At 37.5% G+C, this 53,971-nt stretch overlaps 1 protein-coding gene, 1 non-coding gene and 1 pseudogene across 2 annotated transcripts; 1 reads left to right on the forward strand and 2 right to left on the reverse strand.

Annotated features, from left to right (window-relative positions):
* The first annotated feature begins 6,844 nt into the window (after window positions 1-6,844).
* On the forward strand, window positions 6,845-7,423 carry LOC107465643 (uncharacterized). Its single transcript, XM_016084618.1, has one exon. It carries the CDS (start codon window positions 6,845-6,847, stop codon window positions 7,421-7,423), a length of 579 nt encoding a protein of 192 aa, XP_015940104.1.
* Window positions 7,424-17,221: 9,798 nt separating this feature from the next.
* On the reverse strand, window positions 17,222-20,923 carry LOC107465664 (probable polygalacturonase; annotated as a pseudogene).
* A 15,258-nt stretch (window positions 20,924-36,181) lies between these two features.
* LOC127741697 (small nucleolar RNA R71) lies at window positions 36,182-36,285 on the reverse strand. The gene has a single exon (XR_008002903.1). It is a non-coding gene; the product is annotated as a small nucleolar RNA R71 (small nucleolar RNA).
* Window positions 36,286-53,971: the final 17,686 nt, after the last annotated feature.

Below are 53,971 nucleotides of genomic sequence, written 5' to 3' on the forward strand. Positions count from 1 at the left end.
TTCTTTCGGAGCTAGGTGATGCCATAGGTAAGAGGTGGGCGATAGAGATATTGAGAAATGTGGTTTAATGGTGGATCTTGGTGAGGTGTAGAAAGGTTATTCTAATTGTTTTCAACGGAATAATGGGTAGAGTTTAGAATGTGCAATAGTTTTGGCTACATGGGGTGAGAGCCATTTTATATCAAATAGTGGTGGGCAAATAAAATGTGTGGATTGGTTGTATAAGCTGGAGATGGACAGTTGGGGTTCGAAATGAGATAAGCACAAGGATCACCACTTTTATGAAGTAGTTGGTTCGGTCTCCAAGGGCACTCTCCTTTCAATGTTGCATGGCAACGCTTCCTGAGGCATTCTATGCGAAGACATGTGGCTGGCCTCCTTTGTGAAGTGGCCGAACTTCTCTTCTTGGTTTGTCCCGTCAATTCCATCCAATCCTTCCTTTATTTCCTATGCAAGATAAAAGAAAGTAAGAGTTAGGTCCCTTTTGTGGCGGCAAGATAAATGCTATTCATGAATTTAACTCAACGGACTCCTTAGTGTTTATGTATGCAACATTGATGACTGACGATCGGATTTCTATTGGTAAAGAAATTCACAGATATAATCACGTTGTAACTATAGTTCCTAAACCAACAGAGAATCCTTTCGTACAAAAGTTTTGTTTGTCACTTAAGCAAACCCAATAAAAATAAATAACTGAAGTATTCAAACCTCGGGTCGTCTTCTCAAGGAATTGCAGGGAAGTATGATTTATTATTGGTTATGGAAAAAGATATATTTTATTTTGGGTTTTTGAAATAAGGAACAAGTAATTTAAATGACAAGAAAAAAAATAAATAATTAAGAAAACTCTTGGCAATGTATGAAAATTAGAAGTCCTATCCTAGTTATCCTTATCAATTGTGATGAGAATTGCTCGTTGCTCCCACTAAGTCAACCTCTAACTATGAAGGTAAGTCAAGTGGATAAATCAATATGAATCCTCAAGTCCTAGTCAATTCCCAAAGAAAGACTAGAGTTAGTGGAATTCAAGTCAATTAGCAACTTCCAATTATCAATCAACAAAAGAGTTTCATAACTCAAGAGTCCTAATTACTCAACCAAAGCCAAGAATATAGAAAGCTAAATAAAAATCATATATCTGAAATACCTTGAATTATATTAAATAGAAAGTTAGATTGAACATAGGAATCCATAAACCAAATTGGCAACATCAAGTAATCAACTAAAGTAATAGAATAAATAAAAGTAGAAGAAAGCATAAAGTAAAGTAAAGGAATATTAAACCTGGAATTGAAAAGATGAAGAAATCCTAATCCTAAGAGAGAGGAGAGAGCCTCTCTCTCTAAAAACTACATCTAATCCTAAAATTATGAATTATCAGCTTCTGCTAAGTATGAATTGAGTCTCTGCATATTCGCTGGCTTTATTCTGTGTTTTTGGACCAAAAACTGGGTCAAAACGCGGCCTGAAATCGCTCCTAGCGTATTCTGTTAATTCTGTAGATCACGCATGTCACGCATATGCGTCGTCCACGCGATCGCGTCATCCGGCGTTTTTTCTTGCCACGTGTACGCGTTGTCCACGCATTCGTGTCATCTGTGCAGATTTCAATCCGCGCGTTCGCGTCAGGCACACGAACGTGTCACTGCGATTTCTCCATTTCGCGCGGTCACATGAGCCATGCGTCCGCATCAGTGTTCGCTAGTCATCTCCTTGATTTCTTGTGTTCCTTCCATTTTTGCAAGCTTCCTCTCCATTCTCCAAGCCATTCCTGCCCTACGAAACCTGAAACACTTAACACACGGATCACGACATTGAATGGTATAAAGGAGAATTAAAATACACAATAAAAATATCTCTAGGAAGCAAGTTTTCAACCATAGAACAACTTTGGGAAGGAATTGTAATATCATGCTAATCATATGAAAAAGTGGGCAAGAATTTGATAAAAACCACTCAATTAAACATAATATAAACCATAAAATAGTGGTTTATCAGTGACACCAAACTTAGTTTGTGACTATGTAGTGCAAGAAGAGTTGACCACTTCTCTAAGATAAGCATGATATGATTTGTGTATACATCCTCTTAGTGTGCCTTGAACACCAAACTTGTTGTTCACCATATGTTACACACAAGGATTCACTTAAGCGTCTGTCAAAATTAATTTGAAATTCATGAACCTAGCTTTATTATCCACTGTCAAAAGATAGAAACAAAATAAAAGAAAAAACTATAAAATATGGGTTGCCTCCCACTTCTTTAACGTTATTAGCTTGACGGTTGGCCTCTTTCCGGGTGGTTGATAATGCCTCAAGTCTTCCCCTCTCACAGTGAATCTATCTCCAGTTGCTTCCTTGAGAATCTCCACATGTTCTAAGGAGAGAATCTTATTGATGGTATACACCTAAGGTAGCTGAGATAGAATGGTGGGGAGATGAGGTGGGATTATTGGATGATGGACATATATCACTTTATCTCCTGGAGAAAAGTTCTCTATAGGGCTCTTTTTGTTCCTCTATCCTCTTGGCATCTTTTTTCTCCCTTGCTCTAGTAATTCCTTACTCCTGGTTGCTTCTCTTCTAAGGAACACCTCGTTGCTGGTCTCAGATAGCTCTTGTGGGTTCAGCTCCCCCTGGGTTTTCCTTGGCTATTGTAGCATCTGACTATCTTATTTTTCAACCCTTGGGGTTCCTAATGACAAGTCATCTTATGCTAGCTTTTCAAGCATTTTTCACTTGTTTCATTAGGTTTTATGCACTTTCTTGCATTGTAAGTAAGTAATTTGGAGTGGAATTGTATGGTTTTGTAGAATCAATCAACCATCCTTTATTTAACACTAAATCATGAGATTTAAGCTATAATTAATTGGTTTTTGAATGAATTATGAGCCTTGTGAATTTAATGATACTTTGATAGGTTGTTTTAATTACTTGTAGGTGAACAAAAGAAAAAAAATAAGAAAAGCGTGGCCTAAGGAGCATGCTCAAAAGAAACAAAAAGTGTAGCCAAAGGAGGGAAGAAGCGTGGCACAACAAGGAGCAAGAGCCTAAAGCTCTTGCCAAGAGCCTAGAGCTCTCACAAGGAGCACTACTCAAAGGACCAAAGGCCAAGCAAGGGAAAGCTCCGCTCTCCAAGAGAATCGAGCGCTACACAACAACAAGGAAACAATGAAAAATTTCAAAGCTCAGCTCTTGCCAAGAGCTTTATCGGGAGCTTTCCAAGAAAAATCAAGGAAAAAGAGTTTGCTAGTGCATGCCATGAGATTCGAACGCAAGGCCAAGAGGGAAGGTTGCAGCGCTACTTTGCAAGAAAAACAAGTCAAAATTGGCTTGTTTGCACTCCACCAGATTTGAACCAAGGGCATCAAGGAAGCAAGGCATTAGCCGCCACTCATGTGACAAGAAGAATGGGCAACACATGCTCTTCCAAGGACTCGAACCATGGCCCTCACTAAAGACAAGGAGCAAGCTCAGATCTTGCCAAGAGTTGAGCGTTACTCCCTTGTCACAAGAAGGAATGCGCGCTTGACATGGCCAGGGAAGGCTTGGTGCACAACACACAAGCAACACCAAAGCTCCGCTCTTACCATGAACCGAGCTTGATCTTGGGAGTGTGACCTATAGCCCAAAAATTCAACCAAAATTCTAATTTAATTCAATTCTTCACCAAATTAAAAAGCCCACTCCAAATTCAAAAATTCAAAAATAGGAAGTGTATAAATAGATGTTAGTTTGAGTTAGAGAGGACCTTTTTGCTTACTTTTGAATTTTCAACTTTATTTTCTAGCTTTGGAGGTTTGGGAATTAAGGAGAGAACTGAATTCTCTTCTTCTTGTTCTTGCCTCTACTCTCTTCATCTTTGTTTTGAATCTTGAGTAGAGAATTGAAGAAATTCTGTTTCAATCTCACCTTGAGATCTCTTTCTGTTTAATTTTCTGCATAATTCAAGGAATTGTGGTTTGGAGCTAAGGTCTCTTTACTATTTTCATTTCTACTTCTTCTGCAATCTATCTTTTACTTCTCTGCAATTATTCTCCTGTTGGATCAAGGAAGGACTTCAGATGTAGACTCGTTTTCTAGTCTCCTCCACCCCTGAGATCTTCAACTTTTCCCTTAGCTATTGCAATTAAGCTACATTTTGCTTTCTGTTGGTTTCTCACGTAATTCCACTTTTCTGTTTAGATATGTTGCATTTTACTTCTCTTTACTTCTCTATTTAATGCCATTTTACTTTTTCTTGTTTAATTTCTGCAATCCCAATTCCCAAATCCTTTTATGATTCAAGCCATTTACATTTCTTGCACTTTAAGTTTCAACTATCTACGTTTCTTGCAATCTAAGTTTCTGCAATTTACATTACTTGCACTTTAAGATTCAGCTCTTTTATTTCTTATGCACTTTAAATTCTTGTCAATTATCCCTCTCCCTTTAAATTTCATGCAATTTAGTTTCTGTTGGATACAAATCACTCAAATCAACTTTTGTTCGATTGACTAAATCAACCACCTAACTAAAATTGCTCAATCCTTCAATCTCTGTGGGATCAACCTCACTCATGTGAGTTATTATTACTTTATGTGACCCGATCCAATTGCCGGTGAGTTTAGTGTTGGATCATTTTCCACACATCAAGTTTTTAGCACCGTTGCCGGGGATTGATTAGATTGACAATGATTAAGGAAGGTGGAGGTCTAGATCAAGCACTTTTTTTCTGTTTCTTTAATTTTTGAGTAACACACTAACTGTTTGAATTTTTGCTTAAGATAACCAAACCTCACTCTAACAATAGAGTGAAGTTTCACTGGTTTTCTGGTTCTGTGTTTTTTGTGTTTTGTTTGTATGACAGAGGCAAAAAGAGAGGTTCTTAACTCTGGTGATCTTGACGAAAGAACTTTGAGAAGAATAAGAAGAGAAGCCAGAGGGAAAGGAGTCATTGGTGAAGAAGTTTTTGAGGAAGAATTCCAAGAGATGGAAGGAAACACTTCCAATGCTAATAAAAAAGGAGTGGCCAACAACAACAATCCACTTCAGAGAAGAGTTTTGGCCTCTTACACGTTTGCTAACCCAAGGCATTATGGGAGTAGCATCCTTACTCCAAATGTCAATGCAAATAACTTGGAATTTAAGCCACAACTCATCACATTGGTCTAAAACAACTGCTCTTTTAGAGGAGGACCACTTGAAGATCCAAACCAACACTTATCCACTTTCCTGAGGATTTGTGATACTGTCAAATATAATGGTGTGCATCCTGACATCTACAAGCTGTTGCTATTCCCATTCTCCCTCAGAGACAAAGCTACTCAATGGTTAGAGACATTTCCAAGAGAGAGCATTAACACTTGGGAGGATCTAGTGAGCAAGTTTCTTGTTAAATTTTACCCACCTTAGAGGATTATTAGATTGAAGACTAAAGTGCAAATATTCACACAATTGGATGCTGAATTTTTATATGTGACATGGGAGAGATACAATCCTTGCTCAGGAAATGCCCACCAGACATGTTCACTGAATGGGACAAGCTTCAAAACTTCTATGAAGGACTCACTTTGAAGGCTCAAGAAGCATTGGATCATTCACCTGGAGGCTCTTTGCAACTGATGAAGACTGCAGAAGAGGCCCAAAATCTCATTGATATGGTGGCAAACAACCAATATTTCTTTGCTCACCAAAGACAACACCAACTATCATAGAGGAAAGGAGTGCTAGAGTTGGAAGGAGTAAACATGATCCTAGCTCAACACAAAGTGATGCAGCAGCAAATTCATCAACAATTTGAACAAATAGCTAAGAGGATTGATAGCATATAAGTTGCATTAGTGAATGTCACAAGCCAACCACCAATCACATGGGGGCAGAATGAAGAGAATAAAGAGAATCAACAGAAAGAACAAATTCAATATGTACACAACCAAAGTTCTGGATCAAATAAAGTTTGTGGTGACACTTATAACCCATCCTGGAAGAACCACCCAAACCTTAGATGGGGAGATAGCCACAACCAGAATCAGCAACCATGGCAAAGGAATTCAAATAAAAACACTTTAAGAAATAACTAGAACTACAACCAGCAAAACAATAACCACAATTCCTACAGAAAACCCCAAAATAACTACCCCACCTCCAACTATTATCCATCTAATAACCAAGCCACCAACCAAAATACTTACCATCAACCCTCAACATCTCACAACCAACCAATCTCACAAGACTCTCAGAGGATCACCAACTTAGAGCTCTTGATGGAGAAAATGATGAAGAACCAAGAGCTTACAATAAAAAATCAAGAAGCTTCCGTGAAAAATATAGAAAGGCAGCTTGAACAGCTTTCCAAGCAAATTGCTATTGAGAGACCATCAAGCTCATTACCAAGTGACACCATTCCTAATCCAAAAGAAGAGTGCAAAGCCATACAACTGAGGAGTGGAAAGATCTTGGTGAAAGATGAAGGAGCAACGAAGAAGCCAAAGGAAAATGACAAGAAGCAATCTGAGAAAGAGGAAGCCAGCAAAGAAGTGACAGCAGGCAAGCAGGCTTAAGAAAAGGAAGACCAACCACAAATCTCAAGAAAAGGGAAGGAAGCAATGGAAAAACCAACCAAGGAACAAAGGCAGGGAGTGAACTTCATACCTCCATTGCCATATCCCCAAAGGTTCAACAAGGAGACGAAGGACCAACACTTCCCTAAATTCCTTGAAGTCTTCAAGAAATTGGAGATCAACATCCCCCTGGCTGAGGCATTAGAGCAAATGCCCCTATATGCAAAATTCTTGAAAGATCTCATCAATAAGAAGAGAAGTTAGCACGAGAAAGAAACTATATTGCTCACTGAAGAATGCATGGCACTAATTCAAAAAGGGCTTCCACCCAAACTTGAAGATCCTGGAAGTTTCTTTCTACGTTGTACCATTGGCAGTATAATCATCAACAAGGCAATGTGTGATTTAGGGGAAATTATCAATCTAATGCCCTCTTCTTTGGTGAAAAAGTTGTGCATAGAGGAAGTGAAGCCAATACAAATGTCTCTAGAATTGGTGGACAAGTCAGTGATATGTCCCAGGGGTGTGATTGAGAACCTTCTAGTTAAGGTGGACAAATTTATATTCCCTGCAGACTTTGTGGTCTTAGACTCAGATGAGGATGAAGGTGATTCCATTATACTTGGAAGACCATCCTTGGCGACAGCAAGGGCCATTATAGATGTGGAGCAAGGAGAGCTGACCCTCAGAATGCATGATGAAAGCATCACCTTGAATGTCTTTCTAGAAACACAACACATTGATGAAAAGAGAAACTGCGTGGAGACTGATAAAAAAGACTTGCAATGGAAGAAAAAAACCAACAAGACAATCATTGATTACCTTCCAAAACAAGATACAAACAACACAACAGGGCCAAAGGAGAATGAAACTGTGTAGAGTGATGAGGGAAATCAAGAAGAAATTGAAGTGTTGACCATTGAGAAGGAAAATCTCAAAATAAAGTCCACTGTCAAAGAAGAAGGATCAACAAAAAGAAGAAAGAAAAGCAAGAAAAAGACTCAAAAGGGGTGGAAGAACAAGAAGATTTCAATTTCTGAATGCAAATGATTAAGGAGTTGCTAGGAAACTTAAAGAGGCTCTCGCTGCTTGAATTGTCTTTCAACAATCTTAAAGGTAGCATTCCACTGGCCATAAGAAACATGACCAATCTTATGATCTTTTTAGTATTTGAAAATAATTTAATTGGAAATTTGACACCCCAAATCTGCTCAGGGGGACCACTAGAGCCGTTTGTGCTGATAATAATCACTTTGCTAGTCTAGTACCAAGAAGCTTCAAGAATTTCTCTAGTATTCAAAGAATTTTCATGAAATTTTGATGGTTAATAATTAGATTAACATTATTTACCAAATTTTTATCCTAAAGTTGCTAGAAATATCATAAATTAAAATAAGCAAGTCATAAAAATTGAATATTCTACAAAAATTTATATGGAGAAGAAGCTTTCATCCCACAAAAAAAGGAATTGTTATTGTATTATAGAGCAGTGACTTTTGCATACAAAAACCAATAAGTAAAATAAAGTATGATATAACAAGATATTCTTCTACAAACTCAAAAATGGAGACTTACAATTTTCTCTGTGTCTCTTCACTGACCTTTTTCTTCCACAGTAATCCTTTTAACCATAAAACACTGACTTATAAGAATCTGTGTTGATCCACCTGAATTGAGTGAATTTCCGTATTTGAAGTTATAACAATCCAGTGATCCATTTTTTTTATCATGGCTTCTTTGAGTATGCCTTCTCTTTTAGAATAGAACAGAGATGATAACAACAACAAGAACAATAAAATAAGAAACAAGTTTTAACTTCCAAGGTTGAACAGAGATGCCTGTAAGTTTATCCATTATTTGCATTCCCTCAAAGTTGAATAATTGAATCTTATTAAATATAACATTAAGAACTGTACTACTAAATATTTTCTGATTAGGTAAGGTAGCAATAGTTGACCTTTTGTTTTACTGACTTCTTCATTTTGGTTTGCAATATCTTGAAACAACAAAGGCAAGACAACCAAATATAAGAGATTGCACCGCGGATTAGTGGCAGCGAGAATTTTAGGCAAACAAATTGAGGCAAGACACTACTTGACAACCAAATCCAATGATTCTGAGGATTCTTTAACTAATGGGAGGAGAAGTACCTTTTGGAAGTTAATGGTTAGTGTTTTTTGGTGCTTTCTATAATTCTTAAGTCTTTTGGGGCTTGCATGTTATGCCTCAAGTTTTAGAAGTGGATCACTGATGCTTAGGCATATTTGGCTAGTTTCACAAGCCATTTTCTATAGTTTTTACTTGGTTTCATGCATTTTCTTAGTCAATAAGCAAGCATTTGGATGAGTAATGTATGAATGTTTTGATTCAACCAAGTATTATGAATTATAAATATTTTTACGAGATTTATGCAAGAATTACTTAATGCAATGAATGATGCATTATCTTGTGATTATGGAAAAGCTTTGATGCACTTGTTTGGTTGATGATAGGTGACGATTGGATTTTTGACAGTTTAGAATTTTACAAATGAAATCTCGTCGAAGTATAGTCTCTAAACCAACAATAATCCTCTCATACAAAAATTTGTTTGTCACAAGTACAAACCCCTAAAATCTATAAACCGAAGTATTTAAACCTCGGGTCGTTCTCCCTAGGATTTACAATAAAGTGTTTTGTTATTGGTTGTGAGTTATATTTGGGGTTTTAGAGGAGAAACATGAATAGTAAATGGTAAGAAAACTTTATTAACAAAATGGTCTTGGCAAGATTTGGTTGTCAAGGGTCTTCATCATTATCACTAGCCACAAGTATGGTAGTTGCAAGGATTAATCCCACTTAGTCATCCTTAAATCAATCAACAAAGGAAAGTCAAGTGAGTTATATCAATCCTAGTCCATAAGTCCTAGCTTTCCACTAATTGGATTAGAGAAGGCTAGAGTTAATGGCTATCAACTAGCAATCAATTGGACACTAGTGACTCAAGAAATCCTAAGTTACCTTCTCAAGCCAAGAACATAAAATTCTACTCTAACATCCTCTCAAGCATTTCATCAAACACTTGGAAGGCACAAAAGGAAAGTATAGTAAATCACAACAAGAAAGAATTCTAACAACAATTGAATACAAAGAATTAACAACAACAATCAAGGAACTCACAATTATCATGAATTACCTCAAATTGCATTATTAAAAGAAAGAGAATTGACAAAGGAAAATTGGATCAAAGCATGAATTAAATCTAGATCTAAGAAGAAAGATTAACCTAAACCTAATCCTAATCCTAATTCTAGAGAGAAGTGAGAGCTTCTCTCTCTAAAAACTACTTCTAAAACTAAACTGTGACTAATAGTAACTAACATGTGTTTCCCCCTTCAATACTTGACTTAAATAGCATCAGAAATGAGTTGGATTGGGCCCACAAGGCTCCTAAAACCGCTGGGGACGATTTCATTAAAGTGGGCCACGGACAGAATCGGCGCGCGCGCGCAAAGTGCGCGTGCGCTCCCCTGAACGCGAAGCAACATGTGGCAAAATTTATATCATTTTGAAGCCCCGGATGTTAGCTTTCCAACCCAACTGGAACCGCATCATTTGGACCTCTGTAGCTCAAGTTATGGTCAATTAAGTGCGAAGAGGTCGGCTTGACAGCTTTTTGGTTCCATCATTTCTTCATGAGTTCTCCAACTTTACATGCTTTTTCTTCATTCCCTTGATCCAATCTTTGCCTCCTAAATCTGAAATCACTTAACAAACATATCAAGGCATCTAATGGAATCAAGGTAAATTACATTTAGCTATTTTAAGATCTAAAAAGCATGTTTTCACTCTTAAGCACAATTAAAGGAGAATATACAAAACCATGCTATTTCATTGAGTAAATGTGGGTAAAAGGTGATAAAATCCCCTAAACTCAATACAAAATAAACCGTCAAATTGGGGTTTGTCAATAGGCAAGGAGAAGCAAAGGAAAAGCAGAGAAGAAGCAGAGGCTGTGGCATTAGTGGCCAAGTTAGCCCACTAACGCCATGATTAACGTTGACTCAAGGAAGAGGTGCTGGTGTTGGTGGCCAATTTAGCCCACTAACGCCAGTGCTAACATTGGCAAGGAGAAGAAGCTGGTGTTAGTGGCCAAGTTAGCCCACTAACGCTAGTGCTAACGTTGCCAAGAAAGAGGAGAAAGCTGGCGTTAGTGGCCAAGTTAGCTCACTAACACCAGCACCAACATGACTCAAGGTGAAAGGCAACGTTAGTGGCCAGAGTTAGCTCATAAACACCTCGACACAAGAAGGGAGGTGCCAACGTTAGTATGCTAATGCTACCCAAGTTAGTGTAAGAACCGAGACAAATTAACCATCTAATTAAATAATTAATATTTCCCAAAATAGGATCCATAAATTTAAAATGAGAATTGGAGAATTTAAATATGATTTTTGGATTCAGTAGATTTTTCTGAGTCCGAAAATGTATTTTCTTGGAAAAACCGAGTAAAACCATGAACCGGCAGCCAAACCGGTCGAACCGATTTAAATCTGTCTGGTACCATGCGAGAATAATTAAAAATAGTGGAAAACCTTAGAAAAAATAATTAAAGTAAAAAATCGGGCGTTAATTTTAAAGGTTTGGCCCAAAGTTAGGGCAAACGGGCTAAAAATGCTAACGGGTTGGACCAGGCCTAAGTTGGGCCCAAATCCAACATATATAACCCAATTAATAAACCTATTAGCCATAAACACAACACCACACAGCTGAGAAGAGAAGAGAGAAGAGGGTTTCCATTGTCACTATTCATCATCATTTTCCCAAGCTCATAACTTGAGCTACGGAACTCCGATCGCCGCACCGTTTGCAGCCACACAATCACCGCGGAGAGCTCTACAAAATTTTGAATTTTTAGGGTTTTGTATTGTTTGAAATTTTGTGATTTTGGGTGTTTAGGTACACTCTAGCACTTGATTACTATTGGGCTTTGCTTCTAAAGTTGTTGGGTAAGGTAAGAGTGTCTTGAACCTTTGTGAAATTGTGATTAAATTGAACCCTAGGTTGATTAGTTATGAATTATGTGTATTTATAGCTTGAAGTTGTGATTATTTGCTTTTACTTGGAGCCTGGAGTTGAATTGGTGGCTTGGTTGTGGTTGGAAGCTTGAATAGAACTCAATTTGGGTTTTGGTACATATTGGGAATCGACCAAGGTATAATTTTGGTTTCCTCTATGTAGTATATAATATTTCTGGACAGTTAGGCTAGTGACCCATAGGATAGGATTGGATTGTATTGGTTGTTTGATTTGTTGAGATATGATGCATGATGAATTGATGAGTTTTGGCTATTTTGATGAATTGTGATGTTAATGTTGATAAAATGATGTTGAAGAGTGAGACTGGGGTTGAATGAGTTTAATCATGATGATTGTTAGTGCTATGATGATGGTGGATGATTGTGTGGATTAAAAATGGCTTTAGTGTGACATATTCGATGTTTGAGGTTGATGATATTGCAATGTGAGTGGGAAATTGGTATGAAGGGTGAATTATGACACAAAAGGGTAGATTTGGATGTAAATTAGAGTTTGGAATGGTTTGATTTGGTTTTGGCTATATATTTCAAGGAATTGAGAAACTTGTAAATTTTGGTAAAAATGAATTTTTGGTTAACTTTGAAGGTTCATAACTTGAGCCTCAATTTTATAAATTTTTTGAAATTTACTTTAAATTAAAGTTCATTGAAAAATCTTTAAATTGATATAAAGTTTGAAAAAAATGGATTTTTGTAGAGGAAGTTATGATCATTCAAAGTTTGGTATCAAAATCTGAATTCTGTGAATGCTACATAATTTGTGATTTCTAGTTTGTGTGTGCACGCACAGCTGTGTGCACGCATAGCTTTGTGCACACGCAAACACGGGAACATGGCTATTGATGGGAGTGCCATCACGCTTTGTGCGCATACTCCACCAACGAAGTTTGGCAAGCTATGCACACGCACAGACTTGTGCGCACGCACACGTTGGAAGGTGCATTCTGTTGAGAGCATTTGCATGCCTTGATCGAGCAAATAGAACTGGAAAATTTTACACTTGTGCATACGCACACCTCTATGCGTACGCACACATTTTGAAAATTTTTCTTCCCTACAAGCTTGTAAACTTCTGTGACACCTATTTAAGACTTTTTGGCTTGTTTTTGGATGTTAAAACATAGAGAAGGTCTTGGGTAGAATTATTTGGGTATTACCCGTAAAAGTTAAAGAACAAAGGCTTAGGTTTCTGGTGTATTGAGGATAAGTTTGGTTGAGACAGAAGAAAGAGTAGTGAATTTGGTGATTACTGGCAATGAGTTGAGAAACTGATGAACTAATGAGTTTGGGATGGAAATTTTGAATGGACAGTGGTTGAGATGAGTTGAGGACTCGGAGTTGCAATGATGAATCATTAATATATTAAAATAATGAATTTTTGAAAATACCACTACTGTAACATTTTGAATTGAGATTGTTGAGACGCTATGCGCTTGGCAAGGACGGTGGTTGGATCCCGCTTGTTGAGGTAGCGGCAGCGGCGTAAGGGCGGTGGTTTGTCCCGCTTACATTGAGACGTGAGGTCTGTGGTAAGACTATCCTGCTCGCATCCCTTTGGATCACTAGAGTGTGCAGGCACAAAATCCTGGACGGTGTTCCGGGTACCATATCTCGGACGTTCCCCTTATGATTCCAAAGGGCGACATCTCCATGGAGATGTGTCGGGTTGGCAGTTGAACCGACAATGTGATATCACAGCCAATAGGACAGGCACTCATCATGGGCATCTTCTATCTGTTTGTTTGCTTTGCCAACTTGTAATTGCTTGCCTAACTGTATAAGATGCCTAATTTCCTACTTGAATTACTTGCCATATATGCCTATACTTGTGTTTTACTTGCATTGGTATTAATTGTGTTTTCTACTGGGATTGAGGAGCTTCGGAAGGCGGTGGCGATGGGATCGCATGGAGGATAGGTTGGTGAAGGCTGTAGGATAGCGAAAAACTGTTAGATTAGAAAATCCCCTAAGATAGACAACCCCTTTTATGCTTTACTATTTTAGTTATGCTTTAAGATGAATCTTGTGATGGATATGAAGTTCTAGGATTGCCTCTGGCGTCCCGGGGTCTTATATCTTACATCACTGGACACTATTACCACACTGAGAACCCCTGGTTCTCATACCATATTCTGTTGTGGTTTTTCAGATGCAGGTCGCAATCCACCTCGGTGAGTTGCTTAGATGGTGACAGAGCGGAGGATCCTGGATATGTTTTGGAGTCTTTTTGCTTATTTTGTATTAATCTCTCACTTTTGTATTTACTTTTGCTTAGAGGCTTACTTTGAGAGAAAAACTTGTATAAGTTTTTTTAACTTTCAGAATTCTGTATGGTCTATATGTAGCTAGCCACCATAAACTCTGCGAGCCGTGGCTAGATATTTATACTATTATACTCTTATATTTTGCTATATTATTCCTATTTCTTGTGCGTTAAGTTTGTAGCTTCGGGTGTACGGTTTGCGCTTTTCAAATTCTATTTTTGAGCTGTATCCTTCATCGGGCTTCTAGAATATATTGTTTCTTTTATATATCATATGTATAAGCTTTAGACTTGTCGTAGCCTTTGATTAATTTTTGCTTTACGACGTGGGGTAAGGCTTAGGGTAATTAGGGTGTTACCGTTAGCACACTAACATCTTCGATAATTTCACGAGTTAGGGCTGGAAGATTTGGCTAGTGTGCGTACGCACGGAGCAGTGTGCATATGCACAAGAGGAAAATTGGCCAGTGTGCGCACGCACGAAGCATTGTGCGTACGCACAACAAGAAGAACTTTGATGGCCACATTAGTATGTTAACGCCAGTAGCAACGCTAGAAAGGGTTTGAAGGCAACGTTGGTGGCACCGTTAGTACACTAACGGCAGTGTTAACGCCAGCTTAGAAGAAGACTTGTGGCGTTAGCAAGGCTATTAACGCTAGTACCAACGCCAGTTCCAAGGGCACTCATGCAAGTATGAGAGCGTTAGTGAGTTAATGCCAGCGTTAACTTTAGAAAGAGCCACTCCTAAGATGCTTTAACTAAGGCCAAAAGCCCACATCCAAGTACTTGAGGACTCATCTCTGAAGATTGTATATATAGGAGAGTTTTGAACTTAAAAAAGGGACTTTTGCAGAGAGGATCCCAGTTAGGATTTTCTTTCAGCACTTAGTTTTACTTTTCATGTACTTTTCTTTTCCCTTTGAGTTTTTCAGAGCAATGATGAACTAAACCCCATATCATTAGGGGGAGGAGCTCTGTTGTAATTCAGATGAATTAATGAAATTCTTCTTCTTCTCAATTCGCTTGTTGTAGCTAAGAGATAACTTCCGTGCTTAACCGATCTATTCACTACCGGAAAGGGGTTTAGATCCATTTGAATTTCTATGTAATTAAGCCTCGGAAGGGGAATCATAGAAATTAGTTTGAAGAACTTTCTCTCACAACTCTCTTGATCAATAAATACCTAGTTTGAATTGAGTTCCTGAGAACTTGTGTGGCTTATGGATAAGAGAATTGAACTTAACCTCTTCTCATGAACAATTAGATCAAGAAATTGGCAATTGGTTATGTTAAGAGAAATTGGGTTGCCAAGGAATTGGAACTCAATTAATTACAGTCCGCCATAGATCTACTTCATATGATTGAGAATGAAGTTAGACCCATTGATTCATGAAGGATTATAATATCTCCAATCCCTAATGAATCTCACCCATTATTCCTTTTCCTTTCAATTGCTTTAAGTTTCTTGTTTTCTTTGATTCCCAGCACCCAAAACCCATTTACATTTCATGCAATTTACTTTTCATAACTATTTACATTCTTGCTTTTACTTTCTTGCCATTTAAGTTTCAGCTCTTTACTTTCTTGTCATTTAAGTTTCCACCATTTACCTTTCACAAATTTACTTTTAGCACTTTAATTTCCAGCAATTTACATTCTGTTATTTTACTTTCTTTGTGGATCATAATTTTGTTCACTCAATTACACAAAACCATCAAATATTAGCTTAACTAGATAAATCACCTAAATAAAGTTGCTTAATCCATCAATCCCTGTGGGATCAACCTCACTCAACAGTGAGTTATTACTTGGTAATTTGGTACACTTGCCGAAGGAACTTATGTTATGAAAATTTCAACCTCATCAATCACCATGAAAGACAAGTACAGGAAGCTCAGCTGAAAGGATTGTCCCTCACTGATAGAGATAAGGTATAATTTTTATTAAATATAATTTTAAAAAGAGTCTAATAACTAACTAAAGAAGTAGTTTCTGATAGTCAATTTCAATCAATTTCACCTTAATATTTCTTTTGGATTGTTTACTTGAAAAATTGAGGCCAAATGCTTTTAATTATTTTTTTCTTGGACATGTGAGGAAAAGTAACAACAAAAAATATAGATTAAGTGTCAATATAAAATGTTACATAAGCTCATCGATTCTTATTCCTTGCTTCTATGAATTTTGAGGTAATTATTATAATGGCCAAATACTTTGAATGATAGGGCAACATGTGATTGGATGCCTATGTGAAAACTTTTGCATGCTTACCATGCATCAAAATCAAATTATCAAAAATAACTTATCTATATGAATGCTTGAGATTTTTATTTATATCATTTGACTTCCTCCCAGTGTAAACATTGATTATGATAATTAATTAGATGTGCTTCTTTTTTATCCTGTTGAAATGTGTACTTAGTTTTATGCTTTCTGTATGAGAATACAAATTTACTTGACTCATTGATTGGTCAATTATGTAATCACTAGATATACAATCATTAATTAATTGCTGATTTAGAAATCCAGGTGTAGAAATTATCAAAAAGCATAGCTTTAGTTTATTTTTAGTCTGAATTTGTAGTTAGATGTTTAGGTTTAGCTTCAACCACAACTAGAAATTGCTTAATACAGAAAGATTTACAGATAGATTTAGTCTTTATTACAGAAGGATTTTTGGTTACCGACGGATTTTGTCCCTCTGTAAAGCCTCGTCGAAAATTATTTACCGACGAATTTTTTCTGTCGGAAAATTAGCGATGAATTTTTACCAGTTACCGACAGATTTTCCCTCAGTAGATTTTCCCCTCCATTTCCCTGAAACGTCAAACTTTTTCGTCGGTAATTAGAGACGGATTTTCCGTCGATAATTAGAGACGTATTTTCTGACGGATTTTCCGTCGGAAATAATAGACGAATTTTTTTACAGATATTTCGTCGATAATTACAAAAAGATTTTTCGTGTGTAATTTGAATCTTGGAAAATCATCCCACATTCTGAATATAGATAGAAAATCTGTCTGTAAATTCATCAGTAAGGTAAAATAAAATTTTTTAGGTTTTTCTATTGCAAAATAAACTTGTTTTCATACAAAATAAATATAAATTTAATACAAATTTTTGTATAATTTGTATTTGAATATTTATAATATTTCAAAAAATAAACAAATTCATCATATTATTAAACTAAAAGAAAAATACTATAAACAAGCAAGTCAATATAATTTAAAACATAAACAAAGTATATTGATACATCAACTATAATAATAAGTAACAACCATATATCAACAAAGTGTATTGACATCAACTATTATTCTAAACAAACACCACTGAAAAAAAGAAAACTTGTAACATCTATATTATAGCATACACTAAAGGTGTATAAAACAATCTGCTCTTGTAGCTAACCACTATCAAAATTAGCTTAAATATAAACATAAACCTAGTCTAGAATTAAACTAAATATAGAGAGTATAATCCCCAAGCAACATTGGTTCACAAGGAAGTACATGAGCATAGACCGGACATTAGTTGTTCAATTCTTCTAAGATCCATTCAACATTTTCTCTTTCTCCTGGCGGCTTGTTCTGCTAAGACCCATGGGTTTCTTCTGCGTGCCACAATAATTTCTCTTACGAACCTCCTTCTGAAGCTTAATTGAAATTCTCAAATTTGATCCCTTAGAGCGCGGAGTTCATATTCCATGGCCATCACTTGAAATCATCATAAAGTTAGTGTAAAAAGTTAGTTTCATTCTCTCCACTTCAAACAATATTCAAATAGTGATACACAATAGTTTATTGGAGTTTAAAACTATAGCATAAGATTGTAAGAAGATTCATAGACTATTAGTCTTAAATTTGATGTCTGATACAATTAGTTGTACTGTATCCAAAATGACTTGTAGATTTGGAAATTATGATAGACATAAGATATACGTCTGACACCATAGTAATATATCACTACACACAAGATATAGTTTTAAAATGTAATAAATATTCAGATATGTTATAGTCTATTTTACACAAATCAAACAAAACTTCAGCATTTAAAAAAATTCTACAGTTGGGAGCAAGAAAGGGAGGGGGGAGGGAAAAAATAGGTAGTAGCCGAACAGGACATATGTATGTGAATTAATACCCAAGTCAATGATATAATGCAGAGAGAAAATTATTTGTCAAAAAATATATAATTAATTGTTATTGCCATAGAATGGAGTATGATGAAATTAAGCAAAATAAAATAAAATATATAATAAAAAACTATCCACCCAAACAGCTGAGGAAGCAAAAGCAAATTAACCTTGAATGGCTGATGCAACAACTTGATTCTTCTAGCCTCTTGAACTTCTTCTACTAGTCCATCCACATCCTCGGAGTGAAGAAGAAAAGATAGTGTATATTTTGCATTCTCAAATTATCAACGAGGAAACAATATTAACATGTATAATTGAATCTAAGATCTTCTAAGGATAATAATACTTAGGCAGAAGTGTTCATTACAAAGAATATTAACATGTATAATTTTATGCTCAAATAACATCTTTCTCTCTCCTAATGGGGAAACAAAGAATGTCTAATATATGGTTTAGAAGCTTGGGAAACGTTTTCTTGTTCCTCAAGGGCCTCCCCAATTCTCAGCACCACTGCCCTAGAACTCTCAATTTCAGCACAAGCAAAAGACTTTTCTTGACTAACCAACTTTTTAGAATCTTTAGAAGCTTGTAGAACAAATATGGATTCAGATTTTGAAAAAGAGTCAACATATTTTAATGGAAGAACCAGAAAGTTTTCAATTTCAAAATCCTTCAAGAAGAAAAAGGAACAAGTGCATTAACAGTGAAATAGAAGAAAGAGTTCTAGTAAATCATAACCATAAGCTTGGATAGAGATTCTATAGATCTATAACCATATAATAGAAGTGGTTAGATGCCAAAGCCGACCTGTTTGGATTGTAGGATACTTTTGCGTAACCTCTCTACATGCTACCAAGAACAGACCATTTGCTTGCTTTATTATGTTTGCTTTGTGCACCACTGTCACCTTCTTTCTGAGTTTGTTAATTCTAAACAAATACTTCTTAGAACAAACTCAAAAACTTGATGTAATAGACTAAACAAATACAACTATAACATTCTTAGAACAAACTCAAAAAACTTACTGCCAAGGAATTATTTTCCTCACCAAAATTGCAACTGGCATTAGAACTATAATAATAATAATAATAATAATAATAATAATAATAATAATAATAATAATTTAAAAAAAAAACACAAAAACAAAGAGGAATTGAAGAATTGAATTGAGGATGGACCTGGTTGGGATCAGCAGGGTAAGTGTACGTGGAATACTTTTTATCATTAACATTAGCGATCCTAAGCTCCTTGCTGCTTTCATTCTTCCATGAGACATTAAGATAATTCAATATGTGAATCTGAGAAACCTGAATTGGTATTAGACCAGATAATTGGTTTTGGCTCAAATCTAAGTATGTTAGCAATGAAAGTTTACCAATCTCAGGAGGAATAGTACCTGAAAAGTTGTTAACACTCAAATCCATCTTGAGAACACTCTTTAACTTGCCTATATCTGGTGGAATTTCACCTGAGAATCTGTTTCCATGAAATCTGGATTTGATCAGAGTACATGATCTCTATCAAGTATGGTATAGTCAGTTTGAATTGGTTCTGTTTGAACTTAGCCCACCAATATGACCCTTGCCCGTCAATTGTGCCATTAGCACCTTATAAATACACAGATAGTTATAAATTTTTAGACTTCAAAATGATCAACTAAATATATATAATTATTTTTAATAGTTACCGGTGATTACAACATCAGTGAGGTTAGTTCCAAAAATGAGGCTGCTAAATCTTCAATCAGGAGCATCTCTTCCCCTTCTAGAAGATGGTAGAACAGGAAGTGGAGGCCATTCTGATTTATCCTATCAATATGCATCATCCATATATTATGAACATAAAAATTAAATGGTCATGTATATGTATTATATATACCTGAGATGCAAGAATGAGAGCATCCTTTTGGAGAAATTGAGTGAAATGGATGATGAGATTAAAGCTTCTAGTGAGCCATTTGCCAGGTGGCACAACAAGCTGTGCACCACCATCAGATGCATAGTGGCTCAGGTTGCTTATAGCATATTGAAATGCCTTCGTGTTGAAAGTTTTTTCATCACCAAGGCCACCAAAATCAGTCAATACCGCACTGTGCTTTCTGAAGTTGATTGCAGGATATTCATTGCCGTTCAATCTTCTGCATTCTGCTACTGATCCCAGTATCTCTTTTAGATTAGCAGTTTCAGCTTCTATATTCTTCAAGCGCTTATTCATGTCATCAAAATCCTGCACTCACAATAGTAGTGGCATATCATCAAAATTAGGGTTTCGGATTCGAACATGAGCAACACAAAAGAGAGAAGCGCGATTCAATGAAATCAGGTGAACTCAAAGAAACAGAGAATAGCAACAAAAGAAGAAAGAGATAATACAGGTTCGTTGTTATCTTCGGCGTTCATGTAAACATCGTCGTTTTTCATTTCTCCGTCAAATTAAAGTCAGTGAAGAAAGTCCTAATTGACATTGGAACTTTGGAAGTAAGTGAAGAAAGTCCTTGTGCACATTTGATGAAGTCAGAACAACTATCTTAGCCATCAAAGTTTTGGTAGAAGAAGAAGAGGTAGAAGCGGCGACGACAAGAATCAATGTAATCGGAAGGGACGATATAGCATACCTGAATCAACGGCTAGGAGAAGAAGAGGTAGAAGCGGCGATGATGCTGACGAGCTTCAGCGAGCAATGACAGAAAACGACATCGAGAGGTGGCAAAATTCATCAGCATCGAAATTAAAAGAGAGAGATTAGGGAAGTGGTGTGATGGAGAGATTGGCCAAGGGGTGTGATAGAGCATGGGGTAACGGTGGTGTACAAGCGAGAGGCGCCGCCGATGAAGGTTTTGGAGGGGATGAGTGAGGAGCGCCGCCGAAGAAGGATGGGGTGTTTTGTGAAATGAGGAGGAGATCGTCGAGCAAACTCTTATTTTAACATTTTCGACCAAATATTTTAAATTACAGACTCTTTTTCTGTGTGTAATTTAATAAAATGTAATATTTTTTTATTTAATTACATATGAATTTTTTATTTGTAATCATTTTTAATAAAAAAAATTTAATTTTTTTACAAAATTTTTGACGAATTTTTTTTTATCTGTAATTTATGTTAATTTTTTTTTTGGATTTCAACAAAAAATTTCTCATAAATTCTATCTGTATTTTTGTAGAATAATATCTGTCGAAAATATCTGTCTGTAATAACTAATTTTCTAGTAGTAAATCCTATCAGTTCATCCATAAATGGTTAACTATATCCACTGTCTTAGAAGGGCAGTCATCATGATTTTAGAAATTTAGTTACTCATGAGTTTACTATGTACCTAGTTAACATATATTATTTATGCAAAGAAATGGGAAATATTTAAAGTTTTCTGTAGGAGCTAGCTTTTATAAGTGTATCTAAATGCAATCATGTTTTTAGTAATAGCAAGACCACTTTGGTTTTTTTGGCTTCAATATCCATGGCCTAATAGGAGCTAATTTTTCAGTGGATAAAAAAAATGCACGAAACTAGTTATAAAGATTATATGTATTGTTGTGTGCTTACTGGGGAAGACAACAACTGTTAGGTTTTATTTTGTATGAAGTATAAGCAAACTGAAAGCCTTCTATTGCTTTGAAAAAACTAGGACCTAACTTTTTCAACTTTACAATCAACAGATACACGCATTATGCTTGTATTTCTAACCGTGAGACGATTTCACGTTCCTAATGAATAGTTTAGTTAATCAACAGCATAATGATAATTTCATCTATTGAGTTATGTAGTTGATTCCCCGATAGGGGTATTGTTATTATTGACCTATATATAATGACGACACTGATTGACAATAATGACTTTTAAATGCAGGAGGAGAAACTTGTTTTCCATGTAGTGACCAATTCACTCTACTTTCCTGCAATCTCAATGTGGTTCTTGTTAAACCCTCATGGCAGTGCAACAGTCCACATACAGAACATGGACAACTTTAAATGGTTTTCAAAGTACAACACCTCCAAGAAATATGATTCTAATGATCCAGGATATACTTCTGAATTGAACTTCCTACATTTTTATTTGCCAGAAATCTTCCTTGCTCTACATAAAATTGTGCTTTTTGCTCATGATGTGGTGGTGCAACAAGATCTGAGTGGATTATGGAAAGCCAATATGGAATGCAAACTTGATAGATGCATGGCTCTCTATTAACACTTCTAGTACAATAGAAGCTGTTTTTTTTCCTCACATTGATTGATGGTTGAAAGGAAGAAGCATAAAATGAAAGAAGGATGCACACTCTGATTTCTTACCAACTTTTTTTGGATTTCTTTTCATGCTCCTTTTGTGTTCTATTCAACTGATTAAGATGGTTGAACAACGCATTTAGGATTATAGTTGATGTATCAATACACTTTATTTATATTTTGAATTATCTTGACTTGGTTGTTTATTATAGTACTTTTCTTTTAGTTTGATAATACGATGAACTTGTTTAATTTTTGAAATATTATAAATATTCGAATACAAGTTAGATGAAAATTTGTATTAATTAAATTTATATTTATTTTGTATGAAAATAGGTTTATTTTTCAATAAAAAAATTTTTAAAAAATTCTATTTTACCTTACTGACGGATATACAGATGAAAATGCTTTCCAAGGCTCCAATTACCGACAAAAAATTTGTCGGAAAATCTGACGCTAGTTACCGATGAAAAATCTGTCGAAAAATTGGAAGGTTAAAGCGAAATTAAAGTGATGATTATCGAGGAAAAATCTGTCGGTAACAGAAAAAATCTGTCGGTAAATTACCAACAGAAAATCTAACTATTTTTAGCGAAAGGGGAACCATTACCGAGAAAAATTCTGTCGGTAACAGGAAAAAATCTGTTGGTAAATTCCCGATGGAAAAAATCTGTTGATAAGTAATTTCTGACAAGGCTTTTATAGAAGGACAAAATCCACCGATAATTTCGTTAATAACCAAAAATCTGTTGGTAAAAGAAACCAAATCTGTGTGTAAAGAGATCTGTAATAAGCAATTTTCTGGCTGTGTCCATAACTCCCATAAAACATCTAAACTGATTAAAGCATTCGTATCTTCTTCTTCTTCATGATGGTACCACTTTTCACGTAAGGAAGCTTGGCGTGATGTTGCTGTGCTCTCATGTAGTGATCAAGGTGGAGTAGACAATTTTTTACATTTTTCTTCTTCGATTTCTTGTTTAGAAAGCAACCTTGGTGTTCGATTTGGTGGCTGTCATACACAGGTAGAATTTGGTAATTTTTGTGATCAATAAATGTATTACTGTTGTAACATCCTTATATTTAAATCCTTATGCTCGAGTCATAAGTCAATGATAACAGGGAGGTACGACTCTCAAGGTGGATTATAATACATAATTATAAATAATTGAAAGGAGGTATACATCGAGAATCCTGAAAAGAGTGAAAATAAAATCGTGAAGTCATAACACTCACGTATATAGATAACAGACAAGCGGTAAACTATAACACCCTAATTATCCTAAACCTTACCTCGCGTTGTAAAGCGAAGGTTAATCAAAGGTTATGACAATTCTAAATCTTATACGTATGTATATATAGAAAGAAATAATAATTCTAGAAGCCCGATGAAGAATTAAGCTCAAAAACAGAGTTTGAAAAGCACAAACTGTCACATGAAACAACACTAAGCGAGGCACAAGATATACGTACAGATATCACGATATATATATATATATATTATATAGATGTATGAAAGTATAATAGTCATAAGAAATCTAGCCGCTGCCCTCGGAGTTTAAGCCAGCTAGTTATATACAGACAAACTGAGTTTTAAAATTAAAACAGCTTATACAAACTTCCTCTTAAAGTGAGCCTCTGGGAAAAATAAATACAAAGTGAGAGAAGCTAAACAAAATAATCAAAAGATTTCAGAACATAGTGAAGATCATCCGCTTTGTCACCATCAAGCAACTCACTGAGGTGGGTTGCGACCTGCATCTGGAAAATAACAACATAGTATAGAATGAGAACCGGAGGTTTTCAGTATGCTAACAGTTCCCAATGATGTAAGATATAAGACTTTTGGACACCAAAGGCAATCCTAGATATTCATATCCATCATGAGATTCAAGCTTAAAACATACCTAAATTAAACCATTAACTTTAAAACCACAATGAAAAAGGATAATCTAACTTAGTGGATTTCTAATCTAACAATTCTCCGCTGTCCCATAGCCTTTGTCAGCTTAACCGCCATTTGATCACATTGCCACCACCTTTCGAACCTCCTCAATCCTAATAGAAAGCACAAGTAATTACAATGCAAGCAAAACACAAGTATAACATGTATATCTAGAAATTCAGGTAGCATTTAGTCATGTTATACAATTAGGCAAAAATTTCAAGTCGGCAAAGCAAACAAACAGATAAAAGATGCACATGATGAATGCCTGTCCTATTGACTGTGATATCACATTGTCTGTTCAACTGCCAACCCGACACATCTGCATGGAGATGTCGCCCTTCAGTCTCATAATGGGAACCCCCGAGATATTGTGTCCGAATCACGGTCCAGGATGTCTGTGCCTGCACACTATAGTGATTCCGAAGGGATGCAAGCAGAATACTCTTGCCACGGACCTCACATCTCAATATAAGCGGGACTAACCACCAGCCTTACGCCGCCGTTGCGAACTCAACAGGCATGATTAACCGCCATCCTTGCCAGGCGCATAGCGTCTCAACAATCTCAGTATAAAACAGTGATTCAATGGTTTTCAAAAAGCATTTCTGAATATATCAGAGATCCATTGTTCTATTCTGAGTCCCAGACTCGTCTCAACCACCATCATTCATAATTTTCACAATTCATAGTCAGTGATCATCAACACAAAACTCCGCCTCCTCACTCAATCAAATCCGTCCTCCGTACTCTAGAAACCTAAGTCTCCGTTTTCTAAACCTTTTACAAGAAAATATCTAATTAGTTTCATCTCGAGCCCTCTCTATGTTATGACACCTAAAAACAAGCTAAAGAGTCTTATATAAGTGTCACAGAAGTTTACAAGCTTGCCAGTAAGGTTAAACAGTTAAAAATAATAGGTTTATTGAAAAATAGGGTTGTGCGTACGCACGCCCAGAAGTATTTCCAAGAAGTGTGCGTACGCATAGAGGGATATGTACGCACAGAGAGTAAAATTTTCCATTCTGTGTACACACATAGATACGTGTGAATGCCCTCAACAGAATGCACCTTCCAGCGTGTGCATACGTACGAGGTTGTGCGTACGCACAGCTTGCATATTTCGTAGGGTATGTGTGCGCATTAGAGTGTGCTAGCGCTCCCAACAGCAAGCACCTCCATGCGTACACACGTTTTCAAAAATGTGCAAAGTGTGCGTGCGCACAAGACTGTGCGTACACACAAGTCAAAATTTGCCACTGATGAGAGCACGCGAATAGCAGTGAGCATGCGCACTGACACAAGAATCTATACCGGTTCAGAATTTCACAAAATATGTCTGTTGTTAGTATAGTCCAAACCAATAGTCAATCCTTACATCAAATTAAATTTGGTTTTGTCACTAGTACAAACCCCAAATAAGAATTAACCGGAGTATTTGGACTCCGGGTCGTCTCACAAGGAATTGCAATGAAGTGTATGATTATTGGCTATGAGGTATATTTTTGGGGTTTTTGAAATAATAGACATGAAAGATAAATGATAAGAAAATTCAAATAACAAAAAGGCCTTGGCAAGGATTGGTGGTCAAGGATCTCTATCCTTATCACTAACCACAACATGAGAATTGACAAGGATCAACCCCATTAAGTCATCCTCTAAATGATAAAGGAAAGTCAAATGAGCTATGTCAATCCAAGTCAATAAGTCCTAGTTCTCCACCAATTCAATTAGTGAGACCTACAGTCAATGGCTCCCAATCATCAATCACTTGGACATTAGCAACTCAAGAGTTCCTAAGTTACCTCTCCAACCCAAGAATGCTCAAAATCTATTCTAACATCCAACCAAGTATTTTGTCAAACACTTGGAAGGAATAAAAGGAAAGCATAATAAATGACAAGAAATAGTGAAATCTAACAACTACCAAGTGCAATTAAACAAGATCAACAATAAAGAGGACCTCAAAGATCAATTGCATTAAAGAAAAATCCAATTCCAACAAGTGTTCATCACTCATAAGCAAAGAGGCATAAAAGTAAAATTAAAATCACAAACTAAGAGAATGAAGGTGTAGAAGCAAGAATTCATAAAAGAAATAAGATGAAAACATGAAATTGGACCTAGATCTAAGATAAAATTAACATAATCTAACCTAATTCTAGAGAGAAGAGAGAGCTTCTCTCTCTAGAAACTAAACTACATGATGCTAAGCTACAACTAATTGCTCCCCCCTTTGCCCAAGCTTGAATTTTGCATAAAATAGCATTAGAAATGAGTTGTATTGGGCCCAAAATGCTCTACAAATCGCTGGCCACGAGTTGCTTTTAGTAAATCACGTGCACCAATCGGTGCGCACGCGTACATTGCACGTGCGCATCTCTAGACGCGAAGTAACTATGGCAAATTTTATATCATTTTGAAGCCTCGGATGTTAGCTTTCCAACGCAACTGGAACCGCCTCATTTGAACCTCTGTATCTCAAGTTATGGTCATTTGAGTGCGAAGAGGTCAGGCTTGACAGCTTCACGGTTCCTTCATTTCTTCATGAGTTCTCTCCCACTTGCATGCTTTTCTCCTCACTTCTTCCATCCAATACTTGCCTTATGAATCTGAAATCACTCAACAAACACATCAAGGCATCGAATGGAATTTAAAGTGAATTAAAATCATCAATTTTAGGCCAAAAAAGTATGTTTTTACATTTAAGCATAAATTAAGGGAGAATTACAAAACCATGCTATTTCATTGAATAAATGTGGGAAAAGGTGATAAAATCCCCTAAAATAAGCACAAGATAAACCACAAAATTGGGGTTAATCACGTACACAAACAAGAAATCATAAATTCTACAACATTATAGAATTCAGATTTTTTATGCCAACTTCTAACGATCATATATTTCTCTACAAAATTTAGATTTCTTCAAAATCAATACCGTTTTAAAGCTTTTTGAATTATATTTAATTTGATATAAAATGCAAATGATTTCAAAAACTATAGTTCAAGAAATGATCCGTCGAAGTTCACCAAAAGTCCATTTTTACCAAAATTCTCTAAACCTCAATTTTACCAAAATCTCATATTCCACATTCAAAACAGTCATAATATACCTATATCATATTCACATATCCTCCATTTCATTCCACAACCTAAAATTCACATTTCATCATCTCCATACCAAATCATCAATTAGTTTATTAATCTCTCAAATAATACACAACAACATCACACATCAACAATTCCTCATACACAAATCCATCACTTATCACCCATCATTTACCACAATAGTCACCCTACACCAATCTTAACATAACATTAATAATCCATCATCATGCAACATAAACTCAAAGTCATTATACATCATAATCATCAACATTTAATTTCAATCCTATCATGGTTCACTAGCCTAAGTGTCCAGAAATATTATATATTACATAGAGGAAACTAAAACCATACCTTGGCCGATTCCTAATATGCACAAGACACTACTTTGAGTCCAAACAATCTTTCAATCACCAACAAATCATCAATCTCACCATCAAAGCTCCAAATCAACTCCAACAAGTGCAAGAACTTAACTAAAACCATTTAAATTACCATAAATCAATACCTATCATTTCTAAATACATAAATTCACAAGTTAAAGAATTTCTTTACCTTTTCCAATGGTATTTGGGCCACAAACCACCAATAGCCCAACCTTAGAGACCACCTAATCAATCAAAACACAAAAATTCACTCAAAACCAAAATCTAAATTTTTGAAATTCTTGGGGCAGTATACTGGGCAGAGATGAGTAAAACGCTTACCACAATACCTAGTTATAAGTGACGGACTCAGCGAGAGCTTCGCGTAGCCACTGACAGCACGCAAATCAGAGCATCATAGCTCGAGATATGGCCACCAAAAATTGTATGTGAATAGTAACACTGTCTCTTTTAGCTCTCCACTCACCTCTCATGCAGCTACTGTTGTGTGTTATTATGAAGGGGAGTGTGGCTGAAGTGGCCACTAAAGAGAGTATATATGTGTTGGGCTTGGGCCCAGTCTAACCCATTGATAGCGGGAAACTAGATTTCCACACAAACTAGCCGGCAAGTGCACCGGGTCGCATCAAGTAGTAAACTCACAAGAGTGAGGTTGATTCCATGAAGATTGATTGGATTAAGCAACTTCAGTTAGGTGATGAATTTAGTTAAGCGAATATTGAAGAATTGAGTGGAATTGACTTAACCGAAAGTAAATTTAAAGAAACTGGAAATGGTGAAGGTAAATTGGCATAAAAGTAAATAGCAGAAAATTAAATAGATTGTAACTTGAAGTGTAAGCAAGTAAAAGAGCTGAAGCTTAAATTGCAAGAAAAGTAAATGCTGAATTATAAAGTGCGAGAAATTTAAATTGTAGAATCTAAATTGGTAGAGAACTTAAATTGCATGAACAATAAAGGGATTTGGGTGTAATCTAAATGGAAATTTTGAGAAAGTGGTTCATCAGGGATTGGAGGTACTGTAATCCTGCCTGAATCAATTAGTCTCAACTCCTTTCTCAATCATTTAAGTAGATTTATGGCAGATTGAAATTGATTAGATCCCAATTCCTTGGCAACCCAATCTTTCTAATCACAATCAATCTTGCCAATTCCTTGATGTAATTGTCATGAGAAGAATTAAAGCACATTCTCTTATCCATAAGCCACACAAATTCTCAGAACCTTAATTCCTCCCGATTAGTGTTGATAATGAGAATTGTGTTGGAGAGAGCTTCAGTTCAAATGAAGGTGATTCCCCTTCCGAGGCTCACACCCACATTCACTGAACTAACCCCCTTCCGGAGTGAATAATTCACAAACAAAGCAGAAGATATCCAATTTCTACAAAAATGAAATTAAAAGAAGAAGAATTTCATTGATTCATTGGAATTACAGTAGAGCTCTTCCCCCTAATGAATTTGGGGTTTAGTTTATCATAGCTTAAAATAAAATTATGCAGAAGATAAAGAACAAAATAAAATAGAACTTAAATCTAAAAATTCTAAAAGAGAGACTAAAAAGAGATGAAAAGAAAGTCTAAAGGCCGAACCCCCTATGAAATCAAATCTTCTCCTATTTATACACTTTCTAATCTAGTCCTCTAGTACTTGGAATGGGATTTTTGGCCTTCTGATGGAGTGGGTTAGAGGTGGTACTGGGTTACTACTTCCAGGAGAATGTAATGTTTGCGAATTGAGCACAGCGTTCACTTACTCACGCGTACGCGTCCTCCGCGCGTGCGCGTCCCCTGTTATCCTTGCATACTTACGCGTCCGCGTCCTGTGCGCTTGCTCATCCTTGATAGCATTCATTAAATGAGCGCTACATTCGTGCTATGAACGCTCCCATGCGAGCGCGTCCTTTGTGCCTACGCGTGCTTCATCTCGTGCTCCATCGACGCGTGCACGCCATGCGTGCGTGTGCGTCGGGTGCAAAACTTTCAATCCCAAACTCAAAATGCCCGAAAATGTTCACTAAGTTAATGTAGCGCTCTCTTTGCAAATGAGTGCCAAGCACATCCACGAGTACGCGTCATGCGTGTGTGCGCGTGGATTTTCAAAAGTCATTGCCGACGCATAAGCGCCTTGTGCGCGTGGGCGTCGCTACTGAGCATATCGTTCCTTAATTGAATGTAGCGTTGCCCTGGAATGCATCTCTTTCTCTCCATTTTGTCACCTAAAATCAACCAAACAAGAAATCAAAGTCTCACCAAAATCATAAGAAATTGCATCGTTTATAATAATCACTTAATTCTTGCATAAATCTCATGATTTTGTATAAAATTAATGATGTTTGATTAGATCAAGATAAGCATGAAATTCCACTCCAATCACTTACTTATTGTGCAAGAAAGCGCATAAAACTAAGTGAAACAAATAAAAAATGCTGATAAAACTAGCATAAGATGACTTGTCATCACAACACCAAACTTAATCCTTGCTTGTCCCCAAGCAAGCACTAAAACATGAGAAGGAATGAATGAAAACAGAGAAGCAGGTATGCCCTCATTATCAGGTAATTGGATCTGGTTCATGGGATTTTATGCAGATGTAATTGAAGCTCAGCTTTTATTAGATTTCAGGATTAAAATGTCCCTTTAAATGATAACTGAAGTTGCTGCTGTGAACCTTATTATTCATCCATCCTTGGTGTTTGATTTTTCTTTTGTTTTGTTTTTTTTTTCTGCTGAGAAGTTTTCACTTTTATTCTCTGCTGAGTGTTATGTGTTACAGCACCTTTTTATCTTTGCTTTGCCATCAACACATCTTCACCACAAACACTTGGCTCATAATTCATCCTAAGACATTGATGCCCAGCTCCTCTTTGGGTCACTTAATGCTTTGTAATTAGGTTGCTCTTGATAGTGGATTTTTGGTTGGTAATACCAGATTAATTAATCCAAGTTACCAAGTTTTGAAATACTCCTCAGAACCTAATAATCCAAGCAGATCCTAATACAATAGTACCACAGGCATGTATCCTAAGGTTCAAGCTATTGGTGTCTAGCCTTATTATTTATTTTTGATTGCCAATTCTTGGCTTTTTCTTCCTTTCCTTCTCATCCTTCCTTTTTCCAAGGGTCTTTGTTAATTAGGAGTTCACAAACAGCAGCCTAGTTCATACTATAGGGGAACATTCTATCCTTTATCCTTTGTTAGTGAGCTTGCTTAAAGAATCAAACATATACCACCACTGAACTTTATTTTCATTCCTAACACATTAGACAGTTACTTTTTGTTTCAATCATTTTTTCTTATTGATGCAGAAGGGATACAAAACATATATTCAAGCAGATGAAGATGAAAACAAGCATTTAAACTAGAGCAATTACTAGACATCCAAATTCGCACTAATGAACTAATCAGCAAGGTATACAGAAACTTCTGATTCAGAATATTTCAAAGCAAAATAAATTTTGTGACAATACAACCTCTGAGGAGTGTCTTCAAGCTTCCCTTTTGTCCTCATTATTTATGATTTTTGCATTTCTTTTGGCGATGATGTACTATTCATTCAAGAGGCTGAATGCCTTTTCTGCACAACTATTGGAAGTTGCTTATTTTCCAAGCACTTAGGTAGATGGTTAGCATGCATGAATTATTGTAGGTCCTTGAACTTACTTTGGTGAGGGAACACCAAACTTAGTCCCTTGCTACTGTCTATAATGCATCAGTTATATGAAACCCTGTGCTTTTGAAGGAAATAAATTAGATGCTAGAAATTAAACAGGTGTTGAGTAGTTTCTCTGATTGTTTGGAGCTAGTGATAGATCTTGTAGAAGTGTGTAATGAGTTCTTAAGGAGACTTTTGATGGAACACCAAACTTAGAATCATACACTCACTCTTAAGTTGTTTTGGTGTGCAACACCAAACTTAGCTCCCTTTAATACAGAGAAATCTACTCCACTTTTATTGAAATAGAAATGAAAAGAACTACCTCAGGTTGGGTTACTTCCCAACAAGCACTTCTTTATCGTCATTAGCTTGACGTTCTTCGTCCTTGTTCATCCCAGCTCATGAATGCTTTCTTCTTTGTCCCAATGGCCTCCCAAATAATGCTTTGTCCTGTGACCGTTTGCTATGAAAATGTTTGTTCTTTGTTGCTTCATTCCGAAGTTCAAGGCTTCCATAAAAAAGAACCTTTGTCACCAAGTAAGGACCAGTCCATTTGGACTTGAGTTTTCCAAGAAAAACTTTGAGCTTGGAGTTATACAAGAGTACTTGCTGTCCTGGTTTGAATTCCTTCTTTGAGATCTTTTTGTCATGCCATCTCTTAGCATTTTCTTTGTATATCTTGGCAATTTCATAGGCGTCTAGTCTAAACTCGTCTAAGTCATTTAGTTGTAGTAATCTCTTCTCCCCTGCTACTTGAGAATCAAGGTTGAGGAGTTTAGTAGCCTATAATGCTTTATGTTTAAGCTCTACAGAGAGGTGACAGGACTTGCCATATAATAAATGAAAAGGGGACTTTCCAATAGGAGTTTTAAAAGTGGTCCTGTATGCCCAGGGAGCATCTTCTAATTTTCTAGCCCAATCCTTTCTTGTGTTTCCCACTGTTTTCTCCAAAATCCTCTTCAACTCCCTATTTGCAAGCTTTGCTTGGCCATTGGTCTGTGGGTGATATGGTGTGGATACTTTATGCATCACCCCATATTTTTGAAGTAGTTTCTCCATTTGTTTGTTACAAAAATGGCTACCACCATCACTGACAAGACCCTTAGGCACTCCATATCTAGTAAAAATGTGCTTCTTAAGGAATTGAAAGATAATTTGTGCATCACATGTGGTTGTTGCTATGGCTTCCACCCACTTTGAGACATACTCAACTACCACAAGTATGTATTTGAAGGAGTATGAAGGTGGAAAAGGGCCTATAAAATCTATGCCCCAAAGATCAAAGAGTTCTACCCCTAGGATGTAGTTCTGAGGCATCTCATTCCTTTTTGTCAATCATCCAGTTCTCTGGCATTCATTGCATAGATGGATGAACTCCCTGGCATCCTTGAATATGGTTGGCCAATAAAATCCACTTTTGAGTACCTTGGCAGCTGTCCTTTCTGGTCCAAAGTGACCACCATAGGCTGAATTATGACAATGCCACAGTATGTCTTTCAATTCATTCTCAGCAACGCATTTCCTAATTAGTCCATCTAGACACCTCCTGAATAAGAATGGTTCATCCCATAAGAATTTCTTGGCTTCATTGAGCAACTTCTTCACTTGTTGCTTGGTGAATTCTTAGGGAATCTTCCTTCCAACCTTATAGTTTGCAATATCTTCAAACTGAGGGGCTTAATAGATTTGCAAAAGGTGTTCATCTGGAAAGCTTTCGTTCGCTGGATGTGAAGCTTCTTGATTTGTTTCTTGTGGTAGCCTGAAGCCAAGGCATCTTGGCTAGTTTCACTGACCTTTTCTTTACTATTTTAGGGTAGTTTCATGCATTTTCTTAGTAAATAAGAAAGTTTTGGGTAAAAATACACTTACATCTTGATTCAAGCAAACATTGTGAACTTTACATGATTTCATGAGAATTATGCAAGAATTGAATGATAAAATGGATAATGCATGATCTCATGACTTAAAACAGAGCTTTGATGCACTTTATTTGCTTGATTTCAGGACAAAGGAAGCAAGGAAGAGCCACGTTAGCAGCACGTTAGTCTAACTAATGTGAGAGCTAACACTGAATGGGAGTAAGTTTACAGATTTAATGGAAAAAGTGATCGCCAATAATGCCTTCGAAAGCCATCATAGCCCACGTTAGTTGCCATGTTAGTTACAATAATGTGGGAGCTAACGTGGAAAGGAAATGGGAGCTCCAACGTTAGTGGTAAAGGTGAACACCACTAACGTTCCAAAAGGCCACACTTAGCCACGTTAAGAGTCACGTTAATCCAATTAACGTGAACTCTAACGTGAAAGGAGAAAGAAATTGCAAACGTTAGTGACACTCACCTTTGTCACTAACGCTGGACTAAGCCAATATTGCCTACGTTAGTGGTCACGTTAAGACCACTAACATGAAGGGTAACGTAGAGCAAGGAATGATAGGCCAATGTTAGTGACACTCACCTTTGTCACTAACGTTGGAGATGGCAATTACCACCACGTTAGTGGTCACGTTAATTCCATTAACGTGAGGCACTAACGTGGGAAGAAGGGGTATTTTGAAGCGTTAGTGACAAAGGTGAGTGTCACTAACGCCCTCGAAGCTTGGGCATGCCCACGTTAAGGGCCACGTAAGTTACACTAACGTGGATCACTAACGTGGGGAAGAGAGTAAGAAGCAACGTTATTGGTAAAGGTGAATGCCAATAACGTTTGCGAAGGACAAAAAGGCAACGTTAGTGGTCACGTTAGTGCCACTAACGTTGAAATTAACGTGGATCAATTTGGTTTGGAGCGTTAGTGAAAAAGGTTATCGTCACTAACGTTTTCGAACCTAAATTTTCACTTAACGTTAACACCACTAACGTCCACCCATACCTGACTCACACTTTTTCTGCAAGCAAATCTGAGCCCACTGAAGATTATAACTGCTTCAACTCAAGATCAAAGGCCCATATCCAAGACTTGAAGAGCTGACTAAAAGATCAAGAAGAGTAGTATATATAGGAGTAGTTTTGAACTAGAAAGAGGCTTGGCATTATTGGGAACTACATTCTGTATATTTACTTTTCCTGCAAATTCTAGTTTACTTTCACAATGCACTCTTCTCTATCATCTTCCATTTTCAGAGCTATGAACAACTAAACCCCTTTTCATTAGGTTAGGGAGCTCTATTGTAATTTGATGGATCAATTATAGTTTTTATTCTTCTTCCTCTCTTTTCCCTTGATTTGCTAGAAAGATTTCGTTCTTAAATCAATTGGTTAGTTGTCTTGGAAAAGAAACTCTCCATAATTGGATCTCCTCTGAGCCTTGGAAGAGGGATGAGGAGATCATGCTAGAAATACTTTCTCATGTTGGACTAAATTGGGGTTTGGATGGATATAGTGACATGTAATCCTACCAACACGTTGATTTGGAAATGCATGTGGTATAATCAGTGACCATACTTCATGTCTTCTCATGAGCAATTAAATCAAGGAATTGGGCAATTATTTAAGCTTAGAGATATTGGATTGCCAAGGAATTGGGATCCAATCACTTAAGATTGCCAAGGAGATCAATGAATGCATTGATTGAGGAAGAGATGAGAATGAACTTGATCCGAAGAATGCAACATCTCCTAAGCCCAATGAATTCCCCATTTCTGATCTTACCCATTCTCTTTATTTTCTGCCATTTACTTTTATGTTCATCTCCCAAAATCCCCATTTAAGATTTTGTAATTTACTTTCTGCAATTTACATTCCGCCATTTATTTCAAGTATTTACATTTTCTGTCATTTGGTTTTCCGCCATTTAATTTTCTGCAATTATCACTCAACTTCTGCTTAGCTCAACTAGAACATTCCTCCAATTAAAGTTGCTTGACCAATCAATCTCTGTGGGATTCGACCTCACTCTATTGTGAATTTTTACATGACGACAATTCGGTATACTTACCGAGGGAAATTTGTTGAGAGACAAGTTTCTATGCATCAAGTTTATGGTGCCGTTGCTGGGGATTGATTTTGTATCGACAATGATTAAGTTGGAGAATAACTAGATTGAGCAGTTTTCTTTGTTTTGATTATTTCATCTTAGTCATTTACTTCCAGTTTAGCTATTTCGTTTCTGTTTTTTTCTTCTTCGTCTGTTTTCCTTGCAATCTACCATTTAGTTCACTAACCCAGTAACTGTTTGATACCTTGCACCACTCACAATAACAGCCTTTCTAACAAGAGTAATTTCTTCATTTATTTTCTTTCTTGCTTTTTGCTTTATTGGTTGTATGACGGTAGAAGAAGCGGAGCTTCAACTTCCTTTGATTCTAAACCTGAGAGGACCTTTCTTAGATTAAGGAGGAAAGCAAGAGAGAAGAGAGTGGTTGGTGCTGAGAAAGAGGAAGAGTATTTTAAAACAGACATGGAAGAGAATATAGAGAACCACCATGAAAAAGAAGCTCACAACCATGCCAGAGAAGGCCCAGTAAATCATGCTGGGCAAGAGAGAAGAGTTCTAGGCTCTTACATCAACCCAAACCCAGAAAATTGTGGAAGTATCATTCAAAAGCCAACCATACATGCCAATAACTTTGAACTGATGTCCCAGCTCATCAACCTTATTCAGAACAACTGTGCATTCGGAGAAAGTGCCCAAGAAGACCCCAATCAACACCTAACCACATTCCTAAGAATATGTGATACTGTGAAGTCTAATGGAGTTCATTCGGATGTCTATAGACTACTATTGTTCCCTTTTTCACTTAGGGACAAGGCATCTAAATGGTTGGAATCCTTCCCGAAGGAGAGTTTAACAGCCTGGGAAGATGTGGTAAACAAATTCTTGGCAAGATTCTACCCTCCTCAAAGAATCAACAGGTTAAGAGCTGAGGTACAAACCTTCAGGCAACAAGATGGTGAAACTCTCTATGAGGCATGGGAGAGGTTTAAGGACTTAACAACAAGGTGCCCACCAGACATGTTCAATGAATGGGTGCAACTACACATTTTCTATGAGGGTCTTTCTTATAAATCAAAGAAAGAAAGACGTAGACCATTCATCAGGGGGGTCTCTAAACAAGAAGAAAACCATTGAAGAAGCCATAGATGTCATCGAGACTGTAGCTGAGAATGACTACTTCTATTCTTCTGAAAGGACCAATACTCAAGGAGTGATAGAGCTAAACCATATGAATGCACTGATGGCTCAAAACAAGATGATCACCAAGCAGTTAGCTGACCTTACCAAGAAGATAGAAGAGAACCAAGTTGCAGAAGTCACTACTTCATCACCAGCTCAAGAAGGAGTAAATATAGAGGAAGAGAGTGACTGGGCACAAGCCAACTATATTGGGAACTCACCTAGGCAAGCCCATGACCCATACTCCAAAATTTATAATCCTGGTTGGAAGAACCACCCAAACTTTGGGTGGAAAAATCAATAAGATCAAGGACAGGATCAAAGACGTCACAACCCTAACAACAATGCAACTCACTAGCATTCCACACAGAGACCATATCAACACCCACCCAATAGTGCCTCTCAACATTCACATCAAAACCAAAATGGCCCTTCTCACCCCTCCTACCTCAATTCACCATCACCACCCGAAGATAGACTCTCTAGAATTGAGACTCTACTTAAAGGTATATGTAAGGAAGTTCAAGACAGTAAAGCATTCCAGGAAGAAGTGCGATCCGATATGCAGAATCAAGATGCTTCCATCAAGAAACTTGAAGCATAAATTAGCTACCTATTCAAGCAAGTCCTTAGCCACAACATTCGTAGCAACACTAATTCAACCCCAATGGAGGAGTGTCAGGCTATTAAACTCAGAAGTGGGAAGGAATTGAAGGAGACCTCTAAGAAACAACAAGAGAAGAACTCGGATGAAAAGGAAAAGGGACAAGATGAAGATCAAGTTTCCACTCCCAATTCACATCAAAAAGGAGAAGTACTGAAGTCATACGTTCCAAAAGCCCCATACTCTCAGCAATTGAAGAAGAGGGGAGAGGATAGCCAATTCTCAAGATTCATAGAAATCTTCAAGAAATTACAGATTAACATACCCTTTGCTGAAGCAATAGAGCAAATGCCGCTCTATGCCAAGTTCTTGAAGGAGTTGATGACCAAGAAGAGAAGCTGGAAGAACAACGAGACTGTGGTACTAACCGAAGAATGTAGTGCCATCATTCAGCATAAATTACCCAAAAAATTGAAGGATCCTGGGAACTTCCAGATTCCTTGTATCATAGGAGAAATCACAGTGGAAAAGGCTTTATGTGATTTAGGAGCTAGCATAAATCTGATGTCCTTAGCGATGATGAGAAAAATGAGGATTGAGGAGGCCAAGCCAACAAGAATGGCCCTGTAACTGGCAGAATGATCATTCAAGTTTCCTCACGGAGTAGTAGAAGACTTGTTGGTGAAGGTAGGAGACTTCATCTTCCCAGCAAACTTTGTAGTGTTCGATATAGAGGAAGGAGCCAAGACCTCTATCATCTTAGGAAGGCCATTTTTAGCCACTGCCGGAGCCATCATTGATGTCCAAAAGGGTGAACTTATCCTTAGACTATATGAGGAGAAAATGATATTCAATGTGTTCAAGGCTATGAGTTACCCACAATACTCATTGGGAGAATGTATGAGGTTAGATTCAGTGGAAGCTGTAATGCAATAGACTTTTGAAGAGGAAGAACTTGAGGGATTGACAGAAGAAGAGGAATCAGCATCAAGCAAAGAGGCTGCAATAGCTGAGGTTCATGTTCAGCACACACTAGAGGAGAAGAATGAAAGAAAAGAAGCACCCAAACTTGAACTAAAGGCACTGCCCCCCACTCTCAAGTATGCATATTTAGGAGAGAATGAAAGCTATCCAGTGATCATAAACTCAACCCTCAGCCAAGAGCATGAGGAGGAATTACTCCAAGTATTGCAAAAGCATAAGGATGTCATTGGATGGACATTTTCTGACTTGAAGGGAATCAGTTCAGCCATATGCATGCATAAGATGCTGTTGGAAGATGATACCAAACCTTCCATTCAACCCCAAAGGAGGCTGAATCCAGTCATGAAGGAAGTGGTACAGAAGGAAGTCATGAAGCTGTGGCAGGGAGGGGTAATCTACCCAATTTCGGATAGCCCATGGGTCAGCCCCGTCCAAGTGGTCCCCAAGAAAGGAGGAATCATTGTAGTACCCAATGAAAGAAACGAGCTAATCCCTACAAGAACTGTCACAAGGTGGAGGATGTGCATTGATTACAGAAAACTCAATGAAGCCACAAGAAAAGATCACTTCCTACTCCCCTTCATGGATCAGATGCTGGAAAGACTTGCAGGACATGCATATTATTGTTTTCTAGATGGTTATTCAGGATATAACCAAATAGTGGTTGATCCAAGAGACTAGGAGAAAACATCATTTACTTGCCCATATGGAGTGTTTTCCTACAGGCGCATGCCATTTGGGCTATGTAATGCACCTGCAACTTTTCAACGCTGCATGCTTTCCATCTTCTCGGAAATGATAGAGAAGTTCATTAAAGTCTTTATGGATGACTTTTCAGTATTCGGGGATTCCTTTCCTAATTGCCTAAATCATCTTGCATTGGTATTAAAAAGATGTCAAGAGACCAATCTGGTCTTGAATTGGGAAAAATGCCATTTTATGGTGACAGAAGGAATAGTCCTTGGCCATAAAGTTTCTAACCAAGGCATTGAGGTAGACAGAGCTAAGGTGGAACTAATTGAAAAATTACCTCCACCAAGTGATGTCAAGGCAATTAGGAGCTTTTTAGGGCATGCTGGCTTCTACAGAAGATTTATTAAAGATTTTTCAAACATAGCCAAGCCCTTAAGCAATCTCCTTGTATCTGATACACCATTTATCTTTGATGAGAAGTGCATGCTAGCATTCAAAAACTTGAAAAAGAGGTTGTCCTCAGCTCCTATCATCACCCCACCTGATTGGAACTTACCATTCAAACTGATGTGTGATGCATCTGATTTTGCAGTTGGGGCGGTGTTAGGACAGAGGAAAGATAATTTGGTGCATGTCATATACTATGCCAGCAAGGTCATCAATGACACTCAATGAAATTATACCACTACTGAAAAGGAGTTGTTGGCAATAGTTTTTGCATTTGACAAATTTAGATCATACCTCATTGGCTCTAAAGTGATTGTTTTCACCGATCACACAACACTTAAATATCTATTTGCCAAACAGGAATCAAAACCAAGACTGATAAGATGGATCTTATTGTTGCAGGAATTCAATATTGAGATTAGAGACAAAAAAGGTGTGGAGAACAAGGTAGCAGATCATCTATCCAGGATCCCTTATGAGAAAAGTGGTACACATGATACAAGTGTGAATGAGTTCTTTCCAGATGAGCAATTAATGTTAGTTCACAAGGCACCCTGGTTTGCATATATTGCCAATTTTAAGGCAACTGGTGACTTGCCTCCTGGAATCAACAAACATCAAAGAAGAAAACTCATTAATGATGCTAAATATTTCATTTGGGATGAGCCATATCTCTTCAAGAAGTGCTCAGATGGAATCCTTAGGAGGTGCATTTCAGAAGAAGAGGGACGAGAGGTCCTATGAAATTGCCATAGTTCTAGCTTTGGAGGTCATTTTGGAGGAGAAATGACCACAACAAAGGTACTGCAATGTGGGTTCTTCTGGCCTACTATCTTCAAGGATGCTAAGGAACTGGTGAGAAGCTGTGATGAGTGTCAAAGGGCTGGAAATTTGCCCAAGAGAAATGAGATGCCACAGCAATTCATCTTAGAACTCGAACTATTTGATGTATGGGGGATCGACTTCATGGGACCATTTCCAACCTCATATTCGAACAAGTATATTTTGGTGGCAGTGGACTGTGTATCTAAGTGGGTGGAGGCCATGGCAACCCCAACAAATGACAACAAGGTGGTCATGAACTTTCTTAGAAAGAATATCTTCAGCAGATTTGGAGTTCCACGAGCCCTCATCAGTGACGGAGGGAGTCATTTTTGCAACAGACCATTGGAGACTCTACTCCTAAGATATGGGGTGAAGCATAAGGTTGCCACACCTTATCATCCCCAAACAAGCGGGCAAACCGAGATATCCAACAGAGAGTTAAAAAGGATCTTGGAAAAGACTGTGGGGGCATCAAGAAAAGACTGGGCAAAAAAGTTGGATGATGCTCTTTGGGCATATAGGACAGCCTTCAAAACACCAATTGGGATGTTCCCATATCAACTGGTGTATGGAAAGGCCTGTCACTTACCATTAGAGCTGGAGTACAAAGCCTTTTGGGCTCTCAAGATACTAAACCTCGACAGCACTGCTGCATGTGAAAAAAGGGTTTTGCAGCTGCAAGAACTGGAAGAGTTTAAGTCCCAAGCCTATGAAAACACCAAGATCTATAAGGAAAGAGCAAAAAAGAGACATGAGCTCAACCTGGCACCAAGAAGTTTCGAAGAAGGACAACATGTACTCCTCTACAACTCCAAACTGAGACTCTTCCCTGGAAAACTCAAATCAAGGTGGTCGGGACCCTTTCTGGTCACAAAGGTTTCACCTTATGGACACATAGAAATCATGGAAGAAAGCTCAAGGAGGACATTCACAGTGAATGGGCAAAGACTTAAACACTACTTGGGCAACATGGGGGAAGGCCCCAAACAGAAGTATAATCTCAACTAAAGAAGCAACCGTTGAGCTAGCGACACTAAAAAAGCACTTTGTTGGGAGGCAACCCAACCTGAGGTAGTTCTCCTTTCATTATTTTCTCAATAAAAGATTCAAGTAGAGTTCTCTGTATTGTAAGGAGCTAAGTTTGGTGTTGCACACCAAAACAATCCAAGGGCGAATGTGGAACTCTAAGTTTGGTGTTCCACCAAAGACTCCATCTGAAGATTGCATTGCAACCCTTCAATGATAAAGCACTTGCTCTGACAATCAGAGAAACTACTTGACAGATGTTTAATTTCTAGTTCATAGTTTGCTTTTCTAGTTCATAGTTGTTTTCTTAATGAAAGCACATGAGGTTTTTGCATGTATTCAATTTGCTACATTAGGCAAGGAACTAAGTTTGGTGTTCACACACCAAATTAAGTTCAGAAATTCACAAGCATACATGCATGCTAACTATTTTTCAAGTGCTTGGGGAACAAGCAACTTCTAATAATTTTACAGGAATTCAATCAATCCCTTGAAATAACTATACACCATCATCCAAGAAGACAAATAAGGATGCAAAAGCTAGGATGATGATGACTAGAAACAAACAAGAAGACATCAAGAGGTTGTATTGTATTTAACTGTCTCTGAGTTGTAGTGCTTTAATTGAAAGTATGATTGAATAGTGTTCTCAGGGACATTCATATTCTGCTTGTTCCTCTTTATTCAGATATCAAGGTTGCTGGTCTAAGTTCCCGGTTTTCATTTTCATCCTGCTTAAATGTATGCTTGTCCTTTAAGCTAAATAAAAGAAAATGTTAGGAAAAACTAGAGTGGGGTTCATCTTGTGAAGCAAGTTCTCAATGTTTGTGGTATGGTAATTGATTAGCTAAGTTGGTTCACCAACAAGGTATATAGGCAACTATATGCTCTAAATCACATTCTTGAAACACGTCCTATGAGATTAGCCAAACAACAAGTTCCTAATAAGAAAAAGAAAAAGAATAATAAGAGTTTGAAAAAGAAAGAAAAAATAATAAGAAATAAGGCTAGGCACCAAGGGTTGAATCTTGAGGCATGTGTCTGTAGTGCTCCTGTGCAAGGAATATGCTTGGATGAATAAGCTCTCAGGGGTGCCTTATCACTTGATAACTTGGGTTAACTAACCCGGGATTATCAGCTGAAAGTCCACTATCAAGAGCAACCTTTGCTACAGAGCACTTAGTAACCCAAAGAGGTGCTGGACACCAAGGTCTCAAGAAAGAAAGTAACAAACTATATGCCTGTGGTGTGCATGTATGGGGGAGAGAGACTTGAGGGAGTAGGTCCTTAGGCGTGTCTCAACACCTAACACCTTGAACCAACTGGTTCGGGAGTGTTGGCTAAAAGCTTATCTTAAAGAGTCGCCCCCTCACAAAGCACTTAGCCTAAAAGAATGCAATAAACCCTGAAAGGAAAGGGGGAATCAATGAATAAGGATCTCATAGGATGCAATCAGGCGAGTATTCAAGAGCATGATAAGGACCTGAAAACCAGTGAAGGAATGAACCTAAGTTGCTATGCATGAAACCCCAAAAACCAAGAACTTGACTTCTATAATAAGGACTTGTTTCTCTTGTTCTTTCATTCATCGTTCTTATGCTTCAGTACTTGCTTAGGGACAAGCAAGCTTTAAGTTTGGTGTTGTGATGCCAGGGCATCTTGGCCAGTTTCACTGACCTTTTCTTTACTATTTTAGGGTAGTTTCATGCATTTTCTTAGTAAATAAGCAAGTTTTGGGTAAAAATACACTTACATCTTGATTCAAGCAAACATTGTGAACTTTACATGATTTCATGAGAATTATGCAGGAATTGAATGATAAAATGGATAATGCATGATCTCATGACTTGGGACAGAGCTTTGATGCACTTTATTTGCTTGATTTCAGGACAAAGGAAGCAAGGAAAAGCCACGTTAGCAGCCACATTAGTCTAACTACTGTGAGTGCTAACGTGGAATGGGAGTAAGTTTGCAGCGTTAATGGAAAAAGTGATCGCCAAAAACGCCTTCGAAAGCCATCATAGCCCATGTTAGTTGCCACGTTAGTTACATTAACGTGGGAGGTAACGTGGAAAGGAAAGGGGAGCTCCAACGTTAGTGGTAAAGGTGAACACCACTAACGTTCCAAAAGGCCACACTTAGCCACGTTAAGAGTCACGTTAATCGAATTAACGTTAACGATAACGTGGAAGGAGAAAGAAATTGCCAACGTTAGTGACACTCACCTTTGTCACTAACGTTTCATTAAGCCAATATTGCCTACGTTAGTGGTCTCGTTAAGACCACTAACGTGAAGGGTAACGTGGAGCAAGGAATGATAGGCCAACGTTAGTGACATTCACCTTTGTCACTAACGTTGGAGATGACAATTACCACCACGTTAGTGGTCACGTTAATTCCATTAACGTGAGGCACTAACGTGGGAAGAAGAGGTGTTTTGAAGCATTAGTGACAAAGGTGAGTGTCACTAACGCCCTCGAAGCTTGGGCATGCCCACGTTAAGGGCCACGTTAGTTACCCTAACGTGGATCACTAACGTGGGGAAGAGAAGTAAGAAGCAACGTTATTGGTAAAGGTGGATACCAATAATGTTTGCGAATGACAAAAAGGCAACGTTAGTTGTCACGTTAGTGCCACTAACGTTGAAGTTAACATGGATCAATTTGGTTTGGAGCGTTAGTGAAAAAGGTTATCGTCACTAACGTTTTCGAACCCAAATTTTCACTTAACGTTAACACCACTAACGTCCTAACTAACGTCCACCCATGCCTGACTCACAATTTTTCTGCAAGCAAATCTGAGCCTACTGAAGATTGTAAATGCTTCAACTCAAGATCAAAGGCCCATATCCAAGACTTGAAGAGCTGACTAGAATATCAAGAAGAGTAGTATATATAGGAGTAGTTTTGAACTAGAAAGGGGCTTGGCATTATTGGGAACTACATTCTGTATATTTACTTTTTCTGCAAATTCTAGTTTACTTTCACAATGCACTCTTCTCTATCATCTTCCATTTTCAGAGCTATGAACAACTAAACCCCTTTTCATTGGGTTAGGGAGCTCTGTTGTAATTTGATGGATCAATTATAGTTTTCTTCTTCTTCCTCTTTCTTTTCTCTTGATTTGCTAGAAAGCTTTCGATCTTAAATCAATTGGTTAGTTGTCTTCGAAAAGAAACTCTCCATAATTGGATCTTCTCTGAGCCTTGGAAGAAGGATGAGGAGATCATGCTAGAAATGCTTTCTCATGTTGGACCAAATTGGGGTTTGGATGGATATAGTGACATGTAATCCTACCAACACTTTGATTTGGAAATGCATGTGGTATAATCAGTGATCATATTTCATCTCTTCCCATGAGCAATTAATCAAAGAATTGGGCATTTGTTCAAGCTTAGAGAGATTGGGTTGCCAAGGAATTGGGATCCAATCACTTAAGATTGCCAAGGAGACCAATGAATACATTGATTGTGGAAGAGATAAGAATGAACTTGATCCGGAGAATGCAACATCTCTTAAGCCCAATGAATTCTCCATTTCTGATCTTACCCATTCTCTTTATTTTATGTCATTTACTTTTATGTCCATCTCCCCAAATTCCCATTAAGATTTTGCAATTTACTTTTTGCAATTTACATTCCGCCATTTATTTCCAGTATTTACATTTTCTGTCATTTGCATTTAGTTTTCTGCAATTATCACTCAACTTCTGCGTAGCTTAACTAGAACATTCCTCCAATTAAATTTGCTTGACCAATTAATCTTTGTGGGATTCGACCTCACTCTATTGTGAGTTTTTACTTGACGACAATTCGGTATACTTGCCGAGGAAAATTTGTTGAGAGACAAGTTTTCGTGCATCATAGCCTTGATAAGTGATAAGCAACTTGATTTTAACTCCCTTTTCTATTCTTTATTTCAATGTCAAACTCTTGTAGGAGCAATATCCATCTGATGAGTCTTAGTTTGGCATCCTGTTTTGACATCAAATACTTAAGGGCAGCATGGTCAGTATAAACTACAATCTTAGATCCAATCAAGTATGATCTAAACTTATCAAATGCATAAACTACATCCAATAATTCCTTCTCTGTTGTGGTGTAGTTTTTTTGTGCTTCATTCAATACTTTGCTTGCATAATAGATGACATGATGCAAGTTACCTTTCTTTTGTCCCAGTACAGCACCAATAGCAAAATCACTTGCATCACACATAAGTTCAAAAGGTAATTACCAATTTGAGGGTGTGATGATTGGTGCTGTGGTGAGTCTAGTTTTTAAAGTTTTAAAGGCATGCTTACAGTTTTCATCAAAAGTAAAAGGATTATCAACCACTATCAGATTGCTCAGTGGTTTGGCTATTTTTGAAAAATCCTTGATGAATCTTCTATAGAATACAGCATGTCCTAAGAAACTTTTAACAGCTCTCACATTAGTTGGTAAAAGGAGTTTCTCTATGATTTCTACCTTTGCCTTGTCAACTTCTATCCCTTTTCCTGAAACTTTGTGACCAAGAACTATTCCTTCGGGCACTATAAAATGGCATTTTTCCCAATTTAAAACCAAATTAGTTTCTTGGCATATTTTCAAGACTAAGGTAAGATGATGCAAGCAAGCATTGAAAATGTCCCCAAAAATAGAGAAGTCATCGATAAAAACTTCAATAAACTTTTCTACCATATCTGAGAAGATTGATAGCATGCCTCTCTGGAAGGTAGCTGGGGTAATATACAACCCGAATGGCATTCTTCTATATGCAAAGACTCCAAAGGGACAGGTGAATGAGGTTTTCTCCTGATCCATAGGGTCCACCACTATTTGATTGTAGCCAGAATATCCATCCAGGAAGCAGTAATAGGCCTGGCAAGCCAACCTTTCAAGCATTTGGTAAATGAAGGAGAGGGGGAAGTGGTATTTTCTCATGGCATCATTTATCCTTCTATAATCAATACACATTCTCCGTCCTGTTACTGTTCTTGTGGGGATAAGCTCATTCTTCTCATTAGCAATGACAGTCATCCCACCTTTCTTTGGCACCACTTGAACTGGGCTCACCCATAAGCTATCAGATATAGGATAAATGATCCCTGCATTCCATAACTTCATCACTTCTTTCTGAACAACTTCTTTCATTGTGAGGTTTAGCCTTCTCTGAGGTTGAACCACCGGTTTAGAATTGTCCTCCAAAAGTATCTTGTGCATGCATATGGCAGGGCTTATGCCTTTCAAGTCATCAATGGTCCACCCCAGTGCATCTTTGTCGGCTTTCAATACAGCAAGAAGGTTGCCTTCTTCTTCTTCACTTAAGGCAGAGTTAATAATCACTGGAAAGCTATCCTCTTCACCAAGGAATGCATATTTAAGATGTGAGGGAAGAGGCTTCAATTCTTGTTTTGGTTTTTCCTTTGTCTTGCCTTTAGAGGAAATTTCAATTACTTGTTATTCAGAGGCCTCTTGAATGGCTTCTATCTATTCTTCTTGTTCTTCTTGACCGTTGTCTTCAAACACTTCTTCCATCAGTTCTTCTATCATTTCCACTCTCATGAGTTGTGCCTTCTCAGAAGGATATTGCATGGCTTTGAAAATATTAATGATCATTTGTTCATCATGCACCCTGAGGATCATTTTTCCTTTTTCTACATCAATAATAGCTCTTGCTGTGGTAAAAAAAGGTCTACCCATGATGATCGAGTTATGTCCTTCTTCTTCCATGTCTAAAACTACAAAGTCTTCTGGGAATATGAACTTTTCCACCTTAACCAGGAGATTTTCTACCACTCCATTGGGTCTGATAAGTGACCTGTCAGCTAGTTGCAATGACATTCTTGTAAGCTTCACCTCTTCAATAGATAGCCTTTTTATCATGGAAAGTGGCATCAGATTAATGCTTGAGCCTAAGTCGCATAAAGCCTTCCCAATTGACAGGTTGCCAATGATACAAGATAGAAAGAAACTTCCAGGATCTTTAAGTTTTGGTGGCAAGCCTTTTTTGAATCACAGCACTGCACTCTTGAGTTAGAATTACTGTTTCTTTTTCATCCCAACTTCTCTTTTTGTTGATAAGCTCCTTGAGAAATTTTGCATATAAAGGCATCTGCTCCAAGGCTTCAGCAAGTGGAATATCGATTTCCATCTTCTTAAAAACCTCTAAGAACTTGGGGGAATTGTTGGTCTTTGAGCTCTCTATTGAACCTTTGAGGATTTGGAAAGGGAGGAGTGTATGGCTTCTCCACTTTCTTCTGTTCGTGTAGGTGCTCCTCCATGACTTTTTTTCCCTTTCTTTGAGTCTTGATGTCCTTCCTCTTTCTTTCTGGACTCCTCTTGGTCTTTTCCTTTTGCTGTCACCTCTTTCTTGCTATTGTCCTCATCATTCTCTGCTGGCCTCTTGTTAGCTTCTTTGTTATTCTCCAAAGTTATTCCACTTCTCAATTGGATTGCTTTACATTCTTCTTTGGGATTGGGAATGGTGTCACTTGGAAGTGTATTGGGTGATCTTTCAGTTACTTTTTGCTTGGATAATTGTCCAATTTGCCTTTCTAGATTCCGTAGTGAGGCTTCATGGTTCTTATTGGCCAATTCTTGATGCTTGATCATCTTTTCCATCATCATCTCCAAGTTGGAGATTCTTTGAGCTTATTGGGGTGGTTGTGGTTGATTGTGGGGTGTTGAGGGTGGATCATAGTTGTTTTGGTTAATTGCTGGGTTATTTGGTGGATAGTAGTTAGATAGAGGTTGACTGTTTTGTGGTTTTCTGTATTGATTTTGGTTAGTGTTTTAATGATTTTGATGGTTTGTGTTTCTGGAGTTATTTTGGTTTGAATTTCTCTGCCACGGCTGCTGGTTTTGGTTAACTCCCCACCTCAAATTAGGGTGGTTCCTCCAGGATGAGTTGTAGGTGTCTCTATAGAACTCATTTTGTCCAGCTACTTGGTTGTGCATGTATTGGACTTGCTCAGGCTGTTGCTCTTCATAGCTCTCTTCATTTTGTCCCCATGCAGGTGATGGTTGACTTGTTGTGTTTACTATAGCTACTTGTAGACCATCTATCCTTTTTGCCATCATCTCCATTTGTTGTTGAATCTGTTGGTGCATCACCTTGTTTTGTGCCAAGATGGTATCCACATCTTCAAGTTCTAATACACCTCTCTTTGGAGCTAGTTGGCATTGCCTTTGATGAGCATAGAAGTACTAGTTATTGGCTACAGTGTCTATTAGATTCTGAGCTTTCTCAGCTGACTTTATTAGTTTTACTGAACCTCCAGCAGAATAATCCAAGGCTTCTTCAGCTTTTAGAGTCAATTCCTCATAAAAATTCTGAAGTCTGTCCCATTCATTAAACATCTCTGGTGGACACTTCCTAATCAAGGCTTTGTATCTCTCCCAAGCCTCATAAAGTGATTCTCCATCCATTTGGGTGAATGTTTGCACTTCTGTCTTCAATCTTATGATCCTCTGAGGTGGGTAGAACTTAGCCAAAAATTTGCTCACTAAATCCTCCCAGTTGTTGATGCTTTCTTTGGAAAATGCTTCTAACCATTGAGTTACCTTATCTTTCAAGGAAAATGGAAACAACAGCAACTTATAGATGTCTGGGTGTCTTAACTGTGTCACATATCCTCAAAAAGATGGCGAGATGTTGATTTGGGTCTTCTAAGGGACCTCCTCCATAAGAACAGTTGTTTTGCACCAAAGTGATAAGCTGAGGCTTCAACTCAAAGTTATTGGCATGAACATTTAAAGTGAGTATACTGCTTCCACAGTTTCTTGCATTGGGGAAGGTGTAGGAGGCTGGCCATTGTTATTAGCCACCCCTTCTGGTGGATTAGGGGGGTTGTCCTCCATCTCTTGATTCTCTTCCTCTGATTCTTCTTCTCCAATTACGCCCTTCACTCTTGCTTCTCTTCTCAATCTCAAGAAAATTCTCTCTGATTCAGAATCAAAATAAGTGGAATCACCTCTTCCTCCTCCTAGCATACAACCAAAACAACAAGAAACACAAAAAGAGCACTTTGTCGCTTGAGTGCAGTTAGGATTAGTAGAGAAAAAATTTCAAGTAGTTAGAGTGCTTAGTAAAAATAAAAGAAAGATGCTTAAACTAGATTATCACCCTACTTAATCATTGTCAATCTAAATCAATCCCCGGCAACGACGCCAAAAACTTGATAGCGGGAAAATAGATTTCCACACAAACTAGCTGGCAAGTACACTGGGTCGCATCAAGTAGTAAACTCACAAGAGTGAGGTCGATGCCACGAGGATTGATTGGATTAAGCAACTTCAGTTAGGTGATGAATTTAGTTAAGCGAATATTGAAGAATTGAGTGGAATTGACTTAACCAAAAGTAAATTTAATGAAACTGGAAATGCTGAAGGTAAATTGGCATAAAAGTAAATAGCAAAAAATTAAATAAACTGTAACTTGAAGTGTAAGCAAGTAAAAGAGTTGAAGCTTAAATTGCAAGAAAAGTAAATGCTGAATTATAAAGTGCCAGGAATTTAAATTGTAGAATCTAAATTGGCAGAGAACTTAACTTGCATGAACAATAAAGGAATTTGGGTGTGGGAAATCAGATTAGAATTAGAGACTATAGATTGCAGAGAGATCTAAATGGAAATTTTGAGAAAGTGGTTCATCAGGGATTAGAGGTACTGTAATCCTGCCTGAGTCAATTAGTCTCAACTCCTTTCTCAATCATTTAAGTAGATCTTTGACGGATTGAAATTGATTGGATCCCAATTCCTTGGCAACCCAATCTCTCTAATCACAATCAATCTTGCCAATTCCTTGATCTAATTGTCATGAGAAGAGTTAAAGCACATTCTCTTATCCATAAGCCACACAAATTCTCAGAACCTTAATTCCTCCCGAATAGTGTTGACAATGAAAATTGTGTTGGACAGAGCTTCAGTTCAAATGAAGGTGATTCCCCATCCGAGGCTCACACCCACATTCACTAAATTAAACCCCCTCCCAGAGTGAATAATTCACAAACAAAGCAGAAGATATCCAATTGCTACAGATATGAATTTAGAGGAAGAAGAATTTCGTTGATTCATTGGAATTACAATAGAGCTCCTCCCCCTAATGAATTTGGGGTTTAGTTCATCATAGCTCAAGTAAGACCAAAATAGAAAAGAAAATTATGCAGAAGATGAAGAACAAAATGAAACAGAACTTAAATCTAAAAATTCTAAAAGAGAGACTAAAAAGAGATGAAAAGAAAGTCTAAAGGCCGAACCCCCTATGAAATCAAATCTTCTTCTATTTATACACTTTCTAATCTAGTCCTCTAGTACTTGGAATGGGCTTTTTGGCCTTCTGATGGAGTGGGTCAGAGGTGGTGCTGGGTTGTTGCTTTCAGGAGAACGTAGCATTCGCAAATTGAGCGCAGCGTTCACTTACTCATGCGTACGCATCCTCTGCGCGTGTGCGTCCCCTGTTATCTTTGCATACTGATGTGTCTGCATCCTGTGCGCTTGCGCATCCTTGATAGCGTTCGTTAAATGAGTGCTACGTTCGCTCTATGAACGCTCCCACGCGTGCGCATCCTTTGCGCTTGCGCGTGCTTCATCTCGGTGCTCATCAACGCGTGCGCGCCATGCGTGCATGTGTGTCGGGTGCAAAACATTCAATCCCAAACACAAAATGCCCGAAAACGTTCACTAAGTTAACGTAGCGCTCTCTTTGTAAATGAGCGCCAAGCACATCCACGCGTACGCGTCATGCGTGCGTGCGCGTGGATTTTCAAAAGTCATTGCCGACGCATAGGCGCCCTGTACACGTGCGCGTCGCTACTGAGTATAGCGTTCCTTAATTGAACGTAGCGTTGCCCTGGAATGCATCTCTTCCTCTCCATTTTGTCACCTAAAATCAATCAAACAAGAAATCAAAGTCTAACCAAAATCATAAGAAATTGCATCGTTTATAAGAATCACTTAATTCTTGCATAAATCTCATGATTTTGTATAAGATCAAAATAAGCATGAAATTCCACTCCAATCACTTACTTATTGTGCAAGAAAGTGCATAAAACTAAGTGAAACAGATGAAAAATGCTAGTAAAACTAGCATAAGATAACTTCTCATCACCCATTAGCGTTTTTTGTATGTTTGGTCCAACTTTGGGCCACACCTTTAAAATTAGTGTCCGGTTATCAACTTTAATTTATTTCCTAAATTTTTCTATTGTTTTTATTATTCTCGCACAGTACCAGACAAACTTAAGCTAGTACTGCCGGTTAATTTACCGTTACGCGTTTTTATGAAATTTTTCAAAGAAAATTACATTTTCCAACTCAGAAAAATCTACTAAGTTCAAATATCATATTTATATTTTCAAATTAATATTATAAAATTTTAAACCTATTACGGGCAATTAAAGTGTTATTATCTTACTGGTGCACGAAATCACAATCACACTTTTGTAATTCCGCACAACTAACCAGCAAGTGCACTGGGTCGTCCAAGTAATACCTTACGTGAGTAAGGGTCGATCCCACGGAGATTGTCGGCTTGAAGCAAGCTATGGTTATCTTGTAACTCTTAGTCAGGATATCAATAATTCTCAGGTTTAATTGTGAAAAGTAAAAGAACATGAAATAGATACTTGTTTTGCAGTAATGGAGAACAGGTTGAGGTTTTGGAGATGCTCTATCTTCTGAACCTCTGCTTTCCCACTGTATTCTTCTTCATGCACGCAAGGCTCCTTCCATGGCAAGCTGTATGTAGGGTTTCACCGTTGTCAATGGCTACCTCCCATCCTCTCAGTGAAAATGTTCAACGCGCTCTGTCACAGCACGGCTAATCATCTGTCGGTTCTCAATCAGGCTGGAATAGAATCCAGTGATTCTTTTGTGTCTGTCACTAAAGCCCAGTTCTCAGGAGTTTGAAGCTCGTCACAGTCATTCAATCCTTGAATCCTACTCAGAATACCACAGACAAGGTTTAGACCTTCCGGATTCTCAAGAATGCCGCCATCAATTCTAGCTTATACCACGAAGATTCCGGTTAAGGGATCCAAGAGATATCCACTCAATCTAAGGTAGAACAGAGGTGGTTGTCAGGCACATGTTCATAGGTGAGAATGATGATGAGTGTCACGGATCATCATATTCATCAAATTGAGGAACAAGTGATATCTTAGAATGGAAGCAAGCGTGATTGAATGAAAAATAGTAATAATTGCATTAATCCATCAAGACACAGCAGAGCTCCTCACCCCCAACCATGGGGTTTAGAGACTCATGCCGTAGAAGATACAATAATAAACGTGTAATGTGTCATTAGGTAAAGATACAATGTCAAAATATCATATTTATAGTGAACTAGTAACCTAGGATATACAGAAATGAGTAAATGACGTAAAAATCCACTTCTGGGGTCCACTTGGTGTGTGCTTGGGTAGAGCATTGAAGCTTTCATGTGTAGAGACTTTTTCTGGAGTTAAATGCCAGCTTTTGTGCCAGTTTGGGCGTTTAACTCCAATTTTTGTGCCAGTTCCGGCGTTAAATGCCGGGAATTCTGAAGCTGATTTGCAACGCCAGTTTGGGCCATCAAATCTCGGGCAAAGTATGGACTATTATACATTCCTGGAAAGCCCAAGATATCTACTTTCCAACGCAATTAAGAGTGCGCTAATTGGGCTTCTGTAGCTCCAGAAAATCCACTTCGAGTGTAGGAAGGTCAGAATCCAAGACCATCTGCAGTCCTTTTTCAGCCTCTGGATCAGATTTTTGCTCAGGTCCCTCAATTTCAGCCACAAATTACCTGAAATCACAGAAAAACACACAAACTCATAGTAAAGCCCAGAAAAGTGAATTTTAAATAAAAACTAATAAAAACATACTAAAAACTAAATAAAATATACTAAAAACATACTAAAAACAGTGCCAAAAAGCGTATAAATTATCCGCTCATCACAACACCAAACTTAAATTGTTGCTTATCCCCAAGCAACTGAAAATCAAATAGGATAAAAAGAAGAGAATATACTATAGACTCCAAAATATCAATGAAACTTAGCTCCAATTAGATGAGCGGGACTAGTAGCTTTTTGCCTCTGAACAGTTTTGGCATCTCACTTTATCCTTTGAAGTTTAGAATGATTGGCATCTCTAGCAACTCAGAATTCAGGTAGTGTTATTGATTCTCCTAGTTAAGTATGATGATTCTTGGACACAGTTACTTTATGAGTCTTGGCTGTGGCCCAGAGCACTCTGTCTTCCAGTATTACCACCGGATACATACATGCCACAAACACATAACTGGGTAAACCTTTTCAGATTGTGACTCAGCTTTGCTAGAGTCCCCAATTAGAGGTGTCCAGGGTTCTTAAGCACACTTTTTTTTCCTTGGATCACTTTTTATCTCTCTCTCTTTTTTCTTTTTTTTTGTTTTTTTTTGAATTCACTGCTTTTTTTCTTGCTTCAAGAATCAATTTGATGATTTTTCAGATCCTCAATAACATTTCTCCTTTTCCATCATTCTTTCAAGATTCAGATCATCAATAACATTTCTCTTTGTTCATCATTCTTTCAAGAGCCAACAGTTTTAACATTCATAAACAACAAGATCAAAAATATGCACTTTTCAAGCATTCATTTAGAAAACAAAAAGTATTGTCACCACATCAAGCTAATTCAACTAGTTTCAGAGATGAATTCGAAATCCTGCACTTCTTGTTCTTTTGTGATTAAAGCATTTTTCATTTAAGAGAGGTGATGGATTCATAGGACATTCATAGCTTTAAGGCATCGACATTAAATTTTATTAATCATGAATTAAAAACAAGACTCAACGATAAACATAAGATAAGACTAATAGTAATAGAAAATAAAAATTTAAATGACTCTAAAATAGACTCCTAATGATAGAGGTTATCATAGAGTTAGGGCTCAACAACCTTGATCTTGAGAAGTGGATGCTCCCTCAACTTGTGGGGTATTTGAC

Source organism: Arachis duranensis, chromosome 9 (assembly GCF_000817695.3).
Source record: "Arachis duranensis cultivar V14167 chromosome 9, aradu.V14167.gnm2.J7QH, whole genome shotgun sequence".
Taxonomy (NCBI): domain Eukaryota; kingdom Viridiplantae; phylum Streptophyta; class Magnoliopsida; order Fabales; family Fabaceae; genus Arachis; species Arachis duranensis.

What these genes read in the sequence shown, in the direction of transcription:
- LOC107465643 (XM_016084618.1), top strand. Translation starts at nt 6,845, where the DNA reads ATGGCACTAATTCAAAAAGGGCTTCCACCCAAACTTGAAGATCCTGGA.